At 43.4% G+C, this 72,089-nt stretch overlaps 1 protein-coding gene across 1 annotated transcript; it reads left to right on the top strand.

Moving 5' to 3' along the window:
- Positions 1-55,020: 55,020 nt before the first annotated feature.
- Positions 55,021-64,472, top strand: LOC135050613 (aquaporin-5-like). Its single transcript, XM_063957054.1, has 4 exons — positions 55,021-55,383; positions 56,431-56,592; positions 61,015-61,095; positions 63,658-64,472. The coding sequence occupies exons 1-4, from the start codon at positions 55,021-55,023 to the stop codon at positions 63,874-63,876; spliced, it is 825 nt and encodes a 274-aa protein (XP_063813124.1). The 3' UTR covers positions 63,877-64,472.
- The last annotated feature ends 7,617 nt before the right edge of the window (positions 64,473-72,089 follow it).

Below are 72,089 nucleotides of genomic sequence, written 5' to 3'. Positions count from 1 at the left end.
CTTCCGCTGTCACCCAAAGTTTTTGAACTTGTCACTGACTTATTATGAATGCGCTGCAGGTGACGTATAAGGGAGGATGTTCCGAGGTGGTTAACGTCCTTACCCCTACTTATTACAGCTTGACAAAGGGAACACACGGCTTGACGCCTGTTGTCCGCATTTCTGGTGAAATACCTCCACACCGAAGAGCTGATTTTTTTGGTATTTTCACCTGGCATGTCAACGGCCATATTCCTCCCACGGACAACAGGTGTCTCCCCGGGTGCCTGACTTAAACAAACCACCTCACCATCAGAATCCTCCTGGTCAATTTCCTCCCCAGCCCCAGCAACACCCATATCCTCCTCATCCTGGTGTACTTCAACACTGACATCTTCAATCTGACTATCAGGAACTGGACTGCGGGTGCTCCTTCCAGCACTTGCAGGGGGCGTGCAAATGGTGGAAGGCGCATGCTCTTCACGTCCAGTGTTGGGAAGGTCAGGCATCGCAACCGACACAATTGGACTCTCCTTGTGGATTTGGGATTTCGAAGAATGCACAGTTCTTTGCTGTGCTGCTTTTGCCAGCTTGAGTCTTTTCATTTTTCTAGCGAGAGGCTGAGTGCTTCCATCCTCATGTGAAGCTGAACCACTAGCCATGAACATAGGCCAGGGCCTCAGCCGTTCCTTGCCACTCCGTGTGGTAAATGGCATATTGGCAAGTTTACGCTTCTCCTCCGACAATTTTATTTTAGGTTTTGGAGTCCTTTTTTTTCTGATATTTGGTGTTTTGGATTTGACATGCTCTGTACTATGACATTGGGCATCGGCCTTGGCAGACGACGTTGCTGGCATTTCATCGTCTCGGCCATGACTAGTGGCAGCAGCTTCAGCACGAGGTGGAAGTGGATCTTGATCTTTCCCTAATTTTGGAACCTCAACATTTTTGTTCTCCATATTTTAATAGGCACAACTAAAAGGCACCTCAGGTAAACAATGGAGATGGATACTAGTATACAATTATGGACTGCCTGCCGACTGCAGACACAGAGGTAGCCACAGCCGTGAACTACCGTACTGTACTGTGTCTGCAGCTAATATAGACTGGTTGATAAAGAGAAGATGTCTATGTAACTATGTATGTATAAAGAAGAATGAAAAAAAACCACGGTTAGGTGGTATACAATTATGGACGGACTGCCTGCCGAGTGCAGACACAGAGGTAGCCACAGCCGTGAACTACCGTACTGTACTGTGTCTGCAGCTAATATAGACTGGTTGATAAAGAGAAGATGTCTATGTAACTATGTATGTGTAAAGAAGAATGAAAAAAATCCACGGTTAGGTGGTATTACAATTATGGACGGACTGCCTGCCGAGTGCAGAGACACAGAGGTAGCCACAGCCGTGAACTACCGTACTGTGTCTGCTGCGACTGGATGATAAATGATATAAAAAATATATATATATCACTACTGCAGCCGGACAGGTATATATTATATATTATATAATGACGGACCTGCTGGACACTGTCAGCAGAATGAGTTTTATTTTTATAGAATAAAAAAAAAAACAACACACAAGTGAAGTCACACGACGAGTGTTTAACTTTTTCAGGCAATCACAATATAAGTATACTACTAACTATACTGGTGGTCAGTGTGGTCAGGTCCCTGGTCAGTCACACTGGCAGTGGCATTCTGCAGCAAAAGTGTGCACTGTTTAATTTTAATATAATATGTACTCCTGGCTCCTGCTATAACCTATAACTGGCACTGCAGTAGTGCTCCCCAGTCTCCCCCACAATTATAAGCTGTGTGAGCTGAGCAGTCAGACAGATATATAATATATATAGATGATGCAGCACACTGGCCTGAGCCTGAGCAGTGCACACAGATATGGTATGTGACTGACTGAGTCACTGTGTGTATCGCTTTTTTCAGGCAGAGAACGGATATATTAAATAAACTGCACTGTGTGTCTGGTGGTCACTCACTATATAATATATTATGTACTCCTGGCTCCTGCTATAACCTATAACTGGCACTGCAGTAGTGCTCCCCAGTCTCCCCCACAATTATAAGCTGTGTGAGCTGAGCAGTCAGACAGATATATAATATATATAGATGATGCAGCACACTGGCCTGAGCCTGAGCAGTGCACACAGATATGGTATGTGACTGACTGAGTCACTGTGTGTATCGCTTTTTTCAGGCAGAGAACGGATATATTAAATAAACTGCACTGTGTGTCTGGTGGTCACTCACTATATAATATATTATGTACTCCTGGCTCCTGCTATAACCTATAACTGGCACTGCAGTAGTGCTCCCCAGTCTCCCCCACAATTATAAGCTGTGTGAGCTGAGCAGTCAGACAGATATATATAATATTATATATAGATAATAGATGATGCAGCACACTGGCCTGAGCCTGAGCAGTGCACACAGATATGGTATGTGACTGACTGAGTCACTGTGTGTATCGCTTTTTTCAGGCAGAGAACGGATATATTAAATAAACTGCACTGTGTGTCTGGTGGTCACTCACTATATAATATATTATGTACTCCTGGCTCCTGCTATAACCTATAACTGGCACTGCAGTAGTGCTCCCCAGTCTCCCCCACAATTATAAGCTGTGTGAGCTGAGCAGTCAGACAGATATATAATATATATAGATGATGCAGCACACTGGCCTGAGCCTGAGCAGTGCACACAGATATGGTATGTGACTGACTGAGTCACTGTGTGTATCGCTTTTTTCAGGCAGAGAACGGATATATTAAATAAACTGCACTGTGTGTCTGGTGGTCACTCACTATATAATATATTATGTACTCCTGGCTCCTGCTATAACCTATAACTGGCACTGCAGTAGTGCTCCCCAGTCTCCCCCACAATTATAAGCTGTGTGAGCTGAGCAGTCAGACAGATATATATAATATTATATATAGATAATAGATGATGCAGCACACTGGCCTGAGCCTGAGCAGTGCACACAGATATGGTATGTGACTGAGTCACTGTGTGCTGTGTATCGCTTTTTTCAGGCAGAGAACGGATTATAAAGTAAACTGCACTGTCCTCACTAGTAAACTCTCTCCACTCAGTCTCTACACTTCTACAGTAACAGTACTCCTCCTAGTCAGCTCCAGTAAATCTCTCTCAGTCTCTTATAATCTAAATGGAGAGGACGCCAGCCACGTCCTCTCCCTATCAATCTCAATGCACGTGTGAAAATGGCGGCGACGCGCGGCTCCTTATATAGAATCCGAGTCTCGCGATAGAATCCGAGCATCGCGAGAATCCGACAGCGTCATGATGACGTTCGGGCGCGCTCGGGTTAACCGAGCAAGGCGGGAAGATCCGAGTCGCTCGGACCCGTGAAAAAAAACATGAAGTTCTGGCGGGTTCGGATTCAGAGAAACCGAACCCGCTCATCTCTAGTTATAATGCTGTTCGTATGGACATCTTCATGGGACTTACAAGGACATTTTTGCATTCATGTCCAGCACTGTGCGCAGAGAATATATTTCTAATAGGGATTATTGTGCTGTTGTCTGTTCTATCTGCCATGGAAAATTATCAGTTCTGCCATATTAAAACCATGAATACTGTATGTATATGTCCTTAACTTACTCCGGGTGAGTATTGTATTTTGCAATGGCTATACTGTGTAGTATTTGTATAACTTTATTATGACACACTTTCCTGTTTACAGTATGCACATATTTCAGTAATAACTATTGACTTCACTGTGCATGCTTTGTGCCATCTACTTTGCAACCAGTCCATAATATCTTACATTTATAATATAAGCCTTCAGAACAGTTTCCTCATAAATTGGCACATTATCATTTGCAGGATGATTTGTGATACATTGCACAAGCCCGGTTCCTTATATCTTGGCAGAGCTTGTACATCATCATCATCATCTCGCTTTTTTTGTAGCAGCTAATTATCCCAGTGCAGGTAAAGGTGTAACCCACCTGGCCGGCTGCTCATAGTGCTCCTGGTGTTTTTCCTAAGAGTATATAGATTATGTTATGCATCCTTCCTACCCATTACCTTAGGTATTATAAATAACCTCACTCCACTGGCGGGCATTAAAATAAGAAGAAAAAAATAGAAAGAATGTCTCTTTGCTGGCGCACGTACCTCTACGTGCGCCAGCAAAGAGACATTCTTTCTCTTTTTTCTTCTGTACAATACAATTTGTCTCTGGTAGCACCCCCAAATATCCAGTAATAAGTGGATGATTCATTGATGGACATTAGTCGGGGTTCTCTTTTCAAGGTAATAATTATTCAGCTGGTGCAGAGCACATCCCATTCCCCCATTCCTTTTATGTTCGGGCATTAAAATTAGAAGGCTCAACATTTCAGAGCACAACTTCACATATGGGACTTGGGGCCTAATTCATGGTTGCACGGACTTGCCTACCCAGTTGCGAATCTTTAGGCCAGGGGTGGGGAACCTCCGGCCCGCGGGCCGTATACGGCCCGCGAAGCCGTTTGGTCCGGCCCACCAGCTTGTGTCAGTGAGACACGCTGCCGCTCAGCCCGGCGGCAGCGTGTCTCAGCTGTCAGAACAGGGAAGAGAGCGCGGCTGTCGGGTGGGAGCGGCGGCGTGTAGTACTTCAAACCAGCCGTCGGTCCGTTAGCCAATCAGAGCTCGCGGACCGGCAGCCAATCAGGAGCCGCGGCTGCCGGTCTGCGAGCTCTGATTGGCTCTCAAACCGGCGGCTGGTTTGAAGTACTACACGCCGCCGCTCCCACCCGACAGCCGCGATCTCCTCCGTGTCCCGCCGAAAGGAGCACGGTAAGCAGCACGGAGGGGAGAGGGGAGGGGGGAGGGCATCTGTATACCTGGCACTGTGGGGGCATTTGTATACCTGGCACTGTGGGGGCATTTGTATACCTGGCACTGTGGGGGCATCTGTATACCTGGCACTGTGGGGGGCATTTGCATACCTGGCACTGTGGGGGGCATTTGTATACCTGGCACTGTGGGGGCATCTGTATAACTGGCACTGTGAGGGGCATTTGTATACCTGGCATTGTGGGGGCATCTGTATACCTGGCACTGTGGGGACATCTGTATACCTGGCACTGTGGGGGCATCTGTATACCTGGCACTGTGGGGGGCATTTGTATACCTGGCACTGTGGGGGGCATTTGTATACCTGGCACTGTGGGGGCATCTGTATAACTGGCACTGTGAGGGGCATTTGTATACCTGGCACTGTGGGGGCATCTGCATACCTGGCACTGTGGGGACATCTGTATACCTGGCACTGTGGGGGCATCTGTATACCTGGCACTGTGGGGGCAATTGTGGATCTGGCACCGCACTATTGGGGGCATATGTGTATCACGTCCCATTTTACCTGGCCACACCCATTTTTTTGGCACGTGCGCGCCTCCGGCGCGCACACACAGTACCTCTAAGGGGCAGACCTACTGGGGGGCAGGGTCATTTTTTAAGTTGAGAATTTTTGTATGGCCCCCGAAGGATTTTATAAATATCCAAATGGCCCTCGGTAGAAAAAAGGTTCTCCACCCCTGCTTTAGGCCATGGAATTGCTAATCATCGCAAGTGAAGCTGCCACCCAGAAAGGAAGCTAGACACCCACCGGAGCCATCGCAAAGTAATCTGCGTACACATACAGTATGCAGCATCCAAGCAATAAACGAGGATCATCGACTGCTAACTTAGCTCTATGATCATGCAGACCCGACACGGCAGTAGCGACACTGGCAACATGATTCTCTATGTACATGGTCGCAGTGAAAGGCTGATACATGTTTTTAAATTGGCCATGACATGCCTGCATTTTTTGCTGCCACTCCCTGTTACCACCCCCAAACGGTCACTTCCTGTCAATCATTCTGCAATAACATCCTCACTGTGAGTGGAATAGTAAGGGTGCCTTGACACATGTGCAGTGCGATCGCATCGCAGTCTGCCGATAATCACTCAGTTGCATGAACATCGGCATTGCGTGCAAACACGAATTAAGCAGAGATCGTCTCGCCCGAAATCACACATTGGTCCCTAGAGTAATAAACATATTGCCCCACAAAGGAAAACCTAAAACACATTGCGTTCACAGGAAAAAAAACCACAATGCTCCCACACAGGAAGAAACCTCAGACACACTGCCTCCACAGAAAAAACCTCAAACACATTGCCCACACATAAAAAACATCAAACACATTGTGCTCAAAGGACTAAAAATACATTGCCCCCACACAGAAAAAAAAATTCAAACACATTGGCCCCACAGGAAAACTCTCAAAAACATTGGCCCCCATGGGGAGAAAAACACATTGCCCCACACAGCAAAAAGCCTCAAACACATTGTTCCACACAGGGGAAAAAAACTCCCTCACACACATTGTCCACCACCAGGGGAAAAATTGTCCCCTGCAAAAAAAAGAAAACCTATATTAAATTGCTTCAGATCCCCCCTCCCCCCATTAAGACTGACCTAAGAGACTGGAGCTCCCAGTCCTTTCTTATCCTCAGCCCAAGCAAGTCCTGCAGCAGCCATGCCTGCCAGTCTTTGTTGGTAAGATGGTCCTGCCATCAACTGCTCTGCCCCCATGCCCCCCCTCAAATCAGCTCTCTGGCTGCAGCACAGTTGCAATGGTTTCATTAGAAATTGTTTACTAAGAAATGTGTGGGCCTCAGAGCAACAATTATTTGATGGTAGTGTGCCTGGTGAGGACGTATGTCAGTGCTGGGATCAATGAATGGTACCCAGCGCAGTGACAGCACCATGGTCAGTGACAACCAGTGCTGTTAACATTCCCCCTTCATGTGCTGCACACAGAAGTGGGAAGTGGCCTTGTGGGAGGGGCATAGCCTTGCAAAAAGACCACGTTTACTACAATCTGGGGGTGTGGCCCCACTGGAAGGAACATGGTTTTGCAGGTAGCCCCCATTAGATCACTCTGTGGGGAGTGCCCAGCATTTCAAGAGGAGATGCTGGGCACGCCCCCGGAGACTCTGACTGTACTGTCGTCTCCTCTTCAGTGACAGGAGCCATGCGATGCATGAGAAAATCACAGTCCTACACCCGGATCCCTGTCACTGAGGAGTAGCCGACATTTTGGTGTCACCCCCTTGAAGAGTGACACCTGGGTGCTTTCCACACCCCTGCACCCCCTTTGTGACACATCTGGCCCAGTGCTCACTCAGGATACAGCTGCCACTGGGAGGGAGCTGCATGAAGCAAGGGACACTTAGTAGATCAAGACTGAAGTCATCCTGGAGGTGCTTGTGCTGAATGCTTGCGCATTTGGAATATGGCAACGTTGAGCCTATAACATCTTAACAAGCACTACCCCTCACTCTGGCTCATATTAGCCACTGCAGGTGGACAGCACTTATGTAAACAGCAGAAAGGGAGGGGAGAAGTCCTCCCAAATATCTGAAGAAGGAAGACTGCTGGAAAAAGAGTCAAGCCGGCCTGAAGAAGACAAATGACAATGGCTGAAAGAATAAGAGAAGAGACTTCAGTGAGAAAGCAGAAGATGCTATGGCATATCAAGACGACTGCAAGATGCCTAAGCCCTGGCAACAAGAGGGCTCTTATTACAACAGCAGGCATTTGTCCCCTGTTTTCTGGGTCAAGACTGACATGTGTCCAGCAGAAAGTGAGACGCAAGCTGTTAAACATTGCTGACCCTTGCTCGGAATAGTCAGTTTCTAAAGTGATCCCCGTTATCATGCATATCGCGCCCATAGTAATCAGGTTTAGCTGCGTGAAGGATTAGGGCGCCTCGCTGCCCCCGCTGAAATGGTGATACCATGCCCATCAACAGAACAGTTGTGGAAGGGGGTGGAAAGAACTGAATACTAGTCTACACTATATAGTTGCAAAGTCTGGGCAATTAAGCATTAGTGTGTTTGCTTGACTTGTAGAATAGTGCAATACACCCGGCCAATTGTTGTTCTGTGTTGTTCTAGGGCCAGTTAAAGTTGTAGCACCCATGAGATGTTATGTAATTAGGTTCAGGCGGGCACAACTGACAGTCTTCTCCTGGGTACATCAGTGGATTTACTATGAAACTAATGGAGCTTAAGCTTCAGGGCCCCCAATGAGGGGCCTGTTTTCACCTCTTGTTTTTATGAACTGCATGGTTATAACTCATCACCAATAACACCATGAAAACCATCCAGGCTTCTAGTACAGCATAGCTGGTATTACAGCTTGAAATGCACGTCACTTTGCACTGCGAGAGCTGCTGGAAGTTATACTCAAGCTCTGTGATTTGTGCTCTGTAAATAGAGTGTAACATGTATCCGTATTAAACTACAATTCCCGACAGCTGGCAGAACCTCTCTTTGTGACATTGCCAGGAATGGCCAAGCCTGAGAGGGCCTCTTCTAGGTAGGAGGGAGCAATGAAAGGTGACAAGGAGCCTGGGACAAGGAGGCGTCTCATAAGTTAATTTTGCTGGCGCTGACCAGTTTGTGTTGTCCTTGCAAGGCTCTTTGGACCTTGTTGGATGTTGCCCTATTGTTGCTGGTTGCTTCTCACTACCTGTTATTATCTCCTGCTCCTCTTTGCAACACTATATACTTCCTGATAGAAGAGAAAGAGTACATAACAGTTCTTCTCTGAACAGAATTGTAACTTGCTTATTTGCGGACTTTCCATTCCTTAAAAGCCTTGCTATTTACTTAGAGGAGTTGGCAGATATGCTGTTGGGTTAAAATCAGCTGCTTTTCCAATACTGTAGGAATGTGTATGGGCTGAATCCTAGAGGAAAAGGACTGCTAAAAGTGAACCAGTAAACCTAAGTTATGGTCCCCCTAATTTCTGAAAGAGGAAACTGTGATAGATGTAACAATTTTCCATATACTGTATATTTATCATGTTTTTAGATTGGATCAGAAATAGTTTCATGGATGATATCATTTCATGAAAATTACAGCCTACTACTAGTGATCATTAATGACCGGAAAAGTAAGGCATAATCTCTGTCACATTGCAGAATGGACACTGAGTTCCATTGTGCTTTCTAGATCTTCTTAGTATAGTAAAACATCCACATTCTGCATACTTCAGATTCTTACAGAATACTGTTAATACTCACATAAAATCCCATCCATATTGGTTTTCATATACTGTATGATGATTTGTAACATGTTTAAGAAGCTTTAGATGTTTAATTGCGGAAACTAAGATCAATTTTCTTAAAATAGAAAATTTAGATACATCTTTTACAAGACAGTTTATATGGTCATGGTTATTAGTGTAAAAAATTATGCACCACCAATGTGTTGGAAATATGTATTCGGGCTTGAGGATGTAGCAGTGTTTCTGTACACACCAACAGATGCCCTACAGCTACAATCAGCCCAGTTCCTTAACCAGTGGAGTGGTTTTATTGAAGCTAAAGTAGGTACAGCTGTACTCAATGTTATATACACTGGTTGATAACTCAGAGTTTGAGTGGAGCGGGGTGTCAAACAGCTCACTAGCCAGTGAGTTTATGTACAGTATGTACTGAATAGCGGTTGAAGATGATTAAAACACTTCTGTAACGGCAGGTAATGCAGGACTCACTGGGGCTAAGCGGAAGACTACTGTTTCCCATTATGGCACTCTCACACAGTACTAAGATGGCTCTGCAGTTGCTCAGTAGTAACCTCGGTGGCCATCTTTGTACAGAAAATTAAGCTTTCTTGAAGGAGTAGCAATATGGAGTCTGCGCAGTAGCGCACTCCAAACTCAACATAGTGGGCTCTCTGGCTTTATTATAATGGCATCATTGTATTTATGGGAAATAGTATACTGCCAATGGAAACATATTCATTTATGTCATCGTGTTCTGGACCCATCAGAATTTTGCCATTTTCTTAGATGTGCACTACAGACCTTACATCTTTTCAGACTTTGAATTGCATAAGCAACAGTTACTATACACAGATGAAAACCCCATAAAGCATTAAAACAATACACAGAGCAGGGCCAGCAACAGAAATCTTGGGACCAGGTACACAAATGTTTTGAAGGCCCTCCATCTATCACCGTTAAGTACAAGTCTGTTGGTGGACCTATTTTGAGATGTTGCGATGATGGTGCATAGAGTAAATAAATAAATTGTGCCTCTTGAAAGCTGTCCTTTAAAATTCTGTTTGACTACTTATACAGTATTTCTACTCATACACACATTGGAAACACATCTTAGAGAAGTTTGAGAACAAGGCATACATACGCTATTGTGGATAGGAAATTTTAAGTGAACAGGCAGGGGGGGGGCAACTCAACCCCAGAAGCTTTGAAAGTGGGAAATACATTTTTAATCACTCCTCCAACCAACTGAGACTCAAATGTTAAACCACTTAAAAATAAAAAAATGTTCTATGCCATAATTTTCTATGCCAAATTTGTATTTGTCTTCCACTTACTTAAATATTTTTTATGGGATCCCCTCAAATATCCCTATTTTTTTTAATTGCAACTGCTATTTATTCCTTGTGCTTGAAATTATTTTTTAAACCCGCCATGCACTGTGTTGAGGTTGGCTACAGTGGGGTGGTTAGATCACACCAAAGTGACAAAACCTTAAGTGCCACAACAAAGTTGCTCGAGGTGGAGCATGAGTTGAGAGAGAAAACTACAGGGAAGTCACTGTGTGAGCGTTGTGGCAGGATGAGCCTATTGCCTCCCTGGCTTAAAGAACCTAATCGCTGTGAGGAGCCAGACCCGGTGGTCAGACGAGTGCTTGGCTTAACAGAACTGAGCAGGAAAAATAAACTAAGTGGCCATTGCAGAGGGGACTGGAGAGCTCTGGTGAGTGCCTGTCACAGACAGTCTTTTGTATTGGAGCCAGTTGAACAAGTCATAGCCAACAAGAGGTTCTTCATAACTATACAGAATCTTACTACTGTAAGAGCAAAATCCAGACCCATCGACTCTCAGGGAGAGTTGCTGCTATACAAAGCGAGTTGCTTACATGAGTGGGAGGCTCCGGGTATAGGTGGAGTAGTGAGTGATTAGAGAAGGACGAACAGCAAGAAGAGGAGGGTCTGGCTAAATTTTGGCAGAGGTGCGAGGCCTACCTGACCATCTAAGTCCAGATTACTCTTCTGCATCCTGGTCTAATTACTGCAACACATATCAAGTGCTACCACATACACCCAGAGTTTCAAGGGGGGCTAGGTCCTGCCTTATGTGGGTCAATGATCTCACAAAGACAAAGGCATTTATGAGTATTATATTATTAGAAAAAGACTAGTTAAAACTGCAGATAGTCAGGGTTTAGTGACAGCATCAAATAAACGAGGAGCTTAAGTGCGGGATGCATTAACATACATCGCCGCCCCTCGACACCCATTGCAGTGATGTTGATCACATATGTACTAACATATGCCGAGGAGGCCCCCCGCGATACCTGTGAGGTGGTTTGGTGGGGGGTCTCCGTCACATCCCTGGGGTCTCCACCTGCTCACCTGCCGGGAAGCAGGCAGCAGGCTGTCCCCGGTGCCTCCTCCTCCTCCCTGCAGCCGGAAGGACCTCTGGCTGTGTTGCTAGGGGGAGGAGCATTTTGACTTCTGGGAACCAGGGCTGCCTTGAAGAAGGTATACCGGGGGAGGGAAGTCGGCGTCTGCGGCGGGGGGTGGTGGAGGTGGCGGGTTGCAGCAACTGGCATTAAGAAGCCCATAGGCTTCTATAGGGTATCACCATCAAAATATGGCGATACCTTCAGGGGCGAAAAAGCGGCGGACGGGGATAGTACATACGAAAATGCGATAACAAACCCAAAAACGGGGGTTTTATCGCATTTTCCCTTTAGTACATCCCGCCCATATTGAGATAACTGTGAGCATTTCTGTTGGTTTGTGTGAAACTTCATTGCAAAGTTGTATTTATCAGTTGAACTAATTCTAACATTGGGCCAGGTTTATGTTTGTTAGTAATGCAAAAAAAATCAAGTAACTTTGTGTCTGGAACAAACCATGGCCCTCATTCCGAGTCGTTCGCTCGGAAATAATCTTCGCATCGCAGCGTTTTTCTGCTTAGTACGCATGCGCAATGTTCGCACTGCGACTGCGCCAAGTAATTTTGCTATGAAGATAGTATTTTTACTCACGGCTTTTTCTTCGCTCCGGCGATCGTAGTGTGATTGACAGGAAATGGGTGTTACTGGGCGGAAACACGGCGTTTTATAGGCGTGTGGATAAAAACGCTACCGTTTCCGGAAAAAAACGCAGGAGTGGCTGGAGAAACGGGGGAGTGTCTGGGCGAACGCTGGGTGTGTTTGTGACGTCAAACCAGGAACGACAAGCACTGAACTGATCGCAGATGCCGAGTAAGTCTGAAGCTACTCTGAAACTGCTAAGTAGTTTGTAATCGCAATATTGCGAATACATCGTTCGCAATTTTAAGAAGCTAAGATTCACTCCCAGTAGGCGGCGGATTAGCGTGTGTAACTCTGCTAAAATCGCCTTGCGAGCGAACAACTCGGAATGAGGGCCCATGTTTCCATGCAAGGGGAGCAAATATATTTATATTTTTTCTGTGCAGGGTTAATACTGGTTGATTTGCATGTAGCCCACAAATGTTAATAATAAATGATAATAATAATAATTATTATTTTATTTATATATCGCTTTTCTCCAGTAGGACTCAAAGTCGCTTTACAGACATAAAAAAGATGATACATTATGCAAAGGAATTAGAATTACAGCAAGTCCAAAAACTACACAGAAATAACTAACAACAACAAAAACCCAGAGCACAAAGAGCATAATTGCAGGGTTAGGTGCAGACATGTTGAGTAATAACTTCCATGGGTTGTCCATTCCAACCCCGAAGGTACCAATTGAGGCAGCAATTTTGGGCGCACTACGTAGGGTTATCCTGGGTGGAATAGGTTAAAGCTAGAAGACACAAAATGGGTGGTTGTAGGGTCCCAACAAACTGTCAGTTCCAAGTATTTTTTCATTCTATTGAGAAGCGTACCAGGTGAGGCAGCCATGTTGGGCGCACTATGAAGGTAACACTGTGGGAGATAAGCCATACAAGCTGTCTAATGGTAAAGCCGGCCCTGAGTAACAACTCCACTTGACCTATTTATAAGGTTTGATACATCCCCTCTATGCTTGCACACTGCACCATGACTCAAAACAATCTTAAGTATACTGTACCAGCCATTCAGCTCCATCAACTGCCATGTTACAGGCTGTGTTTGAAAAATGACAGTTTAGAGCTGGTTGGCTGGTACTTTATCTCCATCCACTTTATCCCCATCCATGGCTTAGTAAATAGACCCTTAATCTCTACTTACTGTACTATGTGGTTGGTCAAAAATACAAAGGGGTCTTGTTTAAATTCGCCAGTGTTCTAGAATCAGTGGCGGATCTTGCCACGGGCAAGCAGTACTTTTGCCCGGGGCGCCGCCTTCTGGAGGGCGCCGGCGCCATCCGGAGGGCGCCGCACCCTGGCAATATCCGCCACTGTGCCCCCCGCTGTGCCCGCCACTGGTCACCCGCTTTGAAGGGAACCAGACGCTACGCGTCTAGTTTCCCTTCATGGAGAGGACCTGTGCTGTGCGGTGCGCGATGACGTCATCGCGCACCGCACAGCATAGTGGCACAGACACTAGGGGTCATAATTGACCTCTAGTGTCTATGCTGTGCAATGGGAGAGACGTAATAATGACGTCTCTCCCATAGATCCGAGGACTGGAGAAGAGCGGCGGAGGAGGAGGTCTGGAATCAGGAGCGGGGATTGTAAGTATACTTTTATTTTATTTTTATTTTTCTTCCAGCTGCGCTACAGGGGCACAAATGGGGGTGTAACTGACCACGCCCCCATATGAAGCCATGCCCCTATTTTTGCCCGGGGCGCCACAAGGGCAAGAACCGGCCCTGTCTAGAATGATGGGTATTTGACTGTGAAGAAACCTAACCCATCAGCAAATCAAATCACAAAAAAGACTACATATATGGGTTCAATTCCAAATGTAGTGAATACAGTAATATTCTAATTTACATTATTCATTATTACTATAATTTATTTATAAGAATTAACATACTCTGCAGAGCAGTAACCTGGGAGTTATTAAGAAAATGAGTTACTGTACTGGCGGCACAAACACATGTTTCACTAAAATATTTTACAACCCACAGCACTAGAACGCCTCATCTTTTATTTTTATGTCTTTATATGTAAATAATGCATACTGAGGTAAACATGCACCAGATTTATAGAACTACTGAAACACAGAAGTAGAGCTCATATCGGCATAATTTGTGACTGCTGGATGTCAAATATTTCAGCTAAGGACGAGTTGGGTGAAATTTTGAAAGTAATGATAGGGATTTATAGCCCGCATGCATATGTTTAAAAGGATATGTGTGTTTTTGTGGATTACTTCCCTAAATTAGACTAAAGAGAAGAAACCTAATTTTGCCAACAGAGCTTTCAACTTACCGTATTTTTTTTATTTTTAAGTTGGTTAGATACTTGTTCTACAGTTACATTAATGTGAAGAATCTCCTCACCTCAGAGGGAGATGTATCATATACAATCTTTTTATAGGTCTGGCCACAATCTCTTTCCCCTCGAGAATAAATAATGCTCTTGTGGGGAACTGGCACACGCCAATGATCTACTTAACTACAGTAACAGCCTGGCCCTCCTCAAAAATGGTCTTTGTCATCACTGTCATGCTGCTGGACATCAATAAGAAGAGACTAGAACAGGCTGACAATGACGTTAGCATCTGCTCAGTCTGGTCCTCAAGCAAGTGTCTGAGGGGAGGAGGTGATTTCTTCCTTCAATTCCCTCTTGTTGTGTGCACTTGGCTCAATTACCAGAGCAACCTGGGTGGTGAATTCATCAGGAAAGGACCTTTATATTTATCTTTATATTTGTTGTGTTTAGACATAGGCCCTCATTCCGAGTTGTTCGCTCGCTAGCTGCTTTTAGCAGCATTGCAAATGCTAGGCCGCCGCCCCCTGCAGTTTCTGAGTAGCTCCAGACCTACTCCTAGATTGCGTTCACCTCAGTCCGTTTAGTTCCTGGTTTGACGTAACAAACACGCCCTGCGTTCGGCCAGCCACTCCCCCGTTTCCCCAGCCACTCTTGCGTTTTTGCCTGACACGCCTGCGTTTTTTAGCACACTCCCGGAAAACGCTCAGTTTTTGAACCATAGGGTTGTATATGGTGTCGAAAAGGTCAAATTATTACTCCAGCACAGATATCATATGTATTGTGGTTCCATATTTCTGTAAAAGAGCCGATGTTATTACCTTCAGAATTCAGTACTTGTCTCCTTGAGGACTCCCTCTAGATGTCACACACCCTGGTGGTCCCGTGGCGAGATGAGGATCCTACGAGTGCCAATACGTTTCCTTAGATGTAACATATAAACACATTGCATTAATATGGACATATCATCATAAATAGGCAACAATTATTCTATGTGGTACTATTAACATATTTAAAAAATCTTGGTGTGGGAACTTTGTATACTAATTCATATAGTATATAAACACAAGTTAATTTCCATCCCTCTCCATTCTCTAGCACCTGTGTTTATAACAAACCACCTTTCTTGAGGTACAGTGAATGATCATCCACGGCACTCTTATCCTCAGATCCCAAGTGTCACCTATAGGTGTTTGCACCTATAGGTACAAGGAAGTGTAGGGCCCACTGGTGCCCAGAAGGAAGAAAGAATAGAAGGAAACACCACACGGAATGCCCTCACCACTGCTATTTCTGCTACCGGAAATAGCATTGGCAATCACAGCCTAACACACCACCCACACAACTGCCTATGTTTTTCTAACAGAGTGCCCAACCAACTAGGATCTACAGTGCATCCGGAAAGTATTCACAGTGCTTCACTTTTTCCACATTTTGTTATGTTACAGCCTTACTTTAAAATGGAATAAATAAATTTTTTCCCTCAAAATTCTACACACAATACCCCATAATGACAACATCTCCAGATCTACTACTAGATTGCGTTCACCTCAGTCCGTTTAGTTCCTGGTTTGACGTAACAAACACGCCCTGCGTTCGGCCAGCCACTCCCCCGTTTCCCCAGCCACTCTTGCGTTTTTGCCTGACACGCCTGCGTTTTTTAGCACACTCCCGGAAAACGCTCAGTTTCCGCCCAGAAACACCCACTTCCTGTCAATCACTCACCGATCAGCAGAGCGACTGAAAAGCGTTGCTCGGCCCTGTGTAAAATTGCATAGTTTTGTGTGAAAATACTTAGTGCGTGCGCCCTGAGGCCCATACGCATGCGCAGAATCGCCCATTTTAAGCCTGATCGCTATTCTGCTAAAAACGGCAGCGAGCGAACAACTCGGAATGACCACCATAGTGCCTTATAATATCATCAATAATTAACCCTGCCTCAAAATCATTAACTACTATAGTTTTACAGTAACAACCCCATTTAATATAATTAACCTCTTTACAATAATTACCTCCGTAATCTCCATTATTAATTTGCCCCGAAATCCTAAAATAATTACATTTATGTACATTAAACTCCTAATTAAATATCTCAGTCTCAATAAAAAAAAACCTTGATCTTAATTAACCCTATTAAATCATGAACACATCCCTCCCTTATTACCTACCATAAACAATATATACTATAACCAACCCCCATCCCCCCTATACTCTTATCTGTTGGAGATACAAAGGAGTCCGTGGTCATCCGACCTGCGATTATTCTCAATCACAAGTTATTTGCTGTGAACAGTGTGCCCACAGCTGTGTGTGTGCACGTGCGTACTCACCTGCTTTTATAGGGAACACATTGGTGCGTCTCTCCTGTTGCAGGCACACAGCAGTGATCAGAAAACCGCTGTCTGTAAAACAGATTCAGCCAAGGCTGCTGCTCTCATTGAGAAGAAGGTGGGGCCATGCAGAGAGAGGCAGGATAGGATCAGTGCAGCCTATTGCTGCAGAGCACAGCCTGTAGGAGGGGATAATTATGTATTGACTGACCCCTCCCTCCTCTTACGCATCGCAGCTGCGGCAGATGAAATTCCTTTGTCCCTGATAGCATTCCCTCCCTCTGTCACCCAGGGCACATGTACTGCGTGCCCCCCATAGCTGCTTATAGGGGACTACAACTTAAAAGAGGTTTGCAGGATATCTTCTGAAAACACCCATTTTTGGGAGTTACAGTATCTGCAAATTTCAAGTTTCCCCTGAATGTATCTTTTATGGCCTTTTTACCTTTGATGCCTTGAGAGAGAATGTGATGTCATCTTCTGTGTATTTTTCTTCTAAAAACATACAAGGCAAATAGAAGTGGGTGGTAGCAGGAGACGTGAACCAATGGGTTGTATATGGTGTCCAAAAGGTCAAATTATTACTCCAGCACAGATATCATATGTATTGTGGTTCCATATTTCTGTAAAAGGGCCGATGTTATTACATTCAGAATTCAGTACTTGTCTCCTTGAGGACTCCCTCTAAATGTCACACACCCTGGTGGTCCCGTGGCGAGATGAGGATCCTACGAGTGCCAATACGTTTCCTTAGATGTAACATATAAACACATTGCATTAATATGGACATATCATCATAAATAGGCAACAATTATTCCATGTGGTACTATTAACATTTTTATAAATCTTGGTGTGGGAACTTCGTATACTAATTCATATAGTATATAAACACAAGTTAATTTCCATCCCTCTCCATTCTCTAGCACCTGTGTTTATAACAAACCTCTTTTCTTGAGGTACAGTGAATGATCATCCCCGGCACTCTTATCCTCAGATCCCAAGTGTCACCTATAGGTGTTTGCACCTATAGGTACAAGGAAGTGTAGGGCCCACTGGTGCCCAGAAGGAAGAAAGAATAGAAGGAAACACCACACGGAATGCCCTCACCACTGCTATTTCTGCTACCGGAAATATCATTGGCAATCACAGCCTAACACACCACCCACACAACTGCCTATGTTTTTCTAACAGAGTGCCCAACCAACTAGGATCTACAGTGCATCCGGAAAGTATTCACAGTGCTTCACTTTTTCCACATTTTGTTATGTTACAGCCTTACTTTAAAATGGAATAAATTCATTTTTTCCCTCAAAATTCTACACACAATACCCCATAATGACAACAGCTCCAGACCTACTACTAGATTGCGTTCACCTCAGTCCGTTTAGTTCCTGGTTTGACGTAACAAACACGCCCTGCGTTCGGCCAACCACTCCCCCGTTTCCCCAGCCACTCTTGCGTTTTTGCCTGACACGCCCGCGTTTTTTAGCACACTCCCGGAAAACGCTCAGTTTCCGCCCGGAAACACCCACTTCCTGTCAATCACTCACCGATCAGCAGAGCGACTGAAAAGCGTTGCTCGGCCCTGTGTAAAATTGCATCGTTTCATGTGAAAATACTTAGCACGTGCGCCCTGAGGCCCATACGCATGCGCAGAATCGCCCATTTTTAGCCTGATCGCTATTCTGCTAAAAATGGCAGCGAGCGAACAACTCGGAATGACCACCATAGTGCCTTATAATATCATCAATAATTAACCCTGCCTCAAAATCATTAACTACTATAGTTTTACAGTAACAACCCCATTTAATATAATTAACCTCTTTACAATAATTACCTCCGTAATCTCCATTATTAATTTGCCCCGAAATCCTAAAATAATTACATTTATGTACATTAAACTCCTAATTAAATATCTCAGTCTCAATAAAAAAAAACCTTGATCTTAATTAACCCTATTAAATCATGAACACATCCCTCCCTTATTACCTACCATAAACAATATATACTATAACCAACCCTCATCCCCCCTATACTCTTATCTGTTGGAGATACAAAGGAGTCCGTGGTCATCCGACCTGCGATTATTCTCAATCACAAGTTATTTGCTGTGAACAGTGTGCCCACAGCTGTGTGTGTGCACGTGCGTACTCACCTGCTTTCATAGGGAACACATTGGTGCGTCTCTCCTGTTGCAGGCACACAGCAGTGATCAGAAAACCGCTGTCTGTAAAACAGATTCAGCCAAGGCTGCTGCTGTCATTGAGAAGAAGGTGGGGCCATGCAGAGAGAGGCAGGATAGGATCAGTGCAGCCTATTGCTGCAGAGCACAGCCTGTAGGAGGGGATAATTATGTACTGACTGACCCCTCCCTCCTCTTACGCATCGCAGCTGCGGCAGATGAAATTCCTTTGTCCCTGATAGCATTCCCTCCCTCTGTCACCCAGGGCACATGTACTGTGTGCCCCCCATAGCTGCTTATAGGGGACTACAACTTAAAAGAGGTTTGCAGGATATCTTCTGAAAACACCCATTTTTGGGAGTTACAGTATCTGCAAATTTCAAGTTTCCCCTGAATGTATCTTTTATGGCCTTTTTACCTTTGATGCCTTGAGAGAGAATGTGATGTCATCTTCTGTGTATTTTTCTTCTAAAAACATACAAGGCAAATAGAAGTGGGTGGTAGCAGGAGACGTGAACCAATGGGTTGTTTATGGTGTCCAAAAGGTCAAATTATTACTCCAGCACAGATATCATATGTATTGTGGTTCCATATTTCTGTAAAAGGGCCGATGTTATTACATTCAGAATTCAGTACTTGTCTCCTTGAGGACTCCCTCTAAATGTCACACACCCTGGTGGTCCCGTGGCGAGATGAGGATCCTACGAGTGCCAATACGTTTCCTTAGATGTAACATATAAACACATTGCATTAATATGGACATATCATCATAAATAGGCAACAATTATTCCATGTGGTACTATTAACATTTTTATAAATCTTGGTGTGGGAACTTCGTATACTAATTCATATAGTATATAAACACAAGTTAATTTCCATCCTTCTCCATTCTCTAGCACCTGTGTTTATAACAAAACAACCTTTCTTGAGGTACAGTGAATGATCATCCCCGGCACTCTTATCCTCAGATCCCAAGTGTCACCTCTAGGTGTTTGCACCTATAGGTACAAGGAAGTGTAGGGCCCACTGGTGCCCAGAAGGAAGAAAGAATAGAAGGAAACACCACACGGAATGCCCTCACCACTGCTATTTCTGCTACCGGAAATATCATTGGCAATCACAGCCTAACACACCACCCACACAACTGCCTATGTTTTTCTAACAGAGTGCCCAACCAACTAGGATCTACAGTGCATCCGGAAAGTATTCACAGTGCTTCACTTTTTCCACATTTTGTTATGTTACAGCCTTACTTTAAAATGGAATAAATTCATTTTTTCCCTCAAAATTCTACACACAATACCCCATAATGACAACAGCTCCAGACCGTCTACTAGATTGCGTTCACCTCAGTCCGTTTAGTTCCTGGTTTGACGTAACAAACACGCCCTGCGTTCGGCCAGCCACTCCCCCATTTCCCCAGCCACTCTTGCGTTTTTGCCTGACACGCCCGCGTTTTTTAGCACACTCCCGGAAAACGCTCAGTTTCCGCCCAGAAACACCCACTTCCTGTCAATCACTCACCGATCAGCAGAGCGACTGAAAAACGTTGCTCGGCCCTGTTTAAAATTGCATCATTTCATGTGAAAATACTTAGCACGTGCGCCCTGAGGCCCATACGCATGCGCAGAATCGCCCATTTTTAGCCTGATCGCTATTCTGCTAAAAACGGCAGCGAGCGAACAACTCGGAATGACCACCATAGTGCCTTATAATATCATCAATAATTAACCCTGCCTCAAAATCATTAACTACTATAGTTTTACAGTAACAACCCCATTTAATATAATTAACCTCTTTACAATAATTACTTCCGTAATCTCCATTATTTATTTGCCCCGAAATCCTAAAATAATTACATTTATGTACATTAAACTCCTATCTAAATGTCTCAGTCTCAATAAAAAAAACCTTGCTCTTAATTAACCCTATTAAATCATGAACACATCCCTCCCTTATTACCTACCATAAACAATATATACTATAACCAACCCCCATCCCCCCTATACTCTTATCTGTTGGAGATACAAAGGAGTCCGTGGTCATCCGACCTGCGATTATTCTCAATCACAAGTTATTTGCTGTGAACAGTGTGCCCACAGCTGTGTGTGTGCACGTGCGTACTCACCTGCTTTTATAGGGAACACATTGGTGCGTCTCTCCTGTTGCAGGCACACAGCAGTGATCAGAAAACCGCTGTCTGTAAAACAGATTCAGCCAAGGCTGCTGCTGTCATTGAGAAGAAGGTGGGGCCATGCAGAGAGAGGCAGGATAGGATCAGTGCAGCCTATTGCTGCAGAGCACAGCCTGTAGGAGGGGATAATTATGTATTGACTGACCCCTCCCTCCTCTTACGCATCGCAGCTGCGGCAGATGAAACTCCTTTGTCCATGATAGCATTCCCTCCCTCTGTCACCCAGGGCACATGTACTGTGTGCCCCCCATAGCTGCTTATAGGGGACTACAACTTAAAAGAGGTTTGCAGGATATCTTCTGAAAACACCCATTTTTGGGAGTTACAGTATCTGCAAATTTCAAGTTTCCCCTGAATGTATCCTTTATGGCATTTTTACCTTTAATGCCTTGAGAGAGAATGTGATGTCATCTTCTGTGTATTTTTCTTCTAAAAACATACAAGGCAAATAGAAGTGGGTGGTAGCAGGAGACGTGAACCATAGGGTTGTATATGCCATGGTGTCCAAAAGGTCAAATTATTACTCCAGCACAGATATCATATGTATTGTGGTTCCATATTTCTGTAAAAGGGCCGATGTTATTACATTCAGAATTCAGTACTTGTCTCCTTGAGGACTCCCTCTAAATGTCACACACCCTGGTGGTCCCGTGGCGAGATGAGGATCCTACGAGTGCCAATACGTTTCCTTAGATGTAACATATAAACACATTGCATTAATATGGACATATCATCATAAATAGGCAACAATTATTCCATGTGGTACTATTAACATTTTTATAAATCTTGGTGTGGGAACTTCGTATACTAATTCATATAGTATATAAACACAAGTTAATTTCCATCCCTCTCCATTCTCTAGCACCTGTGTTTACAGGTTGAGTATCCCTTATCCAAAATGCTTGGGACCAGAGGTATTTTGGATATGGGAATTTTCCGTATTTTGGAATAATTGCATACCATAATGAGATATCATGGTGATGGGACCCAGGTCTAAGCACAGAATGCATTTATGTTACATATACACCTTATACACCTTATACACACAGCCTGATGGTCATTTTAGCCAATATTTTTAATAACTTTGTGCATTAAACAAAGTGTGTGTACATTCACACAATTCATTTATGTTTCATATACACTTTATACACACAGCCTGAGGGTCATTTAATACAATATTTTTAATAACTTTGTGTATTAAACAAGGTTTGTGTACATTGAGCCATCAAAAAACAAAAGTTTCACTATCTCACTCTCACTCAAAAAAATCCGTATTTCGGAATATTCCGTATTTCGGATATTTGGATATGGGATACTCAACCTGTATAACAAAACAACCTTTCTTGAGGTACAGTGAATGATCATCCCTGGCACTCTTATCCTCAGATCCCAAGTGTCACCTATAGGTGTTTGCACCTATAGGTACAAGGAAGTGTAGGGCCCACTGGTGCCCAGAAGGAAGAAAGAATAGAAGGAAACACCACACGGAATGCCCTCACCACTGCTATTTCTGCTACCGGAAATATCATTGCCAATCACAGCCTAACACACCACCCACACAACTGCCTATGTTTTTCTAACAGAGTGCCCAACCAACTAGGATCTACAGTGCATCCGGAAAGTATTCACAGTGCTTCACTTTTTCCACATTTTGTTATGTTACAGCCTTACTTTAAAATGGAATAAATTCATTTTTTCCCTCAAAATTGTACACACAATACCCCATAATGACAACAGCTCCAGACCGTCTACTAGATTGCGTTCACCTCAGTCCATTTAGTTCCTGGTTTGACGTAACAAACACGCCCTGCGTTCGGCCAGCCACTCCCCCATTTCCCCAGCCACTCTTGCGTTTTTGCCTGACACGCCCGCGTTTTTTAGCACACTCCCAAAAAACGCTCAGTTTCCGCCCAGAAACACCCACTTCCTGTCAATCACTCACCGATCAGCAGAGCGACTGAAAAGCGTTGCTCGGCCCTGTTTAAAATTGCATCGTTTCATGTGAAAATACTTAGCACGTGCGCCCTGCTGCCCATACGCATGCGCAGAATCGCCCATTTTTAGCCTGATCGCTATTCTGCTAAAAACGCAGCTGCGGCAGATGAAACTCCTTTGTCCCTGATAGCATTCCCTCCCTCTGTCACCCAGGTCACATGTACTGCGTGGCGTGCCCCCCATAGCTGCTTATAGGGGACTACAACTTAAAAGAGGTTTGCAGGATATCTTCTGAAAACACCCATTTTGGGGAGTTACAGTATCTGCAAATTTCAAGTTTCCCCTGAATGTATCTTTTATGGCCTTTTTACCTTTGATGCCTTGAGAGAGAATGTGATGTCATCTTCTGTGTATTTTTCTTCTAAAAACATACAAGGCAAATAGAAGTGGGTGGTAGCAGGAGACGTGAACCAATGGGTTGTATATGGTGTCCAAAAGGTCAAATTATTACTCCAGCACAGATATCATATGTATTGTGGTTCCATATTTCTGTAAAAGGGCCGATGTTATTACATTCAGAATTCAGTACTTGTCTCCTTGAGGACTCCCTCTAAATGTCACACACCCTGGTGGTCCCGTGGCGAGATGAGGATCCTACGAGTGCCAATACGTTTCCTTAGATGTAACATATAAACACATTGCATTAATATGGACATATCATCATAAATAGGCAACAATTATTCCATGTGGTACTATTAACATATTTATAAATCTTGGTGTGGGAACTTCGTATACTAATTCATATAGTATATAAACACAAGTTAATTTCCATCCTTCTCCATTCTCTAGCACCTGTGTTTATAACAAAACAACCTTTCTTGAGGTACAGTGAATGATCATCCCCGGCACTCTTATCCTCAGATCCCAAGTGTCACCTATAGGTGTTTGCACCTATAGGTACAAGGAAGTGTAGGGCCCACTGGTGCCCAGAAGGAAGAAAGAATAGAAGGAAACACCACACGGAATGCCCTCACCACTGCTATTTCTGCTACCGGAAATATCATTGGCAATCACAGCCTAACACACCACCCACACAACTGCCTATGTTTTCTAACAGAGTGCCCAACCAACTAGGATCTACAGTGCATCCGGAAAGTATTCACAGTGCTTCACTTTTTCCACATTTTGTTATGTTACAGCCTTACTTTAAAATGGAATAAATTAATTTTTTCCCTCAAAATTCTACGCACAATACCCCATAATGACAACGTGAAAAAAGTTTTTTTTGTGATTTTTGCAAATTTATTAAAAATAAAAAACTAAGAAATAACATGTACATAAGTATTTACTGCCTTTGCCATGAAGCTCAAAATTGAGCTCAGGTGCATACTGTTTCCACTGATTTTCCTTTAGATGTTCCAACAGCTTAATTGGAGTCTACCTGTGGTAAATTCAGTTGATTGGACATGATTTGGAAAGGCACACACCTGTTTATATAAGGTCCCACACTTGACAGTGCACGTCTGAGCACAACCAAGCATGAAGTCAAAGGAATTGTCTGTAGACCTCAGAGACAGGATTGTCTCAAGGCACAAATCTGGTGAAGGGTACAGAAAAACATCTCCTTCTTTGAAGGTCCCAATGAGCAGAGTGGACTCCATAATCTGTAAATGGAAGTAGTTTGGAACCACCAGGACTCTTCCTAGAGCTGGATGGCCGTCTAAACTGAGCAATCGGGGGAGCAGGGCCCTAGTCAGGGAGGTGACCAAGAACCTGATGGTCACTCTGTCAGAGCTACAGGAGAACCTTCCATAAGGACAACCATCTCTGCAGCAATCCACCAATCAGGCCTGTATGGTAGAGTGGCCAGATGGAAGCCACTCCTTAGTAAATAGCACATGGCAGCCTGCCTGGAGTTTGCCAAAATGCACCTGAAGGACTCTCAGACCATGAGAAACAAAATTCTCTGGTCTGATGAGACAAAGACTGAACTCTTTGGCGTGAATGCCAGGCATCATGTTTGGAGGAAACCAGGCACTGCTCATCACCAGGCCAATACCATCCCTACAGTGAAGCATGGTGGTGGTAGCATCATGCTGTGGGGATGTTTTTCAGTGGCAAAAACTGGGAGACTAGTCAGGATAGAGGGAAATATGAATGCAGCAATGTACAGAGACATCCTGGATGAAAACCTGCTCCAGAGCGCTCTGTACCTCAGACTGGGGCGACGATTCATCTTTCAGCAGGACAATGACCATAAGCACACAGCCAAGATATCAAAGGAGTGGCTTCTGGATAACTTTGTGATTGTTCTTGAGTGGCCCAGCCAGAGCCCAGACTTGAATCCGAATGAACATCTCTGGAGAGATCTGAAAATGGCTGTGCACCGGCGCTTCCCATCCACCCTGATGGAGCTTGAGAGGTGCTGCAAAGAGGAATGGGTGAAACTGGCCAAAGATAGGTGTGCCAAGCTTGTGGCATCATATTCAAAAAGACTTGATGCTGTAATTGCTGCCAAAGGTGCATCAATAAAGTATTGAGCAGAGGCTGTGAATACTTATGTACATGTGATTTCTTAGATTTTTATTTTTAATAAATTTGCAAAAATCTCAAAAACACTTTTCTCTAACGTCCTAAGTGGATGCTGGGGACTCCGTAAGGACCATGGGGAATAGCGGCTCCGCAGGAGACTGGGCACATCTAAAGAAAGCTTTAGGACTAACTGGTGTGCACTGGCTCCTCCCCCTATGACCCTCCTCCAAGCCTCAGTTAGATTTCTGTGCCCGACGAGAAGGGTGCACACTAGGGGCTCTCCTGAGCTTCTTAGTGAAAGTTTTAGTTTAGGTTTGTTATTTTCAGTGAGACCTGCTGGCAACAGGCTCACTGCATCGAGGGACTAAGGGGAGAAGAAGCGAACTCACCTGCGTGCAGAGTGGATTGGGCTTCTTGGCTACTGGACATTAGCTCCAGAGGGACGATCACAGGTCCAGCCTGGATGGGTCCCGGAGCCGCGCCGCCGGCCCCCTTACAGAGCCAGAAGAGCGAAGAGGTCCGGGAAAATCGGCGGCAGAAGACGTTCCTGTCTTCAATAAGGTAGCGCACAGCACTGCAGCTGTGCGCCATTGCTCTCAGCACACTTCATACTCCGGTCACTGAGGGTGCAGGGCGCTGGGGGGGGGCGCCCTGAGACGCAATAAAACATTACAGAAATACCTTACATGGCAAAAAATGCATCACATATAGCTCCTGGGCTATATGGATGCATTTAACCCCTGCCAGAATATACAAAAAACCGGGAGATAAGGCCGCCGAAAAGGGGGCGGAGCCTATCTCCTCAGCACACTGGCGCCATTTCCCCTCACAGCTCAGTTGGAGGGAAGCTCCCTGGCTCTTCCCTACAGACAGAAAGGGTTAAAAAAAGAGAGGGGGGCACTAATTAGGCGCAGTATTAAAACATACAGCAGCTATAAGGGGAAAAACACTTATATAAGGTTATCCCTGTATATATATAGCGCTCTGGTGTGTGCTGGCATACTCTCCCTCTGTCTCCCCAAAGGGCTAGTGGGGTCCTGTCCTCTATCAGAGCATTCCCTGTGTGTGTGCTGTGTGTCGGTACGTTTGTGTCGACATGTATGAGGAGAAAAATGATGTGGAGACGGAGCAGAGTGTCTGTAACAGTGATGTCACCCCCTAGGGGGTCGACACCTGAGTGGATGTACTGTTGAAAATTACGTGACAGTGTCAGCTCTATATAAAAAAACAGTGGTTGACATGAGACAGCCGGCTACTCAGCTTGTGCCTGTCCAGACGTCTCATAGGCCGTCAGGGGCTCTAAAGCGGCCGTTACCTCAGATGGCAGATACAGACGCCGACACGGATACTGACTCCTGTGTCGACGGTGAAGAGACAACCGTGATTTCCAGTAGGGCCACACGTTACATGATTGAGACAATGGAAAATGTTTTTATACATTTCTGATAATACGAGTACCACCAAAAAAGGGGTATTATGTTCGGTGAGGGAAAAACTACATGTAGTTTTCCTGAATCTGAGAAATAAAATGAGGTGTGTGATGATGCGTGGGTTTCCCCCCGATAACAATTAATAATTTCTTAAAAAGTATTGGCTGCATACCCTTTCCCGCCAGAGGTTAGGATGCATTGGGAAACACCCCCTAGGGGGGATAAGGCGCTCACACGCTTGTAAGAACAAGGGCTCTACCCTCTCATGAGATGGCCGCCCTTAAGGATCCTGCTGATAGAAAGCAGGAGGGTATCCAAAAAAGGTATTTACACACATACTGGTGTTATACTGCGACCAGCTATCGCCTCAGCCAGGAGGTGCAGTGCTGGTTTGGCATGGTCGGATTCCCTGACTGGAAATATTGATATCCTAGATAAGGATAGTATATTATTGCCTATAGAGCATTTAAAAGATGCATTTCTATATATGCATGATGCACAGCGGAATAATTGCCGACTGGCATCAAGTATAAGTGCGTTGTCCAATTCTACCAGTAAAATGGTCAGGTGATGCGGATTCCAAACGGCATTTGGAAGTATTGCCTTTGAAAGGGGACATTTGGGGTCGGTCTTTTAGACCTGGTGGCCACGGCAACAGCTGGGAAATCCACGTTTGTACCCCAGGTCGCCTCTCAAAATAAGACGCCGTATTATCAGGCGCAGTCCTTTGTTGGCAAGCGGACAAAAGGTTCCTCTTTTCTGCTCGTGACAGAGGGAGAGGAAAAAGGCTGCAGAGATCAGCCAGTTCCCAGGAACAGAAACCCTTTCCCGCCTCTGCCAAGCCCTCAGTATGACGCTAGGGCTTTACAAGCTCTGGCACGGTGGGGGCCCGTTCTCAATGAATTTCAGTGCGCAGTGGGCTCACTCGCAAGTAGACCCCTGGATCCTTCAGGTAATATCTCAGGGGTACATATTAGAGATGAGCGCCTGAAATTTTTCGGGTTTTGTGTTTTGGTTTTGGGTTCGGTTCCGCGGCCGTGTTTTGGGTTCGACCGCGTTTTGGCAAAACCTCACCGAATTTTTTTTGTCGGATTCGGGTGTGTTTTGGATTCGGGTGGTTTTTTCAAAAAACCCTAAAAAACATCTTAAAACATTGAATTTGGGGGTCATTTTGATCCCATAGTATTATTAACCTCAATAACCATAATTAACACTCATTTTCAGTCTATTCTGAACACCTTACACCTCACAATATTATTTTTAGTCCTAAAATTTGCACCGAGGTCGCTGGATGACTAAGCTCAGCGACCCTAGTGGCCGACACAAACACCGGGCCCATCTAGGAGTGGCACTGCAGTGTCACGCAGGATGTCCCTTCCAAAAAACCCTCCCCAAACAGCACATGACGCAAAGAAAAAAAGAGGCGCAATGAGGTAGCTGTGTGAGTAAGATTAGCGACCCTAGTGGCCGACACAAACACCGGGCCCATCTAGGAGTGGCACTGCAGTGTCACGCAGGATGTCCCTTCCAAAAAACCCTCCCCAAACAGCACATGACGCAAAGAAAAAAAGAGGCGCAATGAGGTAGCTGTGTGAGTAAGATTAGCGACCCTAGTGGCCGACACAAACACCTGGCCCATCTAGGAGTGGCACTGCAGTGTCACGCAGGATGTCCCTTCCAAAAAACCCTCCCCAAACAGCACATGACGCAAAGAAAAATAAAAGAAAAAAGAGGTGCAAGATGGAATTGTCCTTGGGCCCTTCCCACCCACCCTTATGTTGTATAAACAAAACAGGACATGCACACTTTAACCAACCCATCATTTCAGTGACAGGGTCTGCCACACGACTGTGACTGAAATGACGGGTTGGTTTGGACCCCCACCAAAAAAGAAGCAATTAATCTCTCCTTGCACAAACTGGCTCTACAGAGGCAAGATGTCCACCTCATCATCATCCTCCGATATATCACCGTGTACATCCCCCTCCTCACAGATTATCAATTCGTCCCCACTGGAATCCACCATGTCAGCTCCCTGTGTACTTTGTGGAGGCAATTGCTGCTGGTCAATGTCTCCGCGGAGGAATTGATTATAATTCATTTTAATGAACATCATCTTCTCCACATTTTCTGGATGTAACCTCGTACGCCGATTGCTGACAAGGTGAGCGGCGGCACTAAACACTCTTTCGGAGTACACACTTGTGGGAGGGCAACTTAGGTAGAATAAAGCCAGTTTGTGCAAGGGCCTCCAAATTGCCTCTTTTTCCTGCCAGTATAAGTACGGACTGTGTGACGTGCCTACTTGGATGCGGTCACTCATATAATCCTCCACCATTCTATCAATGGTGAGAGAATCATATGCAGTGACAGTAGACGACATGTCCGTAATGGTTGTCAGGTCCTTCAGTCCGGACCAGATGTCAGCATCAGCAGTCGCTCCAGACTGCCCTGCATCACCGCCAGCGGGTGGGCTCGGAATTCGGATTTGGGATTTCGAAGAATGCACAGTTCTTTGCTGTGCTGCTTTTGCCAGCTTGAGTCTTTTCATTTTTCTAGCGAGAGGCTGAGTGCTTCCATCCTCATGTGAAGCTGAACCACTAGCCATGAACATAGGCCAGGGCCTCAGCCGTTCCTTGCCACTCCGTGTGGTAAATGGCATATTGGCAAGTTTACGCTTCTCCTCCGACAATTTTATTTTAGGTTTTGGAGTCCTTTTTTTTCTGATATTTGGTGTTTTGGATTTGACATGCTCTGTACTATGACATTGGGCATCGGCCTTGGCAGACGACGTTGCTGGCATTTCATCGTCTCGGCCATGACTAGTGGCAGCAGCTTCAGCACGAGGTGGAAGTGGATCTTGATCTTTCCCTAATTTTGGAACCTCAACTTTTTTGTTCTCCATATTTTATAGGCAGAACTAAAAGGCACCTCAGGTAAACAATGGAGATGGATGGATTGGATACTAGTATACAATTATGGACGGACTGCCACGGTTAGGTGGTATAAAAAAACCACGGTTAGGTGGTATATAATACAATTATGGATGGACGGACTGCCTGCCGAGTTCCGACACAGAGGTAGCCACAGCCGTGAACTACCGCACTGTACACTGGTTGATAAAGAGATAGTAGTATACTCGTAACAACTAGTATGACACTATGACGACGGTATAAAGAAAGAAAAAAAAATACCACAGTTAGGTGGTATATATTATAATAATAATACAATTATGGATGGACGGACTGCCTGCCGACTGCCGACACAGAGGTAGCCACAGCCGTGAACTACCGCACTGTACACTGGTTGATAAAGAGATAGTAGTATACTCGTAACAACTAGTATGACACTATGACGACGGTATAAAGAATGAAAAAAAAACCACGGTTAGGTGGTATATATTATAATAATAATACAATTATGGATGGACGGACTGCCTGCCGACTGCCGACACAGAGGTAGCCACAGCCGTGAACTACCGCACTGTACACTGGTTGATAAAGAGATAGTAGTATACTCGTAACAACTAGTATGACACTATGACGACGGTATAAAGAAAGAAAAAAAAATACCACAGTTAGGTGGTATATATTATAATAATAATACAATTATGGATGGACGGACTGCCTGCCGACTGCCGACACAGAGGTAGCCACAGCCGTGAACTACCGCACTGTACACTGGTTGATAAAGAGATAGTAGTATACTCGTAACAACTAGTATGACACTATGACGACGGTATAAAGAAAGAAAAAAAAATACCACAGTTAGGTGGTATATATTATAATAATAATACAATTATGGATGGACGGACTGCCTGCCGACTGCCGACACAGAGGTAGCCACAGCCGTGAACTACCGCACTGTACACTGGTTGATAAAGAGATAGTAGTATACTCGTAACAACTAGTATGACACTATGACGACGGTATAAAGAATGAAAAAAAAACCACGGTTAGGTGGTATATATTATAATAATAATACAATTATGGATGGACGGACTGCCTGCCGACTGCCGACACAGAGGTAGCCACAGCCGTGAACTACCGCACTGTACACTGGTTGATAAAGAGATAGTAGTATACTCGTAACAACTAGTATGACACTATGACGGTATAAAGAATGAAAAAAAAACCACGGTTAGGTGGTATATATTATAATAATAATACAATTATGGATGGACGGACTGCCTGCCGACTGCCGACACAGAGGTAGCCACAGCCGTGAACTACCGCACTGTACACTGGTTGATAAAGAGATAGTAGTATACTCGTAACAACTAGTATGACACTATGACGACGGTATAAAGAAAGAAAAAAAAATACCACGGTTAGGTGGTATATATTGTAATACAATTATGGATGGACGGACTGCCTGCCGAGTTCCGACTGCCGACACAGAGGTAGCCACAGCCGTGAACTACCGCACTGTACTGTGTCTGCTGCTAATATAGACTGGTTGATAAAGAGATAGTATACAATACATACAACAATATACTACTATACTGGTGGTCAGGCACTGGTCACCACTAGTCACACTGGCAGTGGCACTCCTGCAGCAAAAGTGTGCACTGTTTAATTTTAAATTAATATAATATTATGTACTCCTGGGGGCTCCTGCTATAACAACCTGCAGTGCTCCCCAGTCTCCCCCACAATTATTATAAGCTTTGCCTTTTATACATTGATGTGCAGCACACTGGGCTGAGCTGAGTGCACACAGACTGAGTCACACTGTGTGACTGGCTGCTGCTGTGTATCGTTTTTTTTCAGGCAGAGAACGGATATAGCAGAGAACGGATATATTATATTAAAATAAATAAAAGTTAACTAACAACAACTGCACTGGTCACTGTGGTAAACTCTGTCTGACTCTGCACAATCTCTCTCTCTCTTCTAATCTAATTTCTAATGGAGAGGACGCCAGCCACGTCCTCTCCCTATCAATCTCAATGCACGTGTGAAAATGGCGGCGACGCGCGGCTCCTTATATAGAATCCGAGTCTCGCGAGAATCCGACAGCGTCATGATGACGTTCGGGCGCGCTCGGGTTAACCGAGCAAGGCGGGAGGATCCGAGTCTGCTCGGACCCGTAAAAAAAACATGAAGTTCGTGCGGGTTCGGTTTCAGAGAAACCGAACCCGCTCATCTCTAGTACATATTGGAATTCGAGACGTCTCCCCCTCGCCGTTTCCAAAAGTCGACTTTACCGACGTCTCCCTCTGACAGGGAGGCAGTTTTGGAAGCCATTCACAAGCTGTATTCCCAGCAGGTGATAATCAAGGTACCCCTCCTGCAACAAGGAAAGGGGTATTATTCCACACTATTGTGGTACCGAAGCCAGATGGCTCGGTGAGACCGATTCTAAAATCTAAAATCTTTGAACACTTACATACAGAGGTTCAAATTCAAGATTGAGTCACTCAGAGCAGTGATTGCGAACCTGGAAGAAGGGGACTACATGATGTCTCGGGACATCAAGGATGCTTACCTTCATGTCAAAATTACCCTTCTCACCAAGGGTACCTCAGGTTATGGTACAGAACTGTCACTATCAGTTCAGACGCTGCCGTAGGGATGGTCCACGGCACCCCGGGTCTTTACCAAGGTAATGGACGAAATGATATCCCTTCGAAGGAAGAAAATTTTAGTTATCCCTTACTTGGACAATTCCCTGATAAGGGTAAGATCCAGGGAACAGTTGGAGGTCGGTGTAGCACTATCTCAGGTAGTGTTGCGGCAGCACGATTGGGTTCTCAATATTCCAAAATCGCAGCTGGTTCCGACGACTTGTCTTCTGTTTCCTAGGGATGATCCTGGACACAGTCCAGAAAAAAAAAAAAAAAAAAAGGTGTTTCTCCCGGAAGAGAAAGCCAGGGAGTTATCCGAGCTAATCAGGAACCTCCTAAAACCGAACCAAGTCTCAGTGCATCAATGCACAAGGGTTCTGGGAAAAAATGGTGGCTTCCTACGAAGCAATCCCATTCGTTAGATTCCACGCAAGAACTTTCCAGTGGATCCTACTGGACAAATGGTCGGGGTCGCATTTTCAGATGCATCAGCGGATAACCCTGTCATCAAGGACAAGGGTATCCATCCTGTGGTGGTTGCAGAGTGCTCATCTTCTAGAGGGCCGCAGATTCGGCATTCAGGACTGGGTCCTGGTGACCACGGATGCCAGCCTGCGAGGCTGGGGAGCAGTCACACAGGGAAGGAATATCCAGGGCTTAGGGTCAAGCCTGGATACATCACTTCACATAAATATCCTGAAGCTAAGGGCCAGTTACAATGCTCTAAGCTTAGCGAGACCTCTGCTTCAAGGTCAGCCGGTGTTGATCCAGTCGGACAACATCATGGCAGTCACCAACGTAAACAGACAGGGTGGCACAAGAAGCAGGAGGGCAATGGCAGAAGCTGCAAGGATTCTCCGCTGGGCGGAAAATCATGTAATAGCACTGTCAACAGTATTCATTCCGGGAGTGGACAACTGGGAAGCAGACTTCCTCAGCACGACCTCCACCCGGGAGAGTGGGGACTTCACCCAGAAGTCGTCCACATGATTAAAAAACTCGACAGGTATTGCGCCAGGTCAAGAGACCCTCAGGCAATAGTTGTAGACGCTCTGGTAACACCGTGGGTGTACCAGTCAGTGTATGTGTTCCCTCATCTGCCTCTCATACCCAAGGTACTGAGATTGATAAGATGGAGAGGAGTAAGCACTATATTCGTGGCTCCGGATGGGCCAAAAAGGACTTGGTAACCGGAACTTCAAGAGAGGCTCACGGAGGATCCGTGGCCTCTACCTCTAAGAAGGGACCTGCTCCAGCAAGGACCCTGTCTGTTCCAAGACTTACCGCGGCTGCGTTTGACGGCATGGCGGTTGAACACCGGATCCTGAAGGAAAAAAGGCATTCCGGATGAAGTCATCCCTATCCTGATCAAAAGCCAGGAAGGATGTAACCGCAAAAACATTATCACCGCAATTGGCGAAAATATGTTGCGTAGTGCGAGGCCAGTAAGGCCCGACGGAGGAAATTCAACTGGGTCGATTCCTACATTTCCTGCAAACAGGAGTGTCTATGGGCCTGAAATTGGGGTCCATTAAGGTTCAGATTTCGGCCCTGTCAATTTTCTTCCAAAAAAGAACTAGCTTCAGTCCCTGAAGTTTAGACGTTTGTAAAAGGGGTACTGCATATACAGCCTCCTTTTGTGCCTCCAGTGGCAATTTGGGATCTCAATGTAGTTTGGGTTCCAAAAGTCACATTGGTTTGAATCACTTAAATCTGTGGAGTTAAAATATCTCACATGGAAAGTGGTCATGCTGTTGGCCCTAGCCTAGGCCAGGCGCGTGTCAGGATTGGCGGCTTTATCCTGTAAAAGCCCTTATCTGATTTTCCATTCGGACAGGGCGGAATTGAGGACTCGTCCTCAGTTTCTCCCTAAGGTGGTTCCAGCGTTTTCACCTGAACCAACCTATTGTGGTGCCTGCGGCTACTAGGGACTTGGAGGAATCCAAGTTGCTGGATGTTGTCAGGGCCCTGAAAATATGTTCCAGGACGGCTGGAGTCAGGAAATCTGACTCGCTGTTTATCCTGTATGCACCCAACATGCTGGGTGCTCCTGCTTCTAAGCAGACTATTGCTCGTTGGATTTGTAGTACAATTCAGCTTGCACATTCTGTGGCAGGCCTGCCACAGCTAAAATCTGTAAAAGCCCGTTCCACAAGGAAAGTGGGCTCATCTTGGGCGGCTGCCCGAGGGATCTCGGCTTTACAACTTTGCCGAGCAGCTACTTGGTCAGGGGCAAACACGTTTGCTAAATTCTACAAATTTGATACCCTGGCTGAGGAGGACCTGGAGTTCTCTCATTCGGTGCTGCAGAGTCATCCGCACTCTCCCGCCCGTTTGGGAGCTTTGGTATAATCCCCATGGTCCTTACGGAGTCCCCAGCATCCACTTAGGACGTTAGAGAAAATAAGAATTTACTTACCGATAATTCTATTTCTCGTAGTCCGTAGTGGATGCTGGGCGCCCATCCCAAGTGCGGATTGTCTGCAATACTTGTACATAGTTATTGTTACAAAAATCGGGTTATTATTGTTGGGAGCCATCTTTTCAGAGGCTCCTCTGTTATCATACTGTTAACTGGGTTCAGATCACAAGTTATACGGTGTGATTGGTGTGGCTGGTATGAGTCTTACCCGGGATTCAAAATCCTTCCTTATTGTGTACGCTCGTCCGGGCACAGTTTCCTAACTGAGGCTTGGAGGAGGGTCATAGGGGGAGGAGCCAGTGCACACCAGTTAGTCCTAAAGCTTTCTTTTGATGTGCCCAGTCTCCTGCGGAGCCGCTATTCCCCATGGACCTTACGGAGTCCCCAGCATCCACTACGGACTACGAGAAATAGAATTATCGGTAAGTAAATTCTTATTTTTGCACATTGTCATTATGGGGTATTGTGTGTAGAATTTTGAGGGAAAAAATAAATTTATTCCATTTTGGAATAAGGCTGTAACAAAACAAAATGTGAAAAAAGTGAAGTGCTCTAAATACTTTTCAGATGCACTGTATATTCACATAGTGGTAGCCGCGGGGTAAAACAATTGCATCAGCCCCATAATGCATAGCTGCACTCATAGGGGAAAGAAACTGCAAGTATATAAGTGTGAGAGTCGGACAACTCCGTCACACTGTATCCAGAAGGGGTCAAATTAAGTGGTGCCAGCAGATGAGGGGTTTGAATTTCTGAGGCTTAGTGCCCAGTTTCACCAGGCATACTATTCAGTCAGCTGTACCTAATACTCAGGTTCACTGTGTTAGGGTATGTCTAAAAAGAGTTATAGTGGCAAAGTGTGACCTGGGCCTAGTGTCAAGGGTCACTGTATTAGGGCTAAGCTTTTGGTCTGCTTATATTTCAGCACCTATTGCTTAGATCACTCAGGCCTCAGGCTTACTGACTGCCTATCTGGGGACACACAGTTGACCTGGACCTAATGCCCCAGATCACTTTAATTTCTGAGGGACTATGACTTTTCTATACCTACTTGGGGCACAGCAGTGACTTGGGCATAATGCCCAGAGTCATTAAAAGAGGCTCAGGTTAAAAGCCAAAATGGCACAGTGACCTGGGCCTAATGGCCACAGTTACTTATTCAGGGCTCTGATCCTAATTCCCAGAGTCACTCTATGTAGGGGCTCAGACTCTCTGCTCTTTAAAAGCAGCACAGGCCTAACACCTGCTGTGCCCACATGCCTAGTGCCTGACACCTGGTGGGCTAGGGAGGGGTTAAAGATAAGTGGTGGTGGCCCGGAGCTGCCTACCAGTATCGTTGGAAGAGGCTGAAGCTGGAAGCTTCATACAGCTCTTTTGTATCCCACCACTGTGGCCCTTTCTCTGGTTCTTAGTTGTGGCTTTACCCACTGTGGTCTTTCACCATCCTTAATGCTCTTCAGCCAAGTCTATAGCTTCTTCCATTGATCCTGGCATCTTCTGGCGTCTTTCCGCGCTGCTGACTTTTGACCGTATGACCCTGTCAACATTTTGACCCTATTGATCTTTTGACTGTCATCCTTGTAACTGTCTATCAGCCATCTCCCCTTTATCTGTCTTCAAGGCTATGTAAATAGTCCCTTTGAAAATAGACCCTCTATTATGCGGGTACATATATAATTTCTCACGTGGCTCGCCAGAAAATGGAATATAGAAAGTACCATTCTTTTCATGATTCTATGCAGGCCTGTTTTTGTACTTATGTATTATGTATGTATTATGTATTCTTAATTTGTTTCCAGCCATACTCTTTTGACTGTATCTCAAGCCAAACTAAAACTAAGAATCAGTACTATGGATGGGGCAGTGGGGCAGGCCGGCTTTTAGCTAGACTCTCATAAGTCTTTTTGCAAGTGGAGCTGTATTGTGTCTATTGGAGTGAGTTCTGGATCCACCCCTTTGCTAAAACAGTGCACATCATTGCAACTGTTAATGAAACTCCTGTACAATTTACATCAGACTCCTAGAGCCACTGTGAGGGTCTTCTCCATACAACAGATGCCTGTTGTTCCCTTAGTGTATTACATATTCACCAGTACTTAGGATGCTGCCAGTTGTTAAACCTCAAGCAGTAGGGACTGATATAATTGACATGAGATCACTAGATATAGCTGGAGTAGTAGTATTCAGGCTACAGCAATATGGCAGGAACACAGTTAAATGAACTACAAATGAAAAGCACTAGGTATGTTCAGGACACTGGAACTAGTAGATGCAGGGATATAGTAGATGCAGACAGTCCGTGTAAATATTGAACATTAGAGTAGTGCAAATCCAGAAAAGCAACACAATACAAAGTGCTGATGACATTCAAATAAGGAGTGAATGCACAGGTCTGCACACAGCTGGAGGTATCCAATCATCTGAGAAGAAACATTGGATGCAAAAACTGACGTTTTTCATGATTTTTCCAGCTGGAGTCCCAGTTGCCTGGCGACTGTTAGGATCAACAATCACCACAATGGCTGCTCATAACAGTAGCTTTTCACAAATATTATAGTGATCTTTATAATGCAGTTCCTCCCAATTTGTATAGTTTGCAAGAGCTTTCATGGGCAGCTCAGTTTCCCTGAGGATTACTACATATGCAGATGACTCCTGACCCCTATGGTTTTTATGGGGAATACTTTAAAATTCTACAAAAAGATCTTACTTGTACTCAGTCAGATCAATATCACAAAATTCATAAGAAATGTCCTTCTGTTCCCATGTTTAATGCTACATTTACTACTTTGGGAACCTGGAATGGACCCCACCTCTATGGGTTCCCATCGCCCCATCACACTCTTGAATGTTGACTTCAAATTGCTACTAAAATTATGGCCACTCGATTGCAATCTTTTTTTCCTCTATTTTGTCTACTCACTGTCATGCTATTCACATGGACTGGGTTCTGGGGAAATGGACTCTGATAATTGAAAGCTCACTTGTCTGATAAAGTTTCTCCACATGAGATAATACAGGGTGATTCAAAAGTCGCAGTACACCCTGTTGTTGCAAAAAACTGTGCAGGAAATGGGAAAACTGAATACTCCAGTAAGGTATGGGTGAGGTGGGCTATCTTTTAGGGTAAATACTCATGCCCTGCAAGTGTCTTGCAGTTTGGCTTGTATACCTTCTTCACCTGGAGATAGATAACCTGTTGCAGACCCATTTTAAATCATGTAAGACACTTTCCTCTTCAAGATGTAAAGAGATGTTCTTCAATGTGCTTCATAGAACTTACCTTTTCCCACATAGGCGATTTTTGACCGGCCTCTCCACTTCTCTTAATTTTTGGAAATGTTGTGAACCACATATGGACCATTTCCGTTGCCTTTGACACTGGCCATTAATTTGAAGATTTTGCGTGCAAATACGCAACTACTCAATTGAACACCTAGTAAATTATCTTCAACCCAAGAGTTTTGGTATTTTTTCAAGCGGTCAAAATATATCTAAAGGTAGCAAAATATTACTGCTTGCAAAAGTCAGGGTCCCGTAAAGTCATCTTACAAGTTTGGATATACCCTGAACCACCATCTTTTTTCTTATCTAAAACCAAAATCTTTTATCTTTTTATATATAAAATTTGAATATAATTGTAATATAAAATTATATTATATTGTTTTACTCATTGCTCAATACAAATACAAATTTAAAAGAAAATGGTGTACTTCCCGAAACTATTATATCCCCTTCAGGTGCTTCCTATTTTATTGTCACATAAATATTCTATCTCTATTGCTCGCATGTTTCGTAAACTTATTTGTAACAATAAACATTCCCATATTGGTTTGGTGACACTATATCAGCCTACAACCAAAGCAGGATTACTTTCCCAGATACAGTGAATACAAATTATGCTGCACGCCTCCATTATTTACTGGATTGGCTACATAATCAACAAATACATGCCAACACATTTTTGGAACAAAATACCGATTTTTCATCTCACTTACTGGATAATACCCTTCTTATGACAAGGAAAATATGGCTTATTATACTACATAGATTTAAATTAAATTCTCATTTTTTTGTTCATCTACCTTGTTTACAGAATCCAGATTTTCAGGGTGGAGAGGCTTCTCATCCTCCTCTGTGCTTGGAATGAAGAGGGACTTCACTATGTTGGCCAACTTATTAACTTTTGCTCTAAAAAAACACCCTGCCACTCTGAGGCCATCACTAAGTTTCCTTTTATTGGAACATTTGTCCTTTCCTTTCTTTCCTCCAAGCTCAACATTATGTTAGTAAAGTTTTGAGTTCAAAACCTGCTGCTGACTTGGAAAAACCCCTAGACAAACTCTTATTGAGGCCTCCTCCAACTTATGGAGCTATTTCTCTCCATTATGGGATTTTATGGACTGTTCCAGACTACTCAGGCCTTCAAACAGGTATTGCTTAATGGAGGCAACACTTTACTTCCTTGACAACGAAGATTCTCCTCAAAATGCTATCATACCCCTTAATGGGCACTTATTTGGTATTTTGCCATCTGGTGTTAGAGTTTCAAAAGATGTCAAAAATTATCACTGGCTGTTTCTTTGTCCTCATGTATTCAGCATATATGGATCCAAAGCTCTCCACCATATTTGGATCTTTTTAGGGAAAACCTTTTTTCTCTCTATTTCATACGGATTGGCTGGAGGCATCTCTTCAGAAGGAAACTTGTACAAAAAATGTTTTTCTATGTGGGAAAGTTTGATATCCTACCTCATTCCACAAGGGAATCCATTCACTATTGTTTTCATACCACTTTATGGTACAAGACTTGCATGTACCGCCGATTTCTCATTAACTATATGTTATTAGGTTTTTGATTGTATATACTGTATGTTAAGTGACATATTATGTATATTGTGCTCACTCCTGTTCCACATTTATACGGTCTGTGTGTATTGTACCTTACAGTATATTTCGCTTACTGTTACTGACTGTATTGTCATGGATGTAACATCTGTACCTCATTTATGCTTCAGAAAAATATTGTTGTTTAGAAAAAAAAAAAAAAAAAAAAGTCTCTTAATGTGAAAAGTGCTTAGTAGAGCTGTATGATCCAGCCACTCAGCAATGTTTGTTTGGGGTCAGAGGATTGTGCATATAAAGAAAGTGTGTTTAACTTCCGGTTCCGGCGTTGCATGGAGTGACACGCAGCTCGTGTAGCTCCGGTGCCTGCCGCCACTAACAGCCTCACACCGCCCGTTCTGGGCGTCCATTGAGCGGCTTGCCATACCCGCTCACCCCCTGCAGCTCCGGCCACCCTGTATGGACCGTTTCCTGGCCCCCGTGATGCAGGGAAAGAACTCCAGTGCCAGGTCTGAGGGCCGCGGCTCAGCTTCTAAAATGGCCGCCGCGGCCTCCATGGACGCCGGAGCCCGCTCAGCGGCTGCTCCTGCAGCCCTTCCCCCCTCCAGCTCTCCTGCCCTGGTGGGCTCCACGGCTGCGGGCCCACCGCCCTTAGATGTACCCGGGCACCCGTTGTCCTATGCTGATATTGTCAGGGCGGTAAAAGAAACAGTCCTGCCTTTATTCCAGGAACAAACACAGTTGCATGCTGCTGCATTACAGCAGGCTGTTCTGGATATCAAAAGCCAATACAAACAGCTGTCTAAACGTGTCCTACAAGTGGAACATACTGCTGGTGAGAATTTCCAACAAATCGCTGAACTTTCTGATATCTCTGCTAAACTGCAGAAATCTGAAAACCTGGTTTGGGCAAAGATCGACGACCTGGAAAATAGGTCGCATCTTAATAACCTTCGGCTTATCGGACTTCCAGAGTCGGTTAAGGGACAGGCTCTTTATCATTTCCTCCGACATACTCTTCCTGATCTTCTTGGAATACCAGATGTTTGCTCGGACCCAGTGGTGGAACGTGCACATAGAACGGGCCCCACCCGCCCCTCCTCCACTTCAACACGACCGCGTGCTGTATTGTTCAGGTGTCTCAACTTTCTCCATAAAGAAGCTCTTTGGTCGGCTTCTCGTTGTGTACGGGATCTTGTTTGGGAAGATGCCAAATTGTTTCTCTTCCAGGATTTTTCTCCGGAGCTCACCAGACTACGCAAGGCATTCTCACCTGTATGCTCTAAATTGGTCCAGGAGGGCCGAAAATTCGCACTGCTCTACCCTGCGCGCCTGAGGATCTTTGACGGCACATCCTTTAAGGACTTTCATACCCCGGAGGATGCTGCTGCTTATCTTTCAGAAGCCGCCACCTCTGACCCATCGATGAAATAGCTGTGCTCTCCTGAATCTGATCTTGAACTCTCCTCTCCCCTGGTTGCTCTGTTGCCGCATATTTTTCTTTCCCTAACCTTGTGGACTATGTGATCGTCTGTTGGTTTATTTGGACTTGCTCAACACACCCACGCTGGTCCTATAGGTGATGTATGGGTTCACTACGATCTGCCGGCGGCCGGCCTCCCGGCGACCAGCATACCGGCGCCGGGAGGCCGGCCGCTGGCTTACCGACAGTCTGGCGAGCGCAAATGAGCCCCTTGCGGGCTCGCTGCGCGCGCCACGCTACGCGCGCCACACTATTTTATTCTCCCTCCAGGGGGGTCGTGGACCTCCACGAGGGAGAATAAGTGTCAGTATGCCGGCTGTCGGGCTCCCGGCGCCGGTATGCTGGTCGCCAGGAGCCCGACCGCCGGCATACTGAAGACCACCCGTGATGTATATGTACCTCTGGAGTAACATAAGTGCATTCTCTGTTATACGCTCCCAGGTGTACATGTTTGTTCTTGTGAAGTTATATGTCCATGCTACCTGTTTTGGGTTCAACCTCCACCTGTTTGATATTATCTGGGCCCTCACCTCCATGCCCTCATCTCCCCCTCCCTTCTCCTTCCATTCCCCCCCCCCTCCCCTATGCTGCTCGATATAGTGGTATTGGCTAGGAGCAATGTCCTCCTCGCTGTATACGGTTACTACCCCAGTGGACTTACCGTGAAGTCACGTTCTCATTGTTATTGCGGGACCCCCGGTGGGTCTTGTTTCTTTTTCTCGTTTCTATGTCTATATTGTCTTTTTGTCTACCACTTCCCTCCCTCCCTCCTGTGTCTTTCTCTCCTCTCCTTTACCTGTGGGATTGTAGTATGTTTTCATTTGTAATTGCCCCCAGTCATATGTCTTATGTCTGCCATTAAAGTGGGTACGTGGAACGTGGGGGGTATTCACTCTCCCATCAAACGGAAGAAAATACTAATACTGCTTTATTTAAATAAAATGCATATGGATCTCATGTTTTTGCAGGAAACGCACCTTCTTTCCCCGGAGGCCCAAAAGCTGGGTGTCCTCGGTTGGCAGGTGCTTTCTGATGCTCCCTACTCCTCTAAGGCGAGGGGTGTACTTATCCTTGCTAAACGCAACCTGCATATAGAGGTTCTCACCTCTTTGTGTGATACTGCTGGTAGATTCCTTATTCTTGAGATTTTACTTCATAACACCAAATATGTTTTATGTACTGTTTATGCCCCAAATTCTTATTCGAAGGTATTTTTCAAGAGTCTCATTACTAAATTATGCCCATTTATGTCTCTCTCAATGATTGTGGCCGGAGACTTCAATGTTGTGGTCTCCGCTTATATGGACTCGCCCTGCCCTAGGAGTCCCCTTCTTTGCTCAGCAATTACATTTGACTGATGCTTGGAGATTCCTTCACCCTACTGATAGGGAGTACTCGTGTCTCTCGGCTGCCCATGGCACCTTGTCCAGAATTGATTTTTTGTTGCTGTCGGATTCCCTGACCCCTCAAAGTAGTGAGGCTCAGATGGAAACGATATCCCTTTCTGATCATGCCTTGGTCTGGGTTAGCTTAACTACTTCACTAGATCGCGGCTCTTTTAAGTGTTGGCGTTTCCCGACTTCCTTCACCTCCTCATTGCAGTTTCGAAATAGGTTGGAGGCGTTTTGTGAGGAGTTCAGACTGGATAATGCAAGCACTTTTGAGACTAATCCTTTACTGTTTTGGCAGACCGCCAAGGCGGTTCTCCGGGGTAGGCTTGTGGAATATGTTTCCTCAAGAAAGAAGCAGTTTCTTTCTGAATTTAAAACATCTCTGCGATGCTTAACGGATGCTTACCAACAATTTAAACAGTACCCCTCCCCTGCCTCAAAGAAAACATACTTAGAATGTAAATCCCAATTTAACACTGTATTAGCACTAATGGGAGATCGCCATACCTTTCACAAAAACCACCATTTTTACAGATTTGGCAATAAAACAGGCTGTCCTTTCTAATCTTCTGCGGGGATCTGTGCCTTCCTCAGTGATCCAGTCGCTTAAACGCGGTGATGGCTCGCTGGCTACTAAGTCTGTAGACATGGCGCAACTCCTCTCAGAATTTTACACGGACATTTATGCCCATTCTCCTGTTGATGTCCCCACTAAAACTTCTTTCTGGCATTCTGTCTCCCTCCCCCAAATCCCGCCTTCGGTTGCTGAGGGCTTCTGCTCCCCAATTACTGCTCGGGAGGTGGAGGCTGCTATCAAACATTTAAAACCCTTAAAAGCCCCTGGACCTGATGGGTTCTCTGGCGAATTCTATAAAATGCTCCAACCTAAACTGCAGGATATTTTGGTTCTGGTGTTTAATGCAATCCTAACCTCTCACTCCCTCCCTTTATACTTTAATGATGCTCTGATCCATCTTCTTCCCAAGCCCGGGAGAGATCCCCATCTCCCCGGCTCCTACCGCCCCATATCTCTCCTCAATGTTGATTATAAACTTTTTACAAAAATTATTGCTGACAGATTAAAGGTCAATTATTCACTCGGATCAAACCGGTTTCATCTCGGGTAGGCATTCCACTAATAATATTCGTAAAGTTCTTGCAGCGGCTGGCTGGTTGCGTTCCAGCGGAGACCCGGACCCCCAATACGTGATTTCATTGGACGCCAAGAAGGCGTTTGACCTGGTTACTTGGGATCACCTGCATACCACGCTGGCAAGGTTTGGGTTTCTGCTGGAACTGATCGGCATGCTCCGAAATTTATATTCCCCCTCCTCTTCCCGTATTATGTGTAATGGCTACTTATCTGCACCCATTCCCCTTCACAGGGGCACCAGACAGGGCTGCCCCCTCTCCCCACTTTTATTTGCCATCGCCATAGAACCCCTGGCTATTAAGTTGCGCCACCTTCCCGGATACTCTGGAGTTCTGGTCCGTGACCATGAGCTTCGTGTGAGTTTATTCGCGGATGATATGCTCCTCTTTATTTCAAATCCTGAAACTTCTATCCCACCAATTATGCAAGTCATTACTGAGTTTGGTACCTTTGCAGGGTATCGTGTTAATGCTTCCAAGTCTGAACTCTTCCCCCTCACTCCGGCTGCTTGTACGCGCACCTCCTCACCTGTCCTTGCTCAATTCCAGATGAATACTACGAAACTTAAATATTTGGGTATATATTTTCCAGTGAATATCTCAGATTTATATTCAGCCAACTATACAGAGGTTTTTAACAGGGTGTCACAGTTGCTGTCCACCTGGTCCTCTCTACCTGTCTCTTTATTAGGGAGAGTAGCCATCCTGAAGAGCATTGTATTCCCTAAAATCTCTTATCTCCTCCAGATGATCCCTATCCAGCCCCCTAGCAAAGATTTATTGTTATATGATAAACTGTTTTCTAAATTCCTTTGGAACCATAAGAGATCTCGGATCTCCCTTCCTAAGCTTAAGCTCCCTCGCGCTAAGGGTGGGCTGGCTGTCCCTGACCTCTTAGCATTCTTCCGGGCTGTAAATTTTAGATATATCTCAGATTGGCTATTAGGCACCTCCTCATATGTTAATTATGATGTAGAGCAAGATCTTGTGTATCCCTACGATCTCAGAGCGCTGCTACACACCCCAAAACCCCTCCTCCCATCTCTGGCGCGTTCTAATATTCTTGTTTGGGATACTTACCGCTCTTGGGGAGCCATCAACAAAGCTCTACACCAAAACCCAGAATATTCCCCTTTTATTCCTTTCTGCGGAAACCCCTGTTTCACTCCACCTTTTGACAACACCAAATTCCTTGCGTGGAAGTCTAGGGGCATTGCCCTTATTCGTGACGTATTTGACCCGGGTGGACTTTTGCTGTCATTCGCGGAATTAGCCAAAAGACACGGTGTGCCCTCATCTGATTTCTTTATGTTTCTCCAGCTTCGTCATTTTGTACAATCTCTCCCCATCCCTCCTGTGCACGAGCGGAGGATAGACCCTCTGTCCCACTTATTGGTCACGTTACCGACTCTTTTATACAAAGTCAGCTGGTTGTACCAGGATATGTTACCTAGCAAGCCTGTTGTTCTCTGGCCCCCTATGTTATCTAAATGGTCAAGTGAGTGGTCCTGGGATCCGGAGGTGAACTGCTTCCTTTACCCCCTCCCCTCTATCCTGAAAGCCCTGCATTCTGCTCAGCTTCAGGAAATCCACTTTAAATTCTTACATCGGGCTTATATTGCCCCAGGACAGCATAAATATATGGTCTCTACAGACTCTGGACACTGTATCAAGTGTAAAGCACCGAATGCCCTTTTTATGCACAATTTCTGGCACTGTCCAAAGATTAAAAGGTTCTGGAATAAGATACTGTGGTATGTAAGATCTACTTTCCAGATTGTGCTCCCTCTGGACCCAGCAGCGCTCCTTGGCCTTCACACTACAGCCTGGTGTTTACCCCCCTCTCAAGCTCATTATGTCCCGTTTCTGTATGTTTTGCTGACTTTGGGAAAGAAATTGATTTTAAACCATTGGATATATAGAACTTCCCCCTCTATTGCTAACCTCAAGTCCCTTCTTACTACTACGTTATATTTTGAGTGTCAATCTACTCTCCCAGACCTTGACCGTAAAGCTCTGCGTTTCTACAAGAAGTGGGGACCGTATATTGACTCTCTGCCATCTCCCCAACAACTCCACGTTCTAAAAATATTTGACTCACTTAGTTGGGATGCTTATCGCAAATTATGTATTCCTATTGATGATAACCCCCTTCTGGCCCCTAGGTGACACCCGTTCCCTTCCCATTGGCACGGAGCGGGATGGTCCCTTCGCTACTTATGTGTGTGCCGTGCTTCACAGGCTTTAGCATCTACAACACCCCCCCCCCCCCTCCTCCCCCCTATAAATTCATATCCATGTCTCTGTTGTGCTGTTCTTTTTCTTTCTTTCTCTGTTGCTGTATTATTAGTTTTGTTAGTATGTATTAATGTATTAGTGTGCAGATTTTATACTGTATAGTGCACTTTGGGTCTGGACTTTTGACAATATGTACTACTGATGGTGTGAAGTTGCATTGCCACGGTTTCCCACGCTGTTTAAATCTACCCACGGCGTCAGTGGTGGCTCTCAATTCTTAGTCTTACCCTCTGTTGCCTATCTGTACCAGGCATATATTTCATCTGCACTTTGTATTGTACTGCACTGCATTGTTTTTCTATGTCTTTTTCAAAAAAAATAAAAATAAAGAAAGTGTGTTTTAGTGAACTGGGTAGAAGAGTGTGAATCAGGTACAATAGACAGAGAAGTACAGAAGGTGATTTGGGTGATTTAATAAGTTTGCCTAAAGTCCTTCCTGTATCTCTATTTTGTTGATTGCTTTATATGTCACTTCATACTGTCCCATCAACAGATCCCAAACTAAACTGTCCCATTTATTCCTACTCTTTTCATCCCCTTTCAAATTTAAGTTTAAAGAGGGACTGTCCTCTCTACCTTCTGCCTCCTATATGCACTGGTGCCGAGAGGGGGGGAAAGGGTACAAATTACCCGGGCCCAGGTCTGATGGAGGGGCCCAGTGAGGGTCCAGTAGGGGCCCAGGCCCCCTCCCCCTTACCTGGCATCAGCAGCTGCAGCTCTTCTCCTCAGCCCAGCACACTCTGCTGTGTACTGGGCAGCAGTGTGGCCATGGAGGTGCTTAAAATACAATTTTTTTCAGTACTTTTTTGTAAGGGTACATGACCACACCTCCTGTGATTAGGCCACGCCCCTTGAAAGGTACCTGGGCCCAGCCCAGCTCTCGACTGCCCAGCCTATATGTCTGCCTCAGTGACGTGCGGTGAGGTAACTGGCTGCAGTGGCAAACACAGGATTTCTAGAGGGGGGTTTCCAAATGCAATCCACATTTTCCCTCCCTGCAAAACATTGGAGCAAGTGCTGGAGTCTTGGAGGGTGGTAGAAAAACCTAGCAACAATTGTGGATATTAATGTAAACATTGGTCTTTTTATACACTGGATACTGTATGGAATACAGTATTAATATCTGTATTGTATATGATGTAGCAAACATATTTAAATAATACATAAATACACAACCATAATAGAACCAGTACTGCACTTTCTAAGCACACATTCTCCCACCTCATGGTAAGGCTCCTGTCTCTTCCTCCTGGTAGCTACTCTCTGGTCCAGTGCCCTGATTGGACTCAGATCCACACACGGCAAACTAGGTAGAAATAGCTACTACCACTGGGCATATGCAGCAGCTCTGCTCTGTCCCTGAAACTGCATGATGTGGCAGCAGCTCTAGTAATCGTATTATATACTACTGCTTTTGTTGTCATAATTTGAGCCACTGTCCAAGAGGAGGGGGGTTTCCAGATAACCGGAACCCCCCTGCATTTGCCTATGTGCTGGGGAGGCGCTGGCTAGTATCAAGCCAAGATCATGTAGGCATTATACAAAGGTGCAGCAGTTCATACCTCTTGTTTTACTAGAACTCTTCTGTTGTCCCACCACCGGGCCTCAGTGTCCCGCGGTGTTGGAGAGGCAGTTGGGGTGAGCAGTGCACACACCACTGCTCTGCATAGCACAGATGCTGTACGCATCTATTCACAGTGTGGGGGGAGCCTGGGGCAGACCAGCATCTCAGAGAGTGCTGGGTATGCTTCCATAGTGGCAGGAACGGGGGTGCCTCGAGGCTTCACCCGTTTCCCCTAGGCCCAGCCCCTTTGCAGTTGCGCGTGCGGAGTTATGGCAATATATACTGCTGGAAATTTGGTGAGTTTTGATCAGAGATGTGGGGACAGGGTAGGCAAATGAGGCAATTCTGTCACTGATCATAGTCCAGTATACTCCAGAGTTTTGACTTTAAAAGTCATTAGAATAATACAAAGAAGATATGTTTCTTATTTCAAAGTCACAGCTCTGGCGTATACTGGAGTATGACAGGAGAGGCTCTGCCACCTCTTCCTCATCTGACCACACGTCACTGGTCTGCCTTGTCTCGTCATGTCTGATACTAAATTCTTTTCTGTATGCCATGCTACAGTATTTGTTCTGTTAATTGCATCCATTCATTTAGAATTTTGCTAACTAGTACCCATACCATGTAATTAGCTGTATTCAGGTATAGAATGTCATGCGGCAGGAAATCCGTAGTGCCATACAAGTAAACAGTGATGATCATAGATACTGATACTGTAACCCAAACGAGCTTTTTAGTTTTCTAGAGGGCCTAGGCAGGGCCGGTGTTAGGGTGTTCGGAACCCACATGCAAACTATAAATTTGCGCCCTCCCATACTTCACAAAAGGTCAGCGTGCACCTTCAGCATGTGTCAGGAAAAGGGTGTAGTCTTGCAAGATAGGGGCGTAGTGACACAATAGTACCCCCATTTGAATTTACGCACACAGTAGCACAATCTTATTCACATTACACCGCAGGTAGTAGTACTGCTCATTCACATAATGCCCCCCAGTAGTAACATCATTATTCATAATTCCCCCCAGTAGTAGCGTCCTTATCCGTATTGCCCACCAGTAGTAGCGTCCTTATCCGTAATGCCCGCCAGTAGTAGTGTCCTTATACTTAATGCCCGCAAGTAGTAGCGTCTTCATAAGTAATGCACGCCAGTAGTAGCATCCTTATCCGTAATGCCCGCCAGTAGTAGCATCCTTATACGTAATGCCCGCCAGTAGTAGCATCCTTATACGTAATGCCCGCAAGTAGTAGCGTCCTTATAAGTAATGCCCACCAGTAGTAGCATCCTTATCCGTAATGCCACCAGTAGTAGTGTCTTTATACTAGAGATGAGCGGGTTCGGTTTCTCTGAATCCGAACCCGCCAGAACTTCATGTTTTTTTTCACGGGTCCGAGCGACTCGGATCTTCCCGCCTTGCTCGGTTAACCCGAGCGCGCCCGAACGTCATCATGACGCTGTCGGATTCTCGCGAGGCTCGGATTCTATCGCGAGACTCGGATTCTATATAAGGAGCCGCGCGTCGCCGCCATTTTCACACGTGCATTGAGATTGATAGGGAGAGGACGTGGCTGGCGTCCTCTCCGTTTAGAATTAGAATAGATTAGAGAGACACTTGATTTACTAATTTTGGGGAGCATTAGGAGTACTCAGTAGTGTACAGTGCAGAGTTTTGCTGATAGTGACCAGTGACCACCACTTTTATTTATAATCCGTTCTCTGCCTGAAAAAAGCGATACACAGCACACAGTGACTCAGTCACATACCATATCTGTGTGCACTGCTCAGGCTCAGGCCAGTGTGCTGCATCATCTATTATCTATCTATATATAATATTATATATATCTGTCTGACTGCTCAGCTCACACAGCTTATAATTGTGGGGGAGACTGGGGAGCACTACTGCAGTGCCAGTTATAGGTTATAGCAGGAGCCAGGAGTACATAATATTATATTAAAATTAAACAGTGCACACTTTTGCTGCAGGAGTGCCACTGCCAGTGTGACTAGTGACCAGTGACCTGACCACCAGTATATAATATTAGTAGTATACTATCTCTTTATCAACCAGTCTATATTAGCAGCAGACACAGTACAGTGCGGTAGTTCACGGCTGTGGCTACCTCTGTGTCGGCACTCGGCAGCCCGTCCATAATTGTATATACCACCTAACCGTGGTTTTTTTTTCTTTCTTTATACATACATACTAGTTACGAGTATACTATCTCTTTATCAACCAGTCTATATATTAGCAGCAGACACAGTACAGTGCGGTAGTTCACGGCTGTGGCTACCTCTGTGTCGGCACTCGGCAGCCCGTCCATAATTGTATATACCACCTAACCGTGGTTTTTTTTTCTTTCTTTATACATACATACTAGTTACGAGTATACTATCTCTTTATCAACCAGTCTATATATTAGCAGCAGACACAGTACAGTGCGGTAGTTCACGGCTGTGGCTACCTCTGTGTCGGCACTCGGCAGCCCGTCCATAATTGTATATACCACCTAACCGTGGTTTTTTTTTCTTTCTTTATACATACATACTAGTTACGAGTATACTATCTCTTTATCAACCAGTCTATATATTAGCAGCAGACACAGTACAGTGCGGTAGTTCACGGCTGTGGCTACCTCTGTGTCGGCACTCGGCAGCCCGTCCATAATTGTATATACCACCTAACCGTGGTTTTTTTTTCTTTCTTTATACATACATAATAGTTACGAGTATACTATCTCTTTATCAACCAGTCTATATATTAGCAGCAGACACAGTACAGTGCGGTAGTTCATGGCTGTGGCTACCTCTGTGTCGGCACTCGGCAGCCCGTCCATAATTGTATATACCACCTAACCGTGGTTTTTTTTTCTTTCTTTATACATACATACTAGTTACGAGTATACTATCTCTTTATCAACCAGTCTATATTAGCAGCAGACACAGTACAGTGCGGTAGTTCACGGCTGTGGCTACCTCTGTGTCGGCACTCGGCAGCCCGTCCATAATTGTATATACCACCTAACCGTGGTTTTTTTTTCTTTCTTTATACATACATACTAGTTACGAGTATACTATCTCTTTATCAACCAGTCTATATATTAGCAGCAGACACAGTACAGTGCGGTAGTTCACGGCTGTGGCTACCTCTGTGTCGGCACTCGGCAGCCCCGACCTCGGTGCAAATTTTAGGACTAAAAATAATATTGTGAGGTGTGAGGTATTCAGAATAGACTGAAAATGAGTGTAAATTATGGTTTTTGAGGTTAATAATACTTTGGGATCAAAATGACCCCCAAATTCTATGATTTAAGCTGTTTTTTAGTGTTTTTTGAAAAAAACACCCGAATCCAAAACACACCCGAATCCGACAAAAAAAATTCGGTGAGGTTTTGCCAAAACGCGTTCGAACCCAAAACACGGCCGCGGAACCGAACCCAAAACCAAAACACAAAACCCGAAAAATTTCAGGCGCTCATCTCTACTTTATACATAATGCCCGCTAGTAGCATCCTTATCCATAATGCCCGCCAGTAGTATCATCCTTATAAGTAATGCCCACCAGTAGTAGCATCCTTATAAGTAATGCCCACCAGTAGTATCATCCTTATAAGTAATGCCCCCCCAGTAGTAGCATCCTTTTAAGTAATACCTCCCCTTAGCCCAATAGTAGCCTCTATAATGCGCGCACACATGCACACCTCGCACACACCCTCACCATACACACACAAACACCCCCCGACATACACACACCTACCATACACTCCCCACACACACACATACACACACCCACCATATACACACACATTTCTCTCTCACCCTACTTACCAAGTCTGGCAGGCCACCACTGTTGATGCTCCCCCTGTACAGCAGCCTGGTCACATGTAGCTCTGCCCCCTCCATGCCGTGTAGATCCACCCCTCGTGATGGGTAGCTCCGCCCCCTTTATGGGACCCGCAGCCCGCACTGCACAAAGCCGCTTAGAGGGAGGAGGAGGAGGTTACAAGCTGCCGACGCCGCTGCCTGTCATGCAGTGACAGGCACAGCAGATGGCAGCAGCAGGGGACATGTGACAGGCTCAGCAATGGGGATGCCGGGCAGGTAGAGCGCCTCTCCTGCTTGGCGCCTACCTGCTTCGCATCCCTTCGCTGAGCAGGTAGCGCCGGGCCTGGGCCTAGGAATGAGCCTTTAGGTTTTATAAGTAATATAAAGAATCAGAGAGGATGTAGATCCAGAAAAGCAAACACTGAAGGAGCTATTTGATAAGAAGGATGAGAACAAATATTGAATAGTATTCCACAGCTCTCCCACATGGTGTGCAGGCCCTTTACAGTTATGGATCAATGGGTCGACCCGCATTAGGTCGACAGTCAATAGGTCAACCACTATTGACCAACACTGACAGGAAAAAGGTGAACACATTAAAATGGTCGACACAGGACAGGTCGACACATAAAAAGATCAACATAGAATTTTAAAACTTTTTTAATGTCATTTTTTGCGTGACATGACCAGGAACCCCAATTAGTGCACCACATCCTCTTGTGGCTGTGGACAAGGTGCCTCACTGCACTAGACACAGGTTATTATTCCCAATTGTAGTCCACGTGGATGGTAAAGTATGAAAAAGTTAAAAATCTATTTAAAAAAAAAAGCCATGTTGACCTTTTCATGTGTTGACCTGTCACATGTCGACCATTTTAATGTGTTGACCCTTTTCCTGTGACAACCATGTCAATGTTGATCAACAGTGGTCGACCTATTTACTGTCAACCTATTCCATGTTGACCTACCATCCAGATACTGTCTATTGCATGGAGGGGAAGCTGCCAGCTGCTGCTCTTCTATGGTGATGGGCTGGGTGAGTGGCACTTGTCTATCATATCACTGCCAGGTACCACACTTCCACTTAGGACAGAAGCAGTGAGGGTGCACACCCAAGAGGTAGACGGCACTATCTCAGTAACCCCAGATCTTGTGTCAACACTGCAAGGAGACAAACTAAAAAGAGTTTAGTTTTAAATATTGTTTTGTTATACACATACTGTATATTATGGGACAGGATACCTGTATAGAAAATGGAATTCTTACCCTCTTACTAAAGCACCGAAGTAAGATAGATTGTGTTATATTTAAAGAATGCCTTATTTTTTCCTGGATTTGCTGCTGCCTTTTGCTGCCTCTACATTTTAAACTGTTTTCTAATGCTTTTCCAAACCAGTCAATACAATATAAAGTGATACAGCTCAATCAGCTCTGAATTTACAGTAAGAGAATACTGCTTGTGGATCACATAGTGCAGGCTTATGGCCTTATTCAGCTTTAGTTACTAAATTGCTAAAAGGCAGATCATCCGATTATCGTCTGTCTGCACATTCGCTGCGTTCGCATTGCGCATGCACAGACATTTACAATGCAATGGCATCCCGGCATGATGCAATCGCATAGTGATTGACAGCTGGCTGGTGTTCGGGGGTGGCAACATCAGCATTGGTGGGGAGTGGTGCAGGAACTGCAGGTGTGTTATGGCTGCTCTCGAGGCGGGTGAGTGACGTCACAGGCGAACACTGCGACTTAAAACATGTCACCTGGTGTGACTGCATTCTTATTATTTTGAGTAGCCCTGAGTCATCCGCATATGTAGATGGTCCTGATTTCTACGTATGCATCACAGTTATGCAACTGCATATGCAAATTTGCAATTGCATCGGTGGGTGTCTTTTACCTTTGTGCGTGGCTCTTCACATGCGATTTTCAGCAGAAGCAGGATTTAGAAAATCGCTATTTCTGTCTCAGTAGCGATCCAATCTGAATGAAGTCCTTAGCCTCACAATAACTAATTACTTATAAATGTACGTTTTGCATAAGCCAAGTTTTGCTGTGTTACAAGTGGTGATGTAAGGCTCCAAGTTATTTTTCCATGTAATACCACTCTGTTCTGTGTTTGTAAATTAAAATGTCTCACAATGATAGTCTATGAATAGAGCTGGAACAGCAATGGTAACTTCATGCAGTTGTGTGGGGAGGTGGCCTAGGAAGGGGCTATACTTCTGGCCACATTTCACTGTCGAAACATGCAACATTTTGGGAGCAAGGATGCTTCTTCAAAACTTGGGACTGCCACTGGAAAACCAAAACAGATAGCGGACAAGAGTCAAGTAGTTGCTGAACTATAAATCTCAGCAGTGGTGGAACTAGGGAATAGGTGGACTAAGGGCAAATATATATTGTGAAACATCTCTATCTAACAGTAATACTGACAAAAAGATATATAATTCTCTATGTTGGGCAGGTGAGTCCCTTACTGACCAAGGAGACTGTCGTTCTGTTCCAGCTCATTATTTTTGTGACTCCCCACATATCATCCAGCAGTTGGGAGTTATGGGTGAACAATGGCCATCGGCCAAAGAGAACCAGGTTGATTATCATTGTGTTCAGGAAAATCGGAGCTGTTTCCAAGGATGTACTGAGGCTGTTATACAGACCTGGCATTTTATTGTGCACACTCTCTGCAGGCACAATAAAAGGGGGCGTGGCCACATCTTACTTGGGTGTGCTGCGGGTCACAGAGTGCTGACCTAGCGGCAAGCCCCCATCACTCTATGTTGGGCAGGAGAGCTCCAGGAGGCTAAGGTGGTCAGCCATACTCCAGTCTCTCTGCATGGCCAGACCAGTCCATTATCCCATTGGCCCTGCTGGCATTTGCCAGTTGTGCCAGATGGGCAGTCTGGTCATAGCTGTTTCAGTATACAATAACATAACTGTATGCTTATTACAAAAAGTATTACAATTTGCAAATAATCTCTCAAGCAACCTGTATAAAATGAAGAACAAGAGCTCTGTCTGTTATGGAAAACATTGCAGAAATTGTACATAAAGGAATGTGCATTGTATGTCTTTGTGTAGTAACTCATACTAATTGAGGAACCTTGCAATTAATTAAGCAATGTGAATGTCACTTAGCAAAGTGTGCCTCATGGGGTGTTACTGGTATGCAATGCACTTGCGTGATACGTCAGGTGTCTCTTGAGAAAATGAGAACTTTCTATTTTATCATTAGGGAAGGTCTGAGTTACTTTGAGCTGGAAACTTTTACGGATCTGTCTTGTTTGTTGGGTACAACCCTTTCTGGATTGGTTCCCTGCTCTTTCCTGCAGATATATATATGCCACTGTAATGCCTCCTAAGTAAACAGCAGAGAGATCCAGACACAGACCAAACATTCTTGTACTGCTTATTTTTATACTTACAGCACAATGAGGAACGAAATCTGCTCCTTAGCCTTTGTCCGGGCAGTGTTTGCAGAATTTCTGGCCACTTTAATATTTGTCTTTTTGGGATGTGGGTCAGCCCTTAACTGGCCATCAGCTCTTCCAAGTGTCCTCCAGATTGCTATAGCTTTTGGCCTTGCCATTGGTACACTAGTACAAATTTTTGGACACGTGAGCGGAGCCAATATAAACCCTGCAGTCACTGTAGCATTCTTGGTGGGATCCCAAATTTCGCTTTTACGTGCAGTGTTCTATATAGCAGCCCAGATTGTTGGAGCAATTGCAGGAGCTGGTATTTTATATGGAGTCGCTCCTCCTGAAGTGCGTGGAAACTTGGCCATCAATTCGGTATGTAAACACACACATATAAATGTACAGTATTGTACAGTTATATACGTACCAGATTGTACATTGCTTTGTTATTCCTCTATGTGTATTTCAAATAACGTGCATATGCTTTATTTACTTGTTTCACAACAGTTTTATCTCTCTGTCACCTTGTTAGTGACCTATTTGTAATGTATGATGATCTGTTTGCATTTCCATTGCAAATAAACCAGCTTATTGGTTTGAGACCTGACATTGTTTAAAATGATCTCTATAATAAAATGATACATCTAAAGTGCATGAAAAATTTATTTTTAAGCCAAATTATTACTTGCAATATTGTGTATTCTGTAATGTGATACTGGTTAATTGTTTATTTTATATTTATCACTAATTCACTACAACATATTGCAAAAATAAATCACGGTTTCAAGGGATTAATATCACCTGGAATGAGATTACGTTATAGGTACAGAAGTTGTTACAACTGAACAATGTTACTTTTCTAAATCATTTTTTTCAATTTTATTTTGACTTGCTTGCTTTGTAGTTTTCTTTGAAACTAATTAAATTGGCTCATGTTTCTATAGATAAGAACAAGTTTTGTTCTATATTTATAAGTTTACCCCAATATAATATACATTATACCGTATCTGCCCTGTTACTAGCTGGATAAATGGCTAAATATAGATATATGGCTGTCTTTATATAAAGTGAGCATCAGGACACTGGCTCCAATGAACGATCTGTAGAAAAGCTGACAATGTAAGCTGATTGGATCAGAAGATATATGAACCAAGTATAATGCTATATTTTGCACACTCTTTCAGTTTGTGCATGGGAAGGGAAATTGCTAATTAGTATCATCTAGCTGCATCTGTGAAAGATAATTGCAGCATGTTACATGAAGAGTCAATTACAGATAAATATAGTTTACTCCTCTAACAGTGTGTTGCAAGAATTTATGAAGACAGCAGCCAGCGAGCTATAAGTTACAAATTCTACATTTTACAATGTGGATGCACAATGCCGATACAGTTTTGGGGCTGACGTTTGTCTCAATTGCAGGTAAATACTGGAAGTCCAGGCCTGGTTCTAGTGGTGGAAATCATCCTAACATTCCAGCTAGTGCTCTGTGTCTTCGCATCCACAGACAGCAGAAGGACTGACAATGTAGGGTCGCCGGCAATATCTATTGGACTTTCTGTGACTTTGGGACATCTTTTGGGGGTAAGATTATATTATACTTTATTAGTGGAATATCCTTTTTCCAGATGTGTAATGTTGCTGTGTCAATGTTAATTCCATTATTTCAGCCATTTAACATACAGGATGTCAGAATAAGTGTCCCATTTTTAAATAATATATGAGGTATAATGTATGAAGTACAGAGGGAAAAAGATGCAGGTGCACTATCTCACGCTAGCTCAACCTGTAATAACCAGAGGCATTTAGCATAATCCTGGACAGGGCTATGAGCTTAACCCACCTATATGAAGTGTAAAGGTGTGTACACACAGTGAGATCCCTGCTATGTTCGATTTTGACTATGTGATTTCCCTTGAATTCCCCCAGAGCCCAGATAGCACATATAGCACAGATTTTGACTATCTGTGCTTGAGATTTTGTCTATGTACGATTTTGACTAAATGCCAATTTTGACTATACTTTGTACTAGATTGTACACTAGTCAAGATTGACTTGCCTGCACAGCCTATCTAGCCTTACGGGATCGAATCTGTATCGCAAGCTGCCTAGCACCATGAGATATGCACTAACTTTTCATAAGATTTTCACTATATAGTCAAAATCTCACAGATTTATCTCACCGTGTGTACACACCCTTACTGTAGCAACAGCATCAAACCTTTTCATAGGCAATATAGCATTATAGTGTACATTGCAGCGTGATTGCATAGGGCACAGACATAGAATAACTCTGTACAGCACTAAGGGGTCTATTCATGAAGCAGTGAAAAGTGTGGAGAAGTGAGCCAGTGGAGAAGTTTCCCATGGCAACCAATCAGCATTGAAGTAACATTTATAATTTGCATACTGTACAATTGTCAGGAGCAGCTGATTGGTTGCCATGGACAACTTCTCCACAGGTTTACTTCTCCACTCTTTTCGCTCCTTCATGATAGACCCCTAGATAAGAATATAGGTAATATCAACTATATGTAAGAGGTAAAATGTACTTTCATATGTTTGTACAGATATTTTATTTTGAATATGACAACTGCACCCTTATGTATGTATAATACTGCATTCAAAACTTTATTAACAAAAAGCAAAAGTACAATAACTATGGCAACCAGGCATTCTCTGTATTTGTTTACATTGGGGGTCATTCCGAGTTGTTCGCTCGCAAGTGGATTTTAGCAGATTTGCTCATGCTAAGCCGCCGCCTACTGGGAGTGAATCTTAGCATCTTAAAATTGCGAACGATGTATTCGCAATATTGCGATTACACACCTCGTAGCAGTTTCTGAGTAGCTCCAGACTTACTCGGCATCTGCGATCATTTCACTGCTTGTCGTTCCTGGTTTGACGTCACAAACACACCCAGCGTTCGCCCAGACACTCCCCCGTTTCTCCAGCCACTCCTGCGTTTTTTCCGGAAACGGTAGCGTTTTTTCCCACACGCTCATAAAACGGCCTGTTTCCGCCCAGTAACACCCATTTCCTGTCAATCACATTACGATCGCCAGAACGATGAAAATGCCGTGAGTGAAATTCCTAAGTGCATGGCAAATTTACTTGGCGCAGTCGCAGTGCGGACATTGCGCATGCGCATTAAGCAGAAAATCGCTGCGATGCGAAGATTTTTACCGAGCGAACAACTCGGAATGACCCCCATTGCACAAGTTCAAAGTTAGCTGCTGATGCATTGCTATAGGTTACTGCAAAACTGTAATGTTAGTCTTTATCAGTAAGTAACCCCCATTGTGCATTTAGCAAATTTTAGAAAAACATTCGCAGGAATTTCATATGGATAAATTCTTCATTTTGTCATAGCAGAGCAAGTGCTCTTCTAATAATAATAACAACTAAAAAATATAAAGCAAACTAAAATTACAATCTATGTTATTTGAATAATTATATATGTTACCACTACTGTAATGTAGAAGGGTTAATATAAGTCACAGAGGAGAACAGTGAGCATGTAAAGGCAAAAGGCTGTAAACCAAGTGATTTTATACAAGACATGTAGATCCAAGGCTGATTTCAAATATTTAATTATAATTTACAATAGGGTGTGCATTATTCCTTATAATATACATGTTTGACTAATGAGTAGTGATTAACTCCTCAATTATAATTAATGACATCAGAAATCATTACTTATCCACCTGTTATTTATAAAGGTTTATAATTATAATACAATATGATAACATCACATGGGCTCTATATAAAGTTCTAAGTTATAAATAATAAATGTTATATTTTCTGCAGGAATTAGATATATTTTGTGGATTTCCTATACATTATTATGAGACAGATATAAAACACCATTCATAATTATGGACTTTTTAATATGATCCCAACTGTCTATGCAGGCACCACTTCATTTAACAGTTGGTTTTACTGTAACATGAATAAAATGGTATATATTTAAATAATATTCCAGCATACAAAATTAAAACCTTAGTTTAAACAGTGGTATTGAGGGTTTTCCTTTTTAGAATGCCTGGTTAGCATCTTGGCAGGGGTTCTGCACTCAAGTTTCATTTCCTGGGGTAGCTGAATGTCTACCTTTATCTAATTTTACTTTGTAAAATCAAATATTAGTATAATTCAATGACATTTAATGTAGCACACATGGCAAAAAGCAAAAGATAAAAATATACAGTGTAAGCAAAAGTGAAAAAAAATTAATATATTTTTATATATATTTTCTAGAAGCTGCGCCTCACAGTAGATCCCCTGTTAGCAAGGAGCAAGAATACAAATGAAAAGAGAAAACCAGAGGGCGCTAAAGAATAAATTGACTTTTAACCAATATTACTCTTTTGAGATACATACAGTATAGGAGGGAATCCAATTGGGAGTGAGGTTTAGCAAAGTAAAAAACCTTGCGTACCTCATGCCCAATTTTGGATTACCACTGGTATGCATGCTGCCAATACCAGTATCCAATAAAAAATAAATGAGTTTCAGCGCTTAATAACCTGTAGCACATGAAAAAAAAAAAAAAAAAGATACTCACCTGTCTGGTGCTATCAGGTGGTCTACTGGGCTCCCAGTGGTCTCCCCTCCATCTTGCCATGGGGGGCGGGGGGGTGCTTCTGCGGGTCCCGGGAGCTGCTGGGAGGCTAGGAGTGTGCAGGGAGGCGCAAGGGCTGCTGGGTGATGTAGTTCTCCCAGCAGCCAGCTCAAGGGGGGTGACACTGCATGGGGGGGTCACTGGGGTTCACTCACACACACTCAGTCATGCACACTTACACACTCACACACACTTGCAAACAGTCCACATACACTACATACTCACCGCTGCTACAGAGGACCGGCTTTCCAACGTTGGATGCAGAAGACCCCGTTTCGGAATGTAAGTAAATACTGACTAATTAAGCTAATTTGAAACTTTCAATTACTTAATTAGTTATCAGGTGGGGTGCTGCCAGGGTCCAAGGGCAAGTCCCGGTGATTTTTCCTAAAACCACTTGCTCTAGAAGTGCAAGGAATCCCTGAGTCACATTGCCAGTCCCGCAGTTGGCTATCAAAACCATCACGGCTGCTGGAAAAAAACACATTGTGGGGGTTTAGAAATTTCCTGGCCACAATTAGATTCCCCCATGGCGTCTCTTATAGAACTAATGTTAAATTGGAGCAGGTACTTTTCAAGTGAGTCATTGTGTAAAATACAACAAAGAAAGCTGATATTTTCTGTATATTCTGTAAATATACCCTTCCAGCAAATTACCAAAAACAGGCGCCCAATGGCCAATTATTAGTTATTTATTCTTGATAAAATAACATACAGAATATAACATTTCTTACAGCATTAGAAAAGGTGTCAGAACATCCAATATCGCCAATAGGAGAGATATAACGTATTCCTTCCTCCAGCCTTGTGGGTCTGAGCACACGGCAGAATCCTCACAGTTAGGGCATGGAGACGGCACCACAAAACCCTTATACACACACACACACACACACACACACACACACACACACACACACACACACACACTTTACCTTTGAGGGTTTGGGGTATCAATGCCATCGTAACAATAGGTGAAATTAAAAAACAATTGTCCATAAAATACTAATTAGTACTTTTATTAATCTATAAACTGTAAATAATAATAAAATAAACTGTAAATACTTTGTATGCAATGTTGATTAAATTTGCTGTGATACAGCAGAACACGTTTGTCTATAAATGATGTCAATTTACCAAAAGCATGTGGGGCCTGTGCTAAGTGATTAGAAAACTCAAACATCTAACTTCATTTCACGAGTTTTAAAATAATTATTATCACTCCTCAGCGTACCAAAAACTCGATTTATTGGTGTAAGAAAAAAGTAATTTTGCAGAAAGCGGTTTCATTTTTTGGGGTATTTTTGAGTTTCATTACTTGAACGTTGTAACAAATAGACAAACGTTTACAAGCTTTTTCAAAATAATCGATTTTTATATATATACAGATTTATTTTGATGGATGCTCCATGAACCCTGCTCGATCCCTTGGCCCTGCAGCCATTACTGGAATCGTTGCATATCAATGGGTAAGACATTTGTTTTTCAAATCAATGTTTCTTATAGTGGTGTTCAGTACATAATAAATAAGAGAGTACTTTATAAAGAAGGGCAGCACTGTGGCATAGTGAGACGGAATATGCTGTGCTATATAAGAAACTGTTTATAAATAAATAGTGGTTATCATTACTGTCTCACAGTACTGAAGTTGTAAGTACAATACCCCATCATACCTTATATGTGGAGTTTGTATGTTTTCTCTGTGTATGCGTGGGTTTCCTCTGGGAAATATAAATAATAATAATAATAATAATAATAATAATAATAATGAATAAATAAATACACAAATAAACATGTATTTATATTAGTATAGGAATGGCCAATGTACAGAACCCATTATAGCCCACAAACAAATTAACTATTTGGCCTTAATTGTTACTAAATTGTAATCTTAGGAATGAGGTGCTGTACCTCTGTTAGAAACTAAAACATAGGGGGTAATTCAGACCTAATCGCTGCTGTGCGCTTTTGCACAGCGGGCGATCAGGTCCAAACTGAGTTTGTGCGACAGATCCGTTCGCACAGGCAATCGCAAATAAATTGAAAGGAAGAAGGCGCTTGTGGGTGTCAACTGACCGTTTTCAAGGAGTGTCTGGAAAAACGCAGGCGTATTCATGCGTTTGCAGGAGGGTTCCTGATGTCAATTCCAGTCCCGGACAGGCTGATGTGATCGCAGCAGCTGAGTAAGTCCTGGGCTCTATGCGTTCACACACTTGCACAGTTAAAATACACTCCCCCTGTAGGCGGTGACTATCTGATCGCAGCAGTGCAAAAAAAATAGTGACATTTGTGTAAGTGACTTGCAGAAAATACAGATAGTCATTCCCAATTGTTAGTATCAGTTTAGATTGCTGTGTGACTACTTGTATTTATACAGCATGAAATAATGATTACAGTACTATGCCATATAATAGGGCAACAATTAATACTTAATTCAGACTCTCCACCTCTCTACAAAACTTCAAACGGGCTCTTAAGACCCACTTCTTCACAAAACCCAGCCAAATCTCATACTAACCCTCTGTTACACGCTCTCTATATACCCCGTCTGTGTCACCCCTGTCTGTCTATCCCTCCCCTTTAGAATGTAAGCTCTCACGAGTAGGGCCCTCTTCCCTCATGTGCTTATCCTTTTTCTTACTTTAATAATCTTCAACTGCACCAAATCCAGCAGTCTTCTGCCACCTGATACTCACAGTATTTTAGTGTCATCTGCTGATGTAGCTATGTTTAGTTACCCTGTACTTGTCCGATATTGTCATCAACTGTAAGTTGCTGTTTTCCCGTTTTTGATTATTCGTTTATGTACTCTGTAATTGGGCGCTGTGGAACCCTTGTGGTGCCATATAAATAAGGGATAATAATAATAATAATAATAATTTTAAACATATTGATGATGTGTATAATAAATTGTAACTATAGCAGCAGAACCTATGTCTGATATTTTATGCTGATACTGTGAAAGTATAATTCCATTTAAAAATTGTTGATGTGACCACCTGGGCAGCAAACCACTAAATACAGACTTTTCTCCAGAAATTATCTGTTTGCTTGTTCACTTAAATATATACTAGCCCTTAATACAGTAATAATTTTCTTTGACTTGTCTTAAAATTGTAATTAACACCAATGTTACGATAATTTGTTATTGTGCCTTGAGGACCGTGGTTGGGAATCCCAGATTTATACCTACAACAAAGCTTTATGAATTTGGCCACAATTTACTTTTCTGTAATTACAAGTTGAGCAATACTGAGAAACATTTAATATGATGTTACAGTATCAGTCTGTGGTGGCTGATATCACAGCATGGCTGCCTATCTCAGCTCTGACCGTCTTAACACTGCTCTTAACCACAAACACATACCCTTAAAAGGATAATTTTCTGGCTGTCGGGAATAACGACACTGGAATCCGGACAGATGTCACTATGCCGGAGCTGGAATCCAGAAAAGGCCGGTAAATTGACATTGGAATCCCCCTATGTAAGTATAGCATGTCACTAGGTTTATGGCCCGGGAGGGAGGGGGGGTTGCTTTAGCCGACTCCCGGGGAGGTCATAGTTAGGCTGCTTATAGGGTTCGGCTGCAGGGAGGGGGGTTAGGCTTCGGCACCGCCACAGAGAGGTTAGAGTTAGACACTATAGGGGGAGTTTAGGATTAGGTTGAGGGATGTTAGGGTTAGGAGGTAAGGGACAGGGGAGAACCCCCCTAACTCAACCCTGGCGGCTTTCCAAACTTCGTTATCCCGACGTCAGCCTTCTGACCTCCGGGATACCCTGCATCTGCATTTTCCGTACTGGATCCATAGTACCTTGAACAAACCCTCCTGCAACATTAACTAAATACTGTACATTGCTTCATGTTGCTGCGTTCATTCTATTTGTTCATCTGCAAATGTTGGTGAATAAGATAAAATGAATTCAAAAGGACTAAGAAAAAGCTGCTAATAATTAAAGAAGAAGTACATAAAAGTAATTGTGAGGTGGTAATAATAATAATAATAATAATAATAATTTTGTTTTTCTCCAGGTATTTTGGATCGGACCTCTTGCCGGTGGCATTTTGGCTTCCATAATATATTACTATGTCCTGTTTCCTCTCAACATGAGCCTGTCTGACAGGATTGCTATGCTGTTGGGGAGATATGTACCAGAGGAGGAATCATGGGAAAACAAGCAGGAAAACAAAAGGCAGTCTGTTGAGTTGTACTCTGCTCACCCGCTGCCCAAAAATACAGAGAAATTCTAAGCCTATTGGACTTTATGCCAAAAACATTATTTATGTCTTTCGTTCTGCTTAATCTGGGGCTTTCAGCAACTGCAGTTTAAGTGCACATAATTCTGTATTGTAGATGCTCTTCAAATGTAATCCATTGTAAATATTATTTTCGTTTGTAGTGTTTTAATGCATTATTTTCTGTAATACCATTATCGTGTTCATTAATCTCCAAGGCTCAGGAGCTTGTAAACCAAACACAATCCATCTCATCCCAATTTATGGGGTGCCTGGTACGCAGAGCCAATGTCATCTACTCACTCTGGTTAAAGAGAAATCAATCATGGAAATAATTCTACTGTCAGTAGGAGACTTTGTTCTAGAGCCATGGATTGTCCACAGCTTACATAGCAAACTCAGAAACTCAGGGTCACTATATAAATAATTCCACATTGAATGCATGTGTATATATTATGAGAGTGTCTATGCCTAGACAATATTATGTCAATATATTATGTTATCTTTATTTACTGTGGATGATCATTGTGTGCAATAATAGAAATGTACAGAGGTTATGAAATAATGAAATACAGAGCCATTGGTGATACAATAATTACAACTGCATACACATAAGGTATTTATCATTATGATCTTATCATTTTTCATATGATGTAAACATGATATTTAACCTATTAATACCCATAATACAAACATTTATATTTTTAAATTATTTATTGATAAACTTACTCAGATAATATGCAAATATTATACAAATCAGGCCCCAGTTATAAAATGATTGTGTCTTATGTATAGTACATTGGGTCTATATGAAATAAAATAAATATAAGACACTTTAAGTTGTGCACAAATGTATGTCATAGTAATAGGACAATGGGTCTTAATAGGTTAAATGGTGATACATTGACTTTAGAAAACAGAGCTATAAGATCACAAAGGATGCCTTTTTTTTGTCAGTGCTGACCCTATTAAATATAGAAAGTTTAGAATATTTTGTGCTGCAAAACTGTCCAGAAAACAAACTTTTAAAGTAAACATAGCTGATCTGATGTCATACTAAAGTGTAAACAATAACTGTTGCACACTGAAGTATGACCACTGGTGTATTTATAATGGGTGCAGTGTGTGTGGTACACACGGGCAGGTGAGGTCCAGGGCAACCCAAACAGTACACTCTGCACCCATTTTTTTCAATACCCTCTATAGTCCTGAGTCGACAGCAGCAGTGCTGCAGAGATCACCGGGAAAATGGCGCAGCAGACATTTTCCCAGTGTTTGGCGCATCCACAGTAAGAAAATTACTGGGAAAATGTCCGCCACTCCATTTTCAAGGAGACCTATGCATGCGTACTACTGATACTAGTGCAAGAGTCTACAGCGCAGCCTTCTAGAGAGGAGGGGGCCCAGGCGGAGTATGCACAAAGGCCTATACCTCTATTGAAGGACCCCTGAGTATGCCTATGTTGAATGTAGTGTTTATTTGTTTGTTTTTAATAACTCAAAGGTCTAAATCACATTTATACTCCGAGAGTGAAGAATATACAATCATTTTAAACTTTTTGTACAGGTTGTTATGCTTTATTTTGTATTCTATGCTACATTATATCTTACTCTGCCATGTATACAGATGGAGCCACGATCATTTAATGCGGCTCCGTCGCAAATGTGCACTACCGTCGCGGCTAGACGATCCGGCGCCTAGCTACGCTACGGGAGTGCACAGAGACGCTCCCATTGCAGTGAATGGAGTGCGTGAGTGTCTCACATGCACGCAAGTCCCAGACGCTGCAATAGGTGCACCTGGGCGGGCGCACCCAGGCACAGATAGAGACTCTTAGGGGCAGATTTATCAAAGCTTGGAGAGAGATAAAGTGGGGCAAGATAAAGTTCCAACCAATCAGTTTCTAACTGCCATTTTACAGGCTGTGTTTGAAAAATGATGGGAGCAGATTGGTTGGCATTTTATCTCTCTCTGCTTTATCTTTCTCCAAGTTTTAATAAATCTGTCCCTAAGAGTCTTAAGGGCTTGTTCATATACTGCCATGAGTTATGCCTAATTTGTGGTGCATTCGCCAATACAGCATGCCCATGACCGATTAGCATAGCATTCATTGATACCTATGGTGGTTTAGTGGCCATAGGAATTAATGATCCCTGTTCCATCCAAAAGTGGTTGTCACAGGGTCACAACAGTCCACACAAGAGGACATCAATAAATTGTAGTCTGTTTTCTCAAAGCTTATATACTATGCATAATTCTGGAAATTCTCATGCTGTATTTCTGTAGAGGTGACCTGTTTTTTATTTTGTTTTTCCTTTATTGACATTCTTTATGCTTTTCTGTATATTTATAGAAGTTGTTTTGCTCATTTGTAGTGATGTTTGATTTTTTTTCTGTTACAATATTTGTACACTTTAATGTGATGTTTATTTATAAAATAATGTTCTTAGGTGTCTAACTGACTTGATTTTATTTTATTTAGAAAACATGATGGCGAGATTATGAATGTAACATTGTACTGTACATCTGTATGCTGAATGACAAGTAAAAGTTCAAGTCTTTATATGGTTTATATTTATGTGCTTTCATAAAAGAAACCACCGTACCACCTATTGCTTTATTCGTCAATAGATTACATTTCAAATATGCTGAATGTAGAAAATATTTCTGAACCAGAAACAAACATCTAAATATGAGAAAACAGATTTAAAAATAATAAATGTACAGCAATAAACGTACTTGTCACTTTACTCTTAAAAGTAATAAAAGATGAGCAAAAAAAATAATTGCATTAAAGTTTGTTCTAAAAGATCCGTGTTCATTAAGTTAATATAAAAAGGGTGTTACTGTACAAACATCAGGTTGGGAATTCCAGTACCTTGAAGTTTGTTCAACAGCGGGTGTTACTGCACTATACAAATAAATGCAAATAACAATATACTGTATAAAATGAATACATTGCATTTGCCTTAATTGCATGTTTCTAAAATCAGTGATATATCAACAGTTTTAAATCACTTGTTGTAATATTTATTAATACCTACTGGAAAATATTTTACTCAGTCCAAGTCACTGACTTCAGCTATAAGAATATCCCAGACACTTACTGCGTTGCAATATTAATGCCGTACACTGTACATACACTAAGCAGAAAGGCAGTTGGCGCTATCACTAGTACTGCAAATCTGTGTGTGGTAACATAGTAACATAGTTTCTGAGGTTGAAAAAAGACAATTTGTCCATCGAGTTAAACCTATTTGTGGTCTCCTACGCTGTATTAGTTTTAGGACTAATTATGTCTCTTGCTAATGTCGGCTGTTGTGTTTATCTTATTCCTCTTTTTTTAAAACTATAGTGCATGACTACGTACCATAACCCTGTATATCCTTATCCATTAGGAATTTATCTAGCCCATTCTTAAAAGTGTTGACCGAGTCCGCTATTACTACTCTCTCAGGCAGGAAATTCCAAACACTTATTGTCCTTACTGTGAAAAAACCTTTTCGCCTCTGTGTGCGAAATCTCCTCTCCTCGAACCTTAGCGGGTGTCCTCTGTGTTGATCTTACCAAAAACAGATCAGATCCCCCGCAAGCTCTGTGTATTGTCCCCTCATATATTTGTAAATGTTGATGATGTCCCCTCATAGTCTCCTCTTTTCCAGTGTGAACATGCCTAGCCTTGCAAGCCTTTCCTCGTATTCCAGCGTCTCCATCCCCTTAATTAGTTTGGTTGCCCACCTCTTCTAGTTCCAGGATATATTTTTTGTAGTATGGTGCCCAAAATTGTGCACAGTATTCAAGATGAGGCCTCACTAGGGATTTATATAATGGGAGTATAACACTCTCATCCCTTGTATCAATTCCCTGCTTTATATACATGCATATACCTTGTTAGCCTTCTTTGCTGCAATCCTACTTTGGATTGCAGCTTAGTTTGTGCTAAGTGCTGCTTAGTTTGCTATATATGTGAACACCTACTGTAAGTATTTTTCCAGTACAGAATGCCCTAATTTTTCCCCATTTAGTATGTTGGTGTTATTTTTGTTCTTGCTTCCAAAGTGCATTACCTTACACTTGTCAGTATTGAAGCTCATTTTCCATTTTGCTGCCCATGCCTCCAGTTTAACTAAGTCGTTCTGAAGAGACTCAGCATCTCCCTCCGTATTTATAACCTTACATAATTTGGTATGGCCTTCAAAAATTGACACCATGCTCTCTAGATCTAATGCTAGATCATTAATGAAAATGTTGAACAATAGTGGTCCAAGTACAGACCCTTGTGGTCCAAGTACACACCACTTAGTACTTCAGTCCATTTTGAAAAAGTTAAATTTACCACGATGCGCTGCTCCCTATTATCTAACCAATTTCTGACCCAAGTGCGTATTATGCTCCCTAGCCCTAGTTCTTGTAACTTATAGATAAGTCTCATGTGCGGTACTGTGGGGGTCATTCCGAGTTGATCGCTAGTTGAAAATGTTCACTGCACTGCGATTAAGTGAAAAACCGGCATTCTGCGCATGCGTATGCGGCGCAGTATGCACGTGCAACGTACTTTCACAACGGCCACAACGGACACTTCATGTCAATCACTCTGCGGCGGCCATTGCGACTGAAAAGCTTCGCTAGCCCTTGTGTGAAAATACATTGGCCGTTGGTTGCTATGGGCAACATCCCATCTTAAATAGAACTCCCATCTTAGTAAATTTACCCCACTGTGTCCTTACAATGGAAACTCTATTTATTATTATTTCAAGTCACTATGTTAAAGTTATATATTATAGAAACATGTATCAGAAATACCATATACACAGCAGGTTAATTCTATAGATTATTGAAGCTGATGTATTGAAGTAAAATAATCATATAATATACTGTAGCTCCATTAAAATATACAGCTTCGTTAACAATCAAAGTCTAAATGAATATTAAAATAACATAAATTAATAGAATTTCCGATCAGCACTATAGTACATTCATTTATATAATTGTTATATAAAATCCACTATTTGTCAAGGTGGAGCCAAATAACTATGTATTTTTTTTTATTATCTATTTATTAATTAATTAACAGTTATTTATATATTGCACACATGTTCCCCTCGGTGGAGTTTGCAACCTATACACACACACACACACACACACACACACACACACACACACACACACACACACACACACTAGGATTCATTATCTTTTCAGAATCCAATTAACCTACTGTTGATTTTGGATTGTGGGTGGAAACTGGAGAGCCTGGAGGTAATCCACGTAAACACAGGGACAGCATACAAACTTCATACAGACAGGGCTTTGGTGGGAACTGAGCCAAAGACCTCAGTGCTATGAGCCACTATGCCAACTCTGCTTCCCAATCATTATTGTTAGTTTATTATTAAACAGCCACAATTTTAACCTTGTTTTTTATGCATACAGCAGTCATGATTAAGCTAGTTTTTTTTTACCTTTTGTCAAATCTAAATGTAACGGCCTTTTGTAAATATTTTAAAGAGGTCAATTCGAACACATCACAATGCTACTGTAGCTGTGATTATAAACTAGACACTAACAGTGGCAGATTTAACCTACTGTATGGGCTGCAGGACTGCAGTCCCCCCACCAGTAAAACCCACCACATTAGCGAGCTCAGCTAAGCCAGATGCAGTCTGTGTGACTGCACTGTCTCAGTGGCTTCACTGTGACTGGTAATGACTTCCTATTGGAAGTGTTCCCTCTTAGTTACCAGCAGGAGAGGAAGTACCATTGGGAGGTGTTTCCTCCATCTGGGACTGTCAGAACAGGCTGTGATTAGCAGACAGCTTGCTTCCTGTAGGAAGACACTCCCTGCCTGATCGTCAGCCCAATCCGGCTTCTATGGGATGGAGCTCGATGCGCTTTAGTGTATGGGAGCATTTAGACCCCTTACTCACTGACAAATACAGTTTTACATATTCTAAAGGTAACAATAAACAATGTAATGGCCCCATTTTGGTGCCATGAAGAAATGTATTAATAGTAACGGGTGTACCTTACAGAGATAGCAAGGACATTACATTTAATCTTTAAAGCTTCCATCATGACAGGCATGGTTCCACTTTTTTAAAAGGGAATTAAATCTAATCTTGGGAATTACAGACCGGTAAGCCTAACATCTATAGTGGGGAAAATAATGGAAGGAGTATTAAGGGATAGCCTTCAGGAGTATTTGGGATGCCTTAACATAATTAGTGCAAACCAGCATGGGTTTGTGAAAAATAGGTCATGTCAAACTAACTTAATTAACTTCCATGAAGAAGTAAGTGCAAATTTAGACAAGGGAAATGCTGTAGATGTGGTCTTTTTAGATCTTTCAAAAGCCTTCGACACAGTACCTCACAAGAGGTTGTATCTTAAATTAAGAAAGCTGGAGCTTGGAGACAGCATTTATACTTGGTTCAAAAATTGGTTGGAAAATAGAGAACATCGAGTGGTAGTCAATGGAACATTTTCAAAGCGGACTCAAGTATTAAGTAGTGATGAGCGGGTTCGGTTTCTCAGAAACCGAACCCACCCGAACTTCTCCCTTTTTACACGGGTCCGAGGCAGGTTCGAACCTTCCCGCCTTGCTCGGCTAACCCGAGCGCGCCCGAACGTCATCATCCCGCTGTCGGATTCTCGCGAGATTCGGATTCTATATAAGCAGCCGCGCGTCGCCGCCATTTTCACTCGTGCATTGGAGATGATAGGGAGAGGACGTGGCTGGCGTCCTCTCCGTTTATTGTTGAAGTTGATTGGTTTATTGCTTAATTGTGGGGAGAACTGGGGAGCAGCTGTTAGGAGGAGTACAGTGCAGAGTTTTGCTGATAAGTGACCACCAGTTTTTATCCGTTCTCTGCCTGAAAAAAATGCTCCATACCATATCTGTGCTCAGTGTGCTGCATAATATATCTGTGCTGAGTGCTCACACTGCTTAATTGTGCGGACTGGGGAGCAGCTATAGCAGGAGTACAGTGCAGAGTTTTGCTGACAGTGACCACCAGTATACGTTGTCTGCCTGAAAAACACTCCATATCTGTGCTCAGTGTGCTGCTTTATTGTGGGGACTGGGGACCACCAGTATAATTAATATTATATAGGAGAAGTACAGTGCAGAGTGCACTGCTGTTCCTACCTCTGTGTCGTCATCCATTAAGTATACTATCCATCTACATTCTATACCTTTGGTGCATTTTAGTTTTGCAGTTTGCTGACACAGTGTCCACCAGTATACTATATATAGCAGTACGGTAGGCCACTGCTGTACCCACCTCTGTGTCGTCACTCGTCATCCATTAAGTATACTATCCATCTACATTCTATACCTGTGGTGCATTTTAGTTTTGCAGTTTGCTGACAGTGTCCACCAGTATACTATATATAGCAGTACGGTAGGCCACTGCTGTACCTACCTCTGTGTCATCATCCACTAAGTATAATATCCATCTACATTCTATACCTGTGGTGCATTTTAGTTTTGCAGTTTGCTGACAGTGTCCACCAGTATACTATATATAGCAGTACGGTAGGCCACTGCTGTACCTACCTCTGTGTCGTCACTCGTCATCCATTAAGTATACTATCCATCTACATTCTATACCTGTGGTGCATTTTAGTTTTGCAGTTTGCTGACAGTGTCCACCAGTATACTATATATAGCAGTACGGTAGGCCACTGTTGTACCTACCTCTGTGTCGTCACTCGTCATCCATTAAGTATACTATCCATCTACATTCTATACCTGTGGTGCATTTTAGTTTTGCAGTTTGCTGACAGTGTCCACCAGTATACTATATATAGCAGTACGGTAGGCCACTGCTGTACCTACCTCTGTGTCGTCATGCATTAAGTATACTATCCATCTACATTCTATACCTGTGGTGCATTTTAGTTTTGCAGTTTGCTGACAGTGTCCACCAGTATACTATATATAGCAGTACGGTAGGCCACTGCTGTACCTACCTCTGTGTCGTCACTCGTCATCCATTAAGTATACTATCCATCTATATTCTATACCTGTGGTGCATTTTAGTTTTGCAGTTTGCTGACAGTGTCCACCAGTATACTATATATAGCAGTACGGTAGGCCACTGCTGTACCTACCTCTGTGTCATCACTCGTCATCCATTAAGTATACTATCCATCTACATTCTATACCTGTGGTGCATTTTAGTTTTGCAGTTTGCTGACAGTGTCCACCAGTATACTATATATA

The sequence above is a fragment of the Pseudophryne corroboree genome, chromosome 2 (assembly GCF_028390025.1).
Source record: "Pseudophryne corroboree isolate aPseCor3 chromosome 2, aPseCor3.hap2, whole genome shotgun sequence".
Taxonomy (NCBI): domain Eukaryota; kingdom Metazoa; phylum Chordata; class Amphibia; order Anura; family Myobatrachidae; genus Pseudophryne; species Pseudophryne corroboree.
This window is presented reverse-complemented; position numbering and strand designations above follow the sequence as displayed.

Coding starts and splice junctions, on each gene's coding strand:
- LOC135050613 (XM_063957054.1), top strand. CDS start 55,021: ATGAGGAACGAAATCTGCTCCTTAGCCTTTGTCCGGGCAGTGTTTGCA. Junction 56,593..61,014: donor CTTTGGGACATCTTTTGGGG/GTAAGATTATAT, acceptor ATATATATACAG/ATTTATTTTGATGGATGCTC. Junction 61,096..63,657: donor GAATCGTTGCATATCAATGG/GTAAGACATTTG, acceptor GTTTTTCTCCAG/GTATTTTGGATCGGACCTCT.